The sequence below is a fragment of the Amaranthus tricolor genome, chromosome 2 (genome assembly GCF_026212465.1).
Source record: "Amaranthus tricolor cultivar Red isolate AtriRed21 chromosome 2, ASM2621246v1, whole genome shotgun sequence".
Lineage (NCBI taxonomy): Eukaryota > Viridiplantae > Streptophyta > Magnoliopsida > Caryophyllales > Amaranthaceae > Amaranthus > Amaranthus tricolor.
In genome coordinates, this window is record NC_080048.1 from 33,388,282 (window position 1) to 33,460,370 (window position 72,089).

General features: G+C 33.0%; 6 protein-coding genes and 1 long non-coding RNA gene across 10 annotated transcripts; 2 read left to right on the forward strand and 5 right to left on the reverse strand.

Moving 5' to 3' along the window:
* Positions 1 to 1,622: 1,622 nt before the first annotated feature.
* LOC130806362 (uncharacterized) lies at positions 1,623 to 5,696 on the reverse strand. The gene is made up of 3 exons (XM_057671400.1): positions 5,315 to 5,696; positions 2,231 to 4,122; positions 1,623 to 2,011 (listed from the first exon to the last, which is right to left on the reverse strand). The coding sequence occupies exons 1-3, from the start codon at positions 5,487 to 5,489 to the stop codon at positions 1,943 to 1,945; spliced, it is 2,136 nt and encodes a 711-aa protein (XP_057527383.1). The 5' UTR covers positions 5,490 to 5,696; the 3' UTR covers positions 1,623 to 1,942.
* A 4,462-nt stretch (positions 5,697 to 10,158) lies between these two features.
* LOC130806379 (F-box/kelch-repeat protein At1g22040-like) lies at positions 10,159 to 13,417 on the forward strand. Of its 2 annotated transcripts, none has more exons than XM_057671424.1 (2): positions 10,159 to 10,354; positions 11,546 to 13,417. In XM_057671424.1, the coding sequence occupies exon 2, from the start codon at positions 11,595 to 11,597 to the stop codon at positions 13,017 to 13,019; it is 1,425 nt and encodes a 474-aa protein (XP_057527407.1). In that variant the 5' UTR covers positions 10,159 to 10,354; positions 11,546 to 11,594; the 3' UTR covers positions 13,020 to 13,417. The 2 variants fall into 2 exon arrangements, with proteins under 2 accessions (XP_057527407.1, XP_057527408.1); XM_057671425.1 differs by having other exon boundaries at positions 11,549 to 13,417.
* Positions 13,418 to 13,572: 155 nt separating this feature from the next.
* LOC130806398 (inositol-tetrakisphosphate 1-kinase 4-like) lies at positions 13,573 to 28,961 on the reverse strand. 2 transcript variants are annotated; one of them, XR_009040306.1, is made up of 11 exons: positions 28,331 to 28,961; positions 27,501 to 27,582; positions 25,718 to 25,750; positions 18,234 to 18,354; positions 17,872 to 17,964; positions 15,500 to 15,619; positions 15,176 to 15,352; positions 14,924 to 14,979; positions 14,753 to 14,837; positions 14,396 to 14,599; positions 13,573 to 14,276 (listed from the first exon to the last, which is right to left on the reverse strand). XR_009040306.1 is itself a non-coding variant. In XM_057671459.1 (10 exons), the coding sequence occupies exons 1-10, from the start codon at positions 28,513 to 28,515 to the stop codon at positions 14,508 to 14,510; spliced, it is 1,044 nt and encodes a 347-aa protein (XP_057527442.1). In that variant the 5' UTR covers positions 28,516 to 28,961; the 3' UTR covers positions 13,573 to 14,507. The 2 variants fall into 2 exon arrangements, 1 of the variants encoding a protein (XP_057527442.1); XM_057671459.1 differs by having other exon boundaries at positions 13,573 to 14,599.
* Positions 28,962 to 31,021: 2,060 nt separating this feature from the next.
* LOC130806399 (uncharacterized) lies at positions 31,022 to 34,033 on the reverse strand. Its single transcript, XM_057671460.1, has 3 exons — positions 33,392 to 34,033; positions 32,561 to 32,746; positions 31,022 to 31,715 (listed from the first exon to the last, which is right to left on the reverse strand). The coding sequence occupies exons 1-3, from the start codon at positions 33,896 to 33,898 to the stop codon at positions 31,422 to 31,424; spliced, it is 987 nt and encodes a 328-aa protein (XP_057527443.1). The 5' UTR covers positions 33,899 to 34,033; the 3' UTR covers positions 31,022 to 31,421.
* A 10,182-nt stretch (positions 34,034 to 44,215) lies between these two features.
* Positions 44,216 to 46,617, reverse strand: LOC130806410 (60S ribosomal protein L8-1-like). The gene is made up of 2 exons (XM_057671476.1): positions 45,957 to 46,617; positions 44,216 to 44,870 (listed from the first exon to the last, which is right to left on the reverse strand). The coding sequence occupies exons 1-2, from the start codon at positions 46,394 to 46,396 to the stop codon at positions 44,534 to 44,536; spliced, it is 777 nt and encodes a 258-aa protein (XP_057527459.1). The 5' UTR covers positions 46,397 to 46,617; the 3' UTR covers positions 44,216 to 44,533.
* Positions 46,618 to 48,369: 1,752 nt separating this feature from the next.
* LOC130806430 (uncharacterized) lies at positions 48,370 to 57,615 on the forward strand. Of its 2 annotated transcripts, XR_009040307.1 has the most exons (4): positions 48,382 to 49,115; positions 49,428 to 49,539; positions 55,987 to 56,221; positions 57,477 to 57,614. It is a non-coding gene; the product is annotated as an uncharacterized LOC130806430 (long non-coding RNA). The 2 variants fall into 2 exon arrangements; XR_009040308.1 differs by lacking the exon at positions 55,987 to 56,221 and having other exon boundaries at positions 48,370 to 49,115; positions 49,428 to 50,243; positions 57,477 to 57,615.
* An 8,327-nt stretch (positions 57,616 to 65,942) lies between these two features.
* LOC130806401 (red chlorophyll catabolite reductase, chloroplastic-like) lies at positions 65,943 to 70,391 on the reverse strand. The gene is made up of 2 exons (XM_057671462.1): positions 69,983 to 70,391; positions 65,943 to 66,701 (listed from the first exon to the last, which is right to left on the reverse strand). The coding sequence occupies exons 1-2, from the start codon at positions 70,325 to 70,327 to the stop codon at positions 66,090 to 66,092; spliced, it is 957 nt and encodes a 318-aa protein (XP_057527445.1). The 5' UTR covers positions 70,328 to 70,391; the 3' UTR covers positions 65,943 to 66,089.
* Positions 70,392 to 72,089: the final 1,698 nt, after the last annotated feature.

The window sequence follows — 72,089 nt, forward strand, 5'->3', positions numbered from 1 at the left end:
ATTGTTATTTTTCAGGTATCTGATCTAACTACATGTTTTGAATTAGATATCCAATTATGCTTACGCCTTACCTACAAGGCTACAGTGGTGGGAAACGTTATACTTACAGGCTTACAGCTTTGCTCTAAAAAATCATGAAAATAAGCAAAAATAAAAATTTACCTTAAATCAATTTAAGTGTGTTCTAGAACACTTGAATAGTGACAAATTGAAAGAGGGCCTTCAAGTTTTTTTTTTTTTTTTTTTTTTTTTCACCTAAAAATATCCAATGTAAAATCGGAAAGAATAGATTCTGTCTACTTTTTTACTCTATATATGTCAATGTTAATAATAGCGGATCGATAATAATTCAGTTAAAAGAATTAAGCAAGGCAATCAACAACCGTTAATAATAAGGAAAGATTTATTTAATGACTTTCTCACTGACTTACTAAATATGCTGTTTTTTTTTTTAAAAGAGCTTATTAATAGGTTTATATCCCTGAACACAAAATCCTGTGAGACATGGTCTCTTTAATATACCATCTCTAATTTGACCGACTTATTATATATATTTTAAAATATTAAAAGTAGACATTAAGGATAGGGTAAGCAATCATTAAAAATAATGTAAGTAGACATTAAGAATAAGGTAAGTATATATTAATTTTTAATGGGTTGGACTTAAGATACGTCTCTCAAAGAGACGATCTCTCAAGAAACTAGCTGATCACTAGCAAACATTTTTCAAAACTTCAAAATGTAGCAACCAATAAAAAAACAACGCTAAATGCATATTTGACTCAAATGTTCAGACCCATATTCTAAAGTTTGCTCATCATTTTAGATTATTTTGATAGTTAATATTAAATGATGAGAATAGTAATGAAATTTAATTTAATTTTGGTGGAAAAATTTCTTAACAAATTAAATGGTCACGTTCTACTTCAATCGGCTTGTTTTATTCATACTATTTGAGGATGTGATATTAGATGATAATGAGAAATTATAACAATAAAAAAAATTTTATGATTAACTTTTCATTACTAAGACAATTATATTTTATAAAAATTTATGCTACAAATTATTTGATTATTTATTTAGTACCAAGAATAAAATAAGCCATTAGTATATTCTTAGAAACTTAAAACTAAAGCTTAGCTCGTAAACCCAAATATACCTTCAAACAGGCTAATGATAATTTGGCTGTGAATGAGTAGGCCCAAATATACCCATTTAGTCATGAAACTCATTATTATGACATTGATGAACACAAAATTCTTGTGAGAGACGGTCTCTTTAAGAGACTATTTCTAAATGCGCCACTCCATTATGTATTTTTTAAAATATTGTTAGTTGACACTAAGATAATGTAAGTAAACATTTAAGATATTAAAAGTAGACAATAAAGATATGGTAAGTAATCATTAAGGATAATAAATAAGTATTAAGAATACAGTATATAAGCATTAATCTTTAATGGACTGAGCTTGAGATATGTTTCTCAAAGAAACGATCTCTCAAGAGACTAGCTGATTGATTAATTATATTCATTAAATAGTTAAATGGTTCAATTAAATTGATTATAACATCTACTTTCATAATTAAATCGAGTTAAAATGGTTCAATTAAATCAATTAAATTGATTTGTTAAACAATTTCTTTGCGACATGAAAAAATGAGATCAAATTAGAGAACATAAACCAGTTTGATAACAAGAAAACAACAATCAAACTAGCAGCAAACCAGGTTTGCTATATATGTATACGCCATTATCAACCTACATAATGGCCATTTAATCAGCAAATCAAGAGTAATTGCAAACCACATATTACATTCAATATCAAAAACTAGAAAGTGGCACATCTCTAAAACAGTCAGAATAACAAACACTGTGTCAGAAAACTAGATCACAATCAACAATTCATAACTGCATTCTGTGGCAATTGTAACTTATCGGCTGTCATGGAGAAGTGACCTTGCTCCTGATTCGGCTTGAGCGCCTCACCGGAGTCACCAGCTCATCGTCTCCCTGTAAAAATCAACATTTTAGTTATGATTAGGTTTTAGAGTATATAACATATTGTAGGGACTCAACCATCGGCTTAAGCTTTTGGTTGAGTTGGTTGTTTAAAATGGTATCGGAGCCATGTATGGAGAGGATCTGTACTGCATCCACACTTCTAGCCTATATGAATATCGTGTGAGAGGCGTGTTAGAGTATAACTATCATGGGGCCTTAAGGACTTACTTGCTTTGAGGGTAGTACACTGTAAGTAGTGTAACTTCCATAGGATGAAGTGATCGCATTATCTGATGAAGATGCAAGGGACTCTCGTTTGTGATTATACTTATGCTTCAAATATCTTTCTATACTTTGAGCTTCATCACTGTCCTTGTTCTTGTTGCAAGAAGATGTCTTTTGAAAGCTACTGAATTCTGAGGGGCATGGCTCACCACCCATATCAACCTCAACCTGTCCACTCACACATGGGCTGTTTTCGTGCACATTGGGATCGATTTTGCTCACTACCGGAACATCTATTGATTTCTCCATGACTAACATAGAAGAAGTCTCCGACTTAGCCTTCTTTACAACCATAAAGCCGGTGGCTACCAATATTGAAACAACAATAAGACCTACTGCTGTTACACTTGCATCTATATTTCTCTTGCTTGTTGTATCACTAATTGGCTCAATTGTAGTTATAAGTTGGGATTGCACTTCCTCACTTCCTTGTGGTATCGATGAAGGTTGTTCATCATCGACCACCAAATCGATTCGAGAATCATCTCGTAATGAAGTAAGATCATGTTCTTCATTATAATGATGTGCTTCTCGATTTTCAGGTTCATTCACAAATGATGCTTCTTCAATCGTTTCGATGGCATCCTCGAGCATAACTCTTTCTTCTAATGTTTCTTTTTGAAACTCATCGACCATAGAATCCTCGAGTATATACTCTTCTTTTGCCTCCTCGCTTTCTAATTCTTTTGTCAACTCAACAGAAACTTCTTCATCTTCGACTATATAATCTTCTTCTGCCTCCTCGCTTTCTACAACTTTTGTCAGCTCGTCGAAAGGGAGAAAACCCGAAACTTGTTCTAGTTTCTCTGCCTCATAACAATCTAGCTTCTTGAATTCTCTAAGCAAGGAATCTTCAGTATCCTTTTCTAGCCAACCAGTAAAGTTATTAATAGGCAGAGGACTAAACTTAACATCTACTTCCTTACACAACATCTTAGACAAAATACCCACAGATTGAACAGACCAAACCTTAGCATTTTGAACCACAGCATTGAAATTCTCTCCTACAAGTTCAAAATCCAAAATGGGATTTCTATAAATCTGAGAATTCATCAAAAAAACCAGCATGAACAGAATCAAACAAAAAGCTTTCCACTTTCCACCAAACCAAGACCTTGCCTTCATCTTGGGTTCATCGAGTTCTTCGGTTTCCATGGAGCCTAAATTCGAACATGAAGACTTTTCTTCAACACTAGATGTCTCAACTTCACTACTTTCAGTCTCAGAAGTTGAATGAGAACCCAAATCATATTCAAAGTTAATACTGCTTTCGATTTTGGATTCGGGTTTGTAGTAAAGAAACCGCGGCCTAGGAGAAAGGAAGTTGGTTTTGGGATCATATGGTGGAACAACAGATGGGTCAGCATCTAATGGAGCAACACTATCTTTAACATCCAAACCCAAATCTTCATTAGAAGCAACTTTAGGCATGTCGCTCAATGGTAAACTATCACAAGATTTAGCAGAATTTAAGGGTAATTCAGGACTAAGTACTACTAAATCTGTATCCAAATCAACAGCTTGTTCTTTTGGGTCATTCTCATCATTAAAGTCCAATAAATCCCCTGAGAAAAAATGGAATTTTCCTTCAGATAATGAGGCTGAAGTGCGAATCGGTTCGTTTCGTTCACCCAAAACTTTCTTCCTAGGAGATGAGTTGATCTTCGAAGTAGCTGAAATGGTGGGAGACATGAAGTTCTTGGTCCCCTTTGACAAGGAAGGGGACCGAACTCGTGCAGGGATCTTTGAATTCGGATCTTTCTCATTCTCTTTGTGCTCATTGTCTTGAAATGGTATCCCATATTCTCTACCAAATGAAATTGTTCTTGTATATTCTGCCATATTTAGAAAGTTCCAAATCATGTTACTGATGATTGAAGGCCCATAATATGTTATATACGGTAACACATACGGGTAGATCAAAAAAAAAATTGCACCCAAAGAAAAAACTATACAATAACATCATTTTTAGAAAGTCCAAGTCACATTATTGATGTTTGAGGCCACATAGTATATTATATACACTAACACATTGGTTAAAACAAAAAGAATTGCACCTAAAGAAAAAACTACTATACAGTAACGTCATTTTTAGAAAGTCCAAATCACATTATTGATGGTTGAGAGCTCATGATATGTTATATACTCTAACACGTACAGTTGAAACAAAAAAAAAATGCACCCAATGAAAAAACTATACAACAACATAATCTTGAGAATTGAGCTTGTGATATATATGAAATAGGTTACTAGAATTGTAATCAACCCAGAGATACGCACATAAAAATCATAGTAAAACTGAACAATGAGAAATTGGGAAACATCAAGAAGTGATCATGAGTCAAGAAAGAAAATTCAGAGCTTGAACTAGAATTAAGGGATTTGAACTCAGTCTATCAAGATCATATGTGGGAAAAAAATGAAAGTAGCAAAAAGGAACACAATCTCCATTTTGTTACAAGATAAACCAAAATTAGATAAACAAAAAATGTATTATACTCGTCTGTCCCTTGGAAATTGCTACTTGTGGTGTGATGTATTGCGAGGAACAAAGTTATTTACGATGAGCCAAAATAGGGAAAATAAGACATTAATATACTTCTACAAGTTTTGAGTTATTATCATTAATGGAAAAACCAAAAAGGGAGTAAGCTTCAAATTTATGAAAAGTTTACATAAACCTAAGTAAGAATTACAAAAATTGAAATCAACCCATGAATCAAAATAACACATCAATCACTAAATTATAAACCAAAATAGGAACTAAACTTCAAATTTGTGAAGAGTTTACATAAAATTACATAAAAATTACAAAAATTAAAATCAACTCATGAATCAAAATAACACATTAATCACTAAATCATAAACCAATATAGGAACTAAACTTCAAATTTATGATAAATTAAGTAAAAATTACAAAATTTGAAATTAACCCATAAATCAAAATAACACATCAATCACTAAATCATAAACCAAGGGAAAATTTATTATTAGAAAAATTACGGAAAAAAGTTAAAGAGAGAGTACCTGCGGGACTATTAGCAGGAGTATTGGTTGTCAAATTTTTAGGTTGGGCAACAATGGTGGATTTAACAAATGGGTACCCATGAAAACTCTTTCTAGCACCAAATCCTTCTTTTTCTTGAAGGATTCTTGTATTAGGGTTTGGTTTCATAGGAGATGGAGATCTGTTATTCACCATTTTGATTGATTAAATTAATGTATAAAATCGAATAAATTGGCAGATTGAAGACTCAAAGTTATGGTCTTTGGAAAAAATTGAATTGTTTTATGGCTATTTTGGATGAAAGGAAAGAAAGAATGCGAGAGCAGATTGTTGAGTAAGAACCAAGAAGCTATAACGGCTAGTTATGGAAGGTTTGAAGAAATTTATGTTTGCTGGGGTTTTCGACCGTTAAGTTTGGGAGTAATTTTAAATGAGATTGCCCGGTGAAAAGTTCAGAGCCGTTACATTTATTTGTCACCTCCTTGACTATCCAAAAAAACTTACTTTCAAGTGTTAGAAACGCCAAAAATAGATAAAATCAATAAAATAGATACTTTTTATTTTATGGTAAAATGAAAGATATGTTTAGTCGTAGATGAGATAAAAAATAAGTAAAATGTGTAGATGAATATTACAAAAATATGGATTATAACTAAAAAATAAAATAAGACAAATTCAATGAGATAGATTTAAAAAAGTCAATTCTTTGAGATAGGGAGCTTCCATATGATTATCATTTACTCCTTGTCTTCCTCCGTTCCTTGAAGTTATTCTTATTTGTTATTTTTGGCGTTTTATTTATTGTTCTTTTAAAAAATCATTTTATTTATATTGCAATTTTTAGACATAATTAACATTTTTCATCTTCATTTTAATATTTTATTAATATTTAACATTGTATGCAGTTGGTGTAAACAAGCTTATCAACACTGCAACAGAGAAGAAAAATATATAAATATAACAACTATAAACTATCTAAAAATAATCAACAAAAACACCTACAACACCTACACTATATATTATAAATACCTTTCAACATTTTCAAAAGGACTTATAATAAGTAATAAAAAATAAAAATATCTTTATAGCTGATATATAAAAGCATACAATGTATATAATAAACACCTACATACAAATTAACAACACCTACAAAGTATATTTTTTAACAACTACATTTAATTTAACAAACATCTACATTAGTTTATAATATACAAGACATATAAACATCCACCATTAGTGTAATAAAGACCTACTATTAGTTTAATAAAGACCTACCATTTGTTTAAATACAAGCCTTATAAGAAGCTACGTAAACAGTATACAAGACATATGAACAACTACCATTAGTTTAATAAAGACCTACTATTAGTTTAATAAAAGACCTACCATTAGTTTAATAAAGGTTTACAAACAATTACATGTATGTTTTAAAAACACCTACAATTTATATTAAAAACACCAACATTCCTTTAACAAACACCTACAATATGCAACACCAACAATGTATATTACAAATAGGGCTGAATAGAGTTCGGTCTAAACCGTAAACCAAATCGTAATTTTAATATTTGGTCTAATTTACAGTTCAAACGGTCTGGTTTGGTTTTTTCAAAAAAAAAATTAGGATTTACGGTCTAGTCCATGTTTTTTATTTTTTAGATCAGACCAGACCGCAAACTGTACTATGACCAAACATCATAGTTTTTTTATAAAAAAATATGTTGTTACCTAGATATTTCGAGATGTAGTTATTTTTATATAATAATATATACTTAAATAATGTTAATGAAATCAACTAATTACAAATTATTATATTCAGTAATTGTAGGTGCGAAATATTTGTATAAACACATATATTAATTTGGCAAAAATATAAAAGTAAAAACTGTAGACCAGACCAAACCAAACCGTTATAGAATGGTTTGGTCCGATCTGGTCTGTGATTTAAACGGTCTGATACGATATGAAAAATTTCCTAATCGAAATTTTTAGTCTGGTCTGATTTTAGTATCAGACCAAACCAAACCAGACCGTGTGCACCCCTAATTACAAATAAACACCTACAAGCTAAGCCATATAAACACATAAACTGTATATTACAAATACCTACAATTAATTTAATAAAGATCTACAATAATGTATATTATAAAACCAACATTCAATTTAACAAACAATTCGTGCTTGAGATCGTCTTTTCTAAAGACGGTTCTCAAAAGCCCAGCCCATTATGTTAATTTAAAAAAAAAAATTGGCCTGCGTGTAAGTGTAATGTGTAAAGTCACATAATATACTTAGAGTTATAACAACATTTATTTGGGGTTATAACATAATATATTTGGTGTTATACCAGCATATATTTGAGGTTTATAACATAATTTATTTTGGATTATAACATAATATATTTGAAGTTATAACAATATATATATTTGAGGTTATAACATAATATATATGAGGTTTTAACAACATATATTTGTGGTTATAACACAATATATTTGGGGTTATAACATAATATATTTAGAGTTGTAACAATGTATATTTTAAGTAATAATATAATATATATGGAGTTATAACAACATACATTTAGGGTTAAAACATAATATATTTGGTGTTATAAAAATACTATACCCTCAAACACAGACCATTATATACCGAACTATATATTATGTTATAACTCCAAATATAAAATGTTATAACCACAAATATATATTGTTATAACCTCATATATATTATGTTATAACCTCAAATATATATATTGTTATAGCTTCAAATATGTTATGTTATAACCCCAAATAAATTATGTTATAATCTCAAGTATATGTTGATATAACACCAAATATATTATGTTATAACCCCAACTAATGTTGTTATAACTCCAAATATATTATATGACTTTTTACATTACACTTACACGCGCGCGTCAGTTTTTTTTAAATTAATATAATGGACTGGGCTTCTGAAAACCGTCTTTAGAAAAGACGGTCTCTCAAGAGAGAGGTTATTTAACAAATACCTACAACTATAGGCGGATCCATAATGTAACAATGGGTAGCATAGGCTACCCATGTTTTTTGTCTAAAAAAAATAATTTTCCGTTTTTTGACCTTGTACTTTATCCATTTTAGTTATTATACTGGCTATATTTGACTTTTTATGCAACTCAATATGTTGTTTTAATTATTTAAATATTGAAATATATATGCACCTTTAAAAAGTATGAGAAGTTAATTTTATGAAAGTACGACTAGATGATTCAAATAAGATTTCACTTGCTTATATTTTTCCTTACATATAAGTCGTGATATGTAAATAAGCTTGAACGATGAATAGTATCAACAATTGTAATATAGCGAGTATTTCAGAACAAAGTATTTCACTATGTTAAACTTTGATCTCGTTGTAACTTGTAACTTGTAACTTTGTACGATGCGATGCAGATGACATTTATCGCCCCATTTTATAATGGCGATGAGATGAGATTATTGTTGTGATATTTTACTTGTACAGAACAATTTTGGAGTAATGAAAATTTTTTGGGTTGTACATTTCTCAAACAAATCTCTATTGAATTTTTTATTAATACTTCAACATATTGGTTCTACCTATAATTTTGAATTGTGAATCCATTACTGTGACTACAGTGCAAAATAACCTACTTTAAAACAAGATACAAGTCATATAAACCTACGATGCAACTTATAAACACCTACCTTATGCATAAAAACACCTACAATGTAACTTAAAAAAACCTACAAAATGTTATAAAAAACCTACTGCAAAAAAAAAGGTTACATTTCGGCTTCTCTAACTTCATGACGCATACTTTAGCTCTCTTTGTTGTTTGCTCAACATTAGAAATGTCAGCAATTTCAGTTGATTGATCCTTCCTCTTTAAGGCGATGTCCTTATTTTTTTAATAACAAGTGTGATCGATCACCACTAGAAGAAGGTTCATTTCCACAAAAATGAAAATAATAAGTTGAACATTTTTTTTTGGGTAATTTGCTTAATTGAGGTTAAAAAATAAAATTTTAATTTTCACATAAAGAGTAAAATATCCAAAAAAAAAAAATACTTCTATATACAACAAAAAATCTCAATCAAGTCCAAAAGTCAAAATCAATAAAGATGTATGTCGAAGATAGTGTATCCTTGTGATCTGTTGTTAGCATCATCCTTATGATGAAAATCAATCAAAAATAGAGATGAAAATCCAAAAATTATGTCCATTACACATTAAAAAAAATCTCAATTAGAATAGTGGATTTAGACTGCGGTAATTGATATAAGTGATGGCTGTGGTGGAAAGCCGGCGGTTGGCGTGGATGGTGGTTATCGTCAGTCTCTTCAGGTCTACTGTCGTCAGTCTTACTGATGTTTAGTTTAGGGATTTATAAAAATAAATAGGCTTGCTGTTGGAATTGGAATTAATTTAGTTTTGGTTTATTTTTGCTTGGAGAGATTTAATAGGTTTGGAACTTCTCAAACCACAATCAAATAGATTTAATTTATTTTTTCTTAATAAACACTAGTTTAGGAAATAAATTTTGGTGAACCCCAAATTGAAAATTTTTTTATTTCCAACACTACTTAGGCAAATCATTTTATTTTTTTTACTTAGGTCGTCTCAATAATAACCATCTCTTACATCTCTAATAACAATTTGCGACAATTAATATGCATTTTCATTTGAACGTATGATGTTTCTTTATTTTAATAAAAAATTAATTAATTTTATAACTTTTTAGTTTGAAATGAACTAAATTATTAGAAAAAAAATGTGTAATTTGACTAATGTGTTTTTAATTGGTCATATCTTATCTTCATCAAAAAAATAAAATAAAATATCATAAGCGCTTTCTCATTTTATCTCTAAATAAATACAAAATCTCTCTCATTCTCTAATCTCTATGTACCGTCATTATTGAATTTCCACCAGATTGCATAAACTATTCTAATCTTCCATATTTTTTAATGTATTTTTTCCCATGTTTTTTTAGATCTTCGTTAATTCATACTTGAATCATTTACACACCTTCTCATCAAATTCCGACGTGATTCAGGTTTTTTTTTCTTATTGTTTTTTAATTTACTTCTCCTTGTTCGTTAATCGTAGCACATTAATGGAGAATTCTTTACTTTTCTCATGTTTGTAGAATTTCGATAAACCTTACTTCGTAGTTCATTCTTTAATGGAGAATTCCTTGCTTTTCTTCTTTGCGTAGATTTCTATCAATTTATTGTTATCTAATTTGACTTTAATTGTTTTTTCTGAATCCGTATATGCTTTTTTGAGTTTTAGGTTTAGTTTGCTCTATTGTTAGGTGAGAAAATTGTTGTTGTGGCTTTAAAATCCTTCCAATTGGTTGTAAATTTGAGTTTGGAGGTAAGTTTTTGTATGTTTATGACGATATTTTGAAAAATGTCGATTAGGTTATATTAGGAAGGAATCAATAATTTTTTTTCCATCTGAATTGCTTATTTAGAAACAGAAATATAGAAATAACATTACTGTTTTGGCTGAATGTAGGAATTTCAATGAAACCATTATATAAAATTTATGGAATCATAGACCAGTTGTTATTTGAAAATTTGTTTTTGTATTCCGGTCTTTTTGGAACCTACAAGTACGATGAAATTTCATTGACTTCATAGTTCATTGGTTGTGAGAGAGACTTGAAAATCACTCTGCATTGAGCAACCGATCACCATAGCACCTAGTAGGAAGTTTTGTACAGTGGGTTTAGTGTGAGCATAGTCAATAAATAATGGTTCACTCCAATTTTGTGATAATTTCTTAGTTGCATCATTAATACGAAGAAACATAGGGACGTACCCTTGAGTCCCCCATGGATTGTTGCCACATTATCTAGGAGCATGTGTTTGTAGGTTTGTGCTAATGATAGATTTATGGATAAGAATTAAAGACGGTGATAGCTTGAAACCTTAACTCTTATTTATACTGATTGATGTTTAGTTATCAGGTTGTTATTTTGAAATGTAAACTATTACACATATCCTTTTGAGGAAAAAGTTTGGAGGAGTTCTCTTACCTTGCCATGAGAGATTTTGTGAATGGGTTCTCCTTCCTTTTAAATTTGTTTCACTAAGAAAAGGGCACTTTAGTTTTTCCACAGTTCTGTGCTAAGCATTTGGGTTTTCTCCATTTTCCTACATATGTTTTTCTTAGAAATTGTTTCCCTTACTGCAAATTTTCTGTTGTTGGATAACATTTCTCCGCTTTCTCTACGTAGTAGTATACCTCTACTGCTTATGAATTGACCTGGACTCGTGGAGGACTTGATGGGTGGTGTATTCAGCCTGAAGAGTTCTGGTGATTCTAATACTCAGCACAATGAGAGTTCAACCGATAGAACTTGGAAGAGGCAAAAGGTAGCAAGGTGCTTCGAGCAGAACACAAGACTAATTCCCTGTCTTCCCAATGAATTAACACTCCAAATACTTGCCAGAGTACCTAGAGTTCACTATTTACAACTAAAGTTGGTTTCTCGGAGTTGGAAAGATGCATTATCTATGTCTGAAATATATGATTTAAGGAAAGAATTAAAGATTACCGAAGAGTGTCTTTTCATTCTTTCTCGTATTGAAGAAAAGTTGATATGGTATGCATTGGATCCTGTTTCTCAGATATGGCAAAAGTTACCACCAATGCCTCGTGACACGACACAAGATGGATCTCGTAGAGGCTTGGCAATTCTTCAAATGTGGAACTCTTTGGGATCAAGGATGAAAATAGCAGAAGCCTTACGAGGGTGGCTAGGAGGAGGTGATCCTCTGGATAAACTTCAATTTTGTGGCTGTTCAATTGGGGCTGTGAATGGTTGCCTATATGTAATTGGGGGATTGTCACGGACCTCAGCTTTAAGGTGTGTCTGGCGTTATGATCCTATTTTAAATGTCTGGAATGAAGTGAGCCCCATGTTAACTGCTAGAGCTTATAGTAAGACAGGAGTCATAAATAACAAACTGTACGTTGTTGGAGGGGTTAATAAGCACAGAGGTAGTTTAACTCCCTTGCAGTCTGCTGAAGTGTTTGATCCTGAGACAGATCAATGGTCTGAGGTTCCTAGCATGCCATTCTCTAAAGCTCAGGCCATGCCTACTGCTTTTTTAGCTGATCTTCTTAAACCAATAGCAACAGGATTGACGACATACAAGGGTAAGCTTTATGTTCCTCAAAGCTTATATTGTTGGCCTTTCTTTGTTGATGCTGGTGGAGAGATATATGACCCTGATACAAATTCTTGGATTGAAATGCCGGTGGGTATGGGTGAGGGTTGGCCGGCTAAACAAGCAGGGACCAAATTGAGTGTTGTAGTTGATGATGAGTTATATGCTCTAGATTTAACGGGTTCTTTGGATATTGCTAACATTAAAATATATGACCAACAAGATGATTCTTGGAAAGTAGTTTGTGGAGAAGTTCCGATGCCTCATAATCCAAATGATGCTGAATCTCCTTACCTACTTGCTGGTTTCTGCGGAAAGCTTCACGTGATCATCAAAGATTCCAATTCCGAAATTGCAGTTTTAGAAGCTGCTAAAAAACCCGTGGCACAACCTTTGCAGTCAAAACGATTGTCTAGCAGAAGCTATTTGACCGAAAGTTTGGTTGCATCCCCTTCATCAGAAGTCACCTGGAAAGTTATTACGTCAAAGAGAGTTGGGCCTGCTGACTTGATTAGCTGTCAAATTCACAGGATTTGATTTGAATTCTAAAAATGTTGCTTGAAGATGAACTCGACTATACAGCTAATATGCTTGGCTTTCTAGTGCTTGCTTTTGATAAATGAGTTTGATGCATCTTTTTGCACGGGTGAGAATCGGAGCTCCCATCTGAATTGCTCTTACTGCGACTGGTAATGGTTTATATTTATGGTACGTGTTTCTGTTTGTAGTAAACAGACTGCTATATATTATCTGTATATGTATTTATGGCAGTTTCTTGTTCATATATAATGAACAAATACAGTGGCACCATATAAACAAGTGGAAGTGCCTTAGATCCAGATTTCACTTCCAGGTTTCAGCTACACGTATACGCAATGCTGTATATTACAACCAATATATATACTTATTTCAAGCTTCTTCATATTTTCACAAAACACATTGTACTGACTTTGTTGATTACTCGGCTGCCACAAAACGAAGTGTCAATTGCTTAAAATTGGTAGTATAATCTATCGTTTACAACCCAGACGTACTGATTTTCTTGTTCATATTGCCACAAAACAGTGTAACTTTTTGATTTATTTTAAGAACTCAAAAACGGTATATCCATCTTCATTTGATTTTCAAGTTTATTTTAACTGAATTTTCTACTACCTTAATTATCAGTAACTATTGTAGGAGAACGTCTCTTAGTAAGACGGCCTTCTATATAATGAAATTTGTATTATTAGTTAGACTAGATTTAGTCTATATAGACTGTCTTATACAACAATTTGTGCGTGATTATATGTCAACACAACACATCGGCTGAACTTATAATCTATAGCCATTGTTTTCCTCTTCATGGGCAACAGAAACCTAAATGGTGAAGTCACATTCATAGATTGCCATGAGGCTTAAAATACAGCGCACAATTGGAGATCAAATCTAATTTAAGTACTTTGAAAACGTCAATAGATAATGTTACACAAAAACCGACTGCTAATTTAATTACGCAAATAGCTACAGGCCTACAATAGAAAGTCCTCTGTTAAAACAAAAGAATTACAGAGATGCACATCTCTACAGGGACTATGAATACAATCCTTATTTTCTATAGTTGCTTGGATTATATGAATCAATTATTAGACACAGAGGGAAGTGAATTAAGGGATTTGAGGATTATAACTATTTAGCTTCGCTTCTTATTGTATTTGGTTTACCCAGAAGTTCTGCCAGCAATCACGAACGATTTAAATCCCGCCAAATCCAATGCACAGATCAAAGTACCCCACAACACGGATGAGATTATACCTGATTAAAATATTTACATAAACAAGATTGCTTCACAGCTTATTATATAAGCCACTAGCATCGCCAACCTTAATGCTTCAACTGTTAAAAGGCTAAGCATTGTGGAGGGTTATTCTTACCAGTTAACAATCGGATAATCCAGAACTGTTAAACCTGTTCCACTTTTTTATGGAACTAAAAGCAGTAAAGCACGTTTGATGACAGTGGCTACCCCCTTCGTCCTCTGAACACTTATACACAAAGTTTCTTCCTGTATTTGCTGTCCGCAAGACCCGCCAGGAAATCAGCAAATATGTGCTCATACCCCGGCATTTTTCCATAACCTGATAGACATAATAGCCAATTTCACAAATAAAATGAACTGTAACCCAGATTTTAAAATAGCAATCCTATCTTCTGTATTTTGTACACAATTTGGAAGAGAAATGTTCAAGCGGTACATGATATATCAAGATTCAAGACAAGCAGGGACTTGCCAGGGAAGTAATTTATGTCTATCACATAAAAGAGATCTCTTGTTCCATGCTCACGGATAATATCAATATTGAACAGTTGAAGCCCCTAAACAATGAAGTGAGCAGATCAATGATCAGCAAAAACATAGTAAGGATGAGAAAGCATCAACAATGAAGATGGAAAATAATTACCATTCGGCGGCGAAGCTCCTCAACAAGCCTCTCAAGCAAGGGTCTTGGAGGAAGCTCTGCAATAGATTAGACTAAATACAATGAAATCTTCTCAAGCCCAATAAAACGGCGTTACTATTTTCCACACTTACAAATTAATCCATGAAAACCACAAATCCCAGATCCACATAAGCAGAGTAATTAGCACAACAGACAACAAAACTCCTAATACTTTTTTGTATTGGTGAATGGTAATTGAAAACAATATTTTACCGGCAACGCCAGGATCCAGTTCTGCCTCATCAGCACAGGCTGCAGCACAAGAAACCCTTGGAAACTGAAAAACGCCAGCATACTTTGAAAGCTCTCTCTTGCAGACATCAGGAAGAGAGAATCGCCTTATGACTTTTATTGCATCTCCAACAACATAGACTTTAAACATAACCCCACCTGCAAGAAAACAAATACATTTAACTCAAACTTCTTTAGCTAACAAAGTTTTCAAAACAATGTATAAATTCCACAATGCTCTAGCTACTTGCAGCGGAGAGGACAGGAAACTGCATAAGGAGACAAATCACCTGTGATATGACTTACCATGGTTAACAAACTCCTGAAGAACCAATGGAGGCTCAAGCTTAGATAGAGAGACATTATCATATGCAAGAAAGAGCTCATGTGACTTTGCACTTCCATCCACAAACAAAGGTTTTGCCACTGCACTTACAATCCAAAAACCCAAGTTCAAATTCACTATCAGACTAACAGTTAAGTACTAACATACTTCAAACATAAGAAATGTTGTCCAAACTCACGTTAAGATTACGAACAAATATGTCTCTTTTCTACTCAATGGATAACTCAGAGATAGTGTTCATTTTACCTTGTGCTCCAACAAGGAGATTTCAACAACAAAACTAATACAAGAAAAACATTTGTGGCACATTGACAAGAAACTATTAAAATTGACAAAGTGAACCATTTATTATTAGTGTTATAAACAGGCAAGAACAAGCATCTATAGTTCTCCCAATATCTTAACAAGTTCAGAAAATTCTATCATCAACTAAATCACACAAAACTGCTTCAAAGTCGATCATCATCAACATTCTCGTCCTTCAACACCTATCCCTTGTACATCCAGTAAGCCTTACATTCTACAAAAACCCAAGAGGAACACCATAGAATCAATATCCTACAACTTTAGATCTTTCTAAAAGCTTCGGTCATGTTGGCCTTCCAAGCCAGCTTCCATAAACTAAGGTGCTTCAATGATAGCGGGCAACAGGCATTCAACGATAAGTGAAGGCCCACATCCCAACCCGATTCATCCGAGTATCTGGCTATCGGATACCCGGATAAATTGGGTCGGAACATCGAGTATCCGTTTTATATGCGGCACTTTTTTTGTGTATACAATACAAATGTTTCTGAAATTTAAGCAGTTGTATTGATTTGAGAAGTTTCTATTTTCTCTCTTACGCTAATTAAGTTTAATGTCTCTTGAACTTTTCTACAAAAATTGTTCTAACTACTTAAGATTTTGTTATTTGTTCTAAGTTGAATTAGGTTTTGGATTTTTCATGTTTGGCTGATTGAAAGCGAATTGAGAATCACTGAATGAATTGAGGGTAGAATTTTCAGTAAAAGATTTTTGGGCAATATGACATAAGAATGATTGTAGCTTAACAGAACAATTTTATGGGTTTTTAGTAGTATTATATGGAAGGATTTTTTTTTAGAAGTTAGTAGTACAACTGGCTAGGTCGGCATTTTTGCGTAGAAAATGATTTCTTTTCTTTTTTACCCTCTATATACCGGGTCAATGGATACCGATCGAATTTATTTTATGACCCATGACCCGACCCGGTTATGACGAGTCGGGTACCCAACCCATAACTTTTTTTCATAAGACAACCCGCTATCAGGGATGCGTGTCAGCAAAATCTACGGGTCGGGTCAAGAAAATTGGGTTTTCCTAAACACCCCTACAGTTGTGTAGGCTTATATTTCAGTCATGCTAATCTGAACACCACTATAATACGGTTGTGATATGATGATCTAGGCGATATTGTGCCTATGTTTCTAAGACCCCTAGGGATCACGAGTTTCCGAGAAACCCAAACATCTCAATAATCCTCCCTTGAACGGCTATAATGCATACATCTGAAGTAGTCTTTAGTGCGAAGTGGAAAACCCATGGGGAAAGCTTCATTGGGTCACCACAACGAAACCAGGAATGACCCTTGTAGGGTCATAAAATGATCCCAAAAAGTCCTTCATTATATCCCAAGAAACACATCCATAAGGCTATATGACTAAATTATCTTAATCCAACAAAGTTCTATCCAATAAAATCCCCTCTTATGACCTCTCCATAATGAAGAATTAGGAAATGTATATATTGTATATATATGTTTGTCATGCATTTAGAGAGCAATCTGGAAAAACCCTCCTTAAAAAAGCAACAATGGAAGCTAAGTAAATGAACATGAAAAACCTCCCAAACATAGCTCTACTCCAATATATTTGAAGGAACAGCCACATAGGTAGCCACAAAAATTCCATCAAAGATCAACTTATAATATCATCCAGATCATAAACACGGACAAAAAAATCCTAGGGAAAAGAAACTTCATCAAGAATCAAGATCCTCAATTCTTGATAACATTTAACGCTAGTAAAGAGACTAAGGAGCCTTGAAACTCATCCCGACTAGAATAAAAAATAAAAATATATGTTCATGCAATAGAGATGACAAAGTGTGGTACATCCTACGCCATTCACATGTCATGAGGGCACACGTAAAAAAAACTACGTTAACAATCATGAGTATCCCAAATTCACTACCAACTACTTGGAGACAACATTTTCTTGGTCCACAAGAAAGCAACTCTTTTCAGTTCATAATAAATCAAGATATCAAGAACCATTAACCAGACATAGATATGTGCACAAAAAAAAAATACCTAATGGCAATCTCAATCCGGCTTTGGCAACCTCAAAAGGAATCGATTTAGGATCTTTCTTGATAACTAGCTGCTTAGGCGCACAAACTCTGCCTGCAGGGCATAAAATCAGAAACATTGATTTGCAATGCACAATAAAGAACAGAGAAAATACACACAAGGAGTAGAAAAATGTAAACGTGATGATATTCAGATTATTTAAAATTTTAAAAAACTAGAGTTCTGAGTAACAGTTTGAGCAAAAGAAAAATAGTTTTCATTCAAAATGAAACAGAAAGAAAAAGAAGCAAATGAAAATGTTGCCGTAGAAAAAGCAGATAGATAAAATCACTAGTATTTTAAATGTTACATTATAAAATTACCAAAAGAATCATCCAAATCTAAAGCAGCAACATCTTCGAGCATAGATTGTCGATTTCGCACACATTGTATCGCATGAGGAGGATCAAGGACCGTTACATCTGGATGCTTGAGTCTATAATCCTTCAAAGTGACATAGAAATGAAAAAGGGTTAGATTGAAGCTCAAACTCACTGATAGACTTCACCTGAGAGGCTTATGACTAAGAACACCTAGGTACATGAATGATGAATGCTCATTCTAGATACTCAACAATCTTATTTCACAGACAGTTCTTTTATCCTAGTTGGAAAGTTCACAAGATGTCCCTAATTAGTTACAAATAATCATCTTACTACGATACTTCATATAAATATAAAATGTAATGACTACAAAGAAATTTAGAAATGACACTCACAGGCATAGACACAAATGCAATACAGACTACAGAGTGAAAGTCACATGATTCCATCATTCAATTAACATAATCTTTCTTATGTTACATGACAAGTTGGCTCAATCACAGTGTAATTTGATAAACTGAAAAAGTCCATTACAAATTTGCAACATTTGTACGAAATCCATTCTAGATAATAGTTATATTTATTACCTTTTTGTGCTTCCAAGGGTCAATCAAAAACAAACTCTTTATTCACTAACAAGGATAAGATTGTATATCCGACCCAAAGCAATCTCTAAGTGAGAGACAATAATGACATTGGGTTAATTGAATTTTGTAAATACTCTTTTGTACCTTGTTAATCATTTATGATATAAGACACTGGGTTTAGACATTACTGTGACTCAAAACACGACTCCATAGTCCTCTCATTGGTGAATTGCAGTAGTACATCTCAATCTCTATGAGATCACCCCATAGAGGAAGAATTATTTTATTTAAAAGACAAAGTAGTATTGGTGGGACAAAGAGAGATACAGAGGGAGTTTGTAAGGCCATCATAAATAATAGGCAATGTAGCAAACACAAAGGGACAACTCAAATAGAAAATGGAGCAAACTCTTGGCAATTGAGTATAACACACGCAACACCTTCAGTTTGAAAAAATAAAAATGACATGGGAATAATGACTACTAACAAGTATTAAGATGTAATACAACTTATGTACAAATATGCATATTAACAAATTAATCTTCAAATAACTCCATCCTCCAAACATCTCATTTAGCTTTCAAACCCATGCATCATCCAACAACCAAAAACAAACACATACATTCATCAATGGAAACAATTTAAGATTCCTCGTGGCATGCAAATGAAAATTCCTCTAAATTGAACATGTGGAATCAGTTATGTAGAGGAAAACCAAGAAGAGTTCAAAAATCAGTTCTATTGCTCTAGAAACATAGTACATGGTCATTCGAAAGCAACAACATCATCACCATTGATATACAATTCTTTAATTTTCAGAGTACATTCTGATTTGAAAAAGTTTAGCATAAGATATTAACCTAGTTTAATACATGGAGAAAGAGACTTAGCAAAATGTCTAGAAGCAAAATACTTTAGCTCTTCAGATTATCCAAAGTAACTCAAGTACCTTTGATGGATTCTAGACACTCCAACACTATTATGACACCTCGACACTCCAATTCAAACTGAGATAAGGGAAAATGTAAACAATATAGTTTAGTTTGGCAAACACATATCCTAGTCCGGCACAAGTAATCAAGTCCTAATAACATAGGCTAAGAGGGAAATGCATGCTCAAAAAATAAACAATCAACATGATATCCACCTATTATAATCTAGCACTATTCACTCACCCCAACACATAATTCTCCTTGCCTACAACCAACACCTACAATTTGAATTCCCAAAGGATGGATAGCCCCTAAAACACGCATCACACTAAAAGCAAAACTTCCTAAAGGCAAGTAGGGCATCAAGGTTTTTTTCCTTAATATCTGATATATCATATGTATGCATATATACATAATGACACCTTCAAAACTTGAACAAAAATTATTGGTTTAGTGGTAAAGTAAGGGGTTTCATAACAAAACGTTCAAGATTCGAATTCATTGTGCCCCTTCAACTTTCATCCAACTTTCAAGATAGGCCTTGACTCCAAATGTCTAGCATGCATTGTTGGGTGGCCAAACCATAACTTCTTTTTCTAATATCTGATTCAAATAACGCTTTAAGGAATACTTGCTACCCTCAACTCTTGTGTAAATGATAAAGAAAAATAAAATAGGTTGTTTGATTTTCTTACTCCAATTGGTAAGAGTAATGAGCAGTTGCTTATAACCTAGTGAAAATATGCACTTCAAGTAAATGCACAAAAGAACACCCAAGAAAGATTTGACTCAACTTTTCTGCTAGCCTCCCATATTGTAAAACATTAAACCCAACACTCCCCTGTATGCGCCGCCATCAAACCAAATGAATCATTTTGTTTATTCTTGTATACCCTTTATAGCCGTAATTACTCCATTGGTACTATTCCTATTCATCATATTCCCTAAGTATCCTTTAAAACAACAATGTACACCTTAAACCTAGAACACTCTCAATTCTATTAGTACCTTGAGTGCTTGACTTTGCTGCAATAGCAACAAAGATCTCAATCTCTTTTCATTGCTCACCCACATTACCCCCATGAGCACAGACCAACTTAAAAGGGGGCATGGAGAGGCATAAGCTCTAAAAAATCTGTGAAAAACAAAGCTTCATGGAAAAAGAAGTGTGACTTAGGTATCGTTCAAACCTAAAGGCACTACCTTAAGAATAAGTCACACGCAACATTGAATGGGCCTAATCCACTTTAGAGGAGTATTAAGTGATATTATTATCTTTTTATAGTAGTATGTTATTCAACTAAACAAAAGTATGGGAGTGAAGAGAACATATCAAAATACAAAAAGACCAAAATCAAGATAAAACAAATGGTACGTGAGGCAAGCTTACACGTGTACAAAGAGGTATACAAGTTGGACTCAGAGAGAAAGATCTTTATAAGATAACCAAAATAAGACAAAGATTTTAGTAGGATGGAGTGTGCTAAGGATAAACAACAAAACATTATTGCCCAAGATGAAAAGATGAAGGATAAGTGGATGGGGTACTTTGACGAATTGCTAACTCAATAGATGCCAAATAGGGGACGAAAAAAAATACCTTAATAATATGGGTTAGAAGAGAACAAAGAATTTATGAGGCGAATAAAAAAAGTAGAGGAGGAAAAGGCTTTAGAGAATTGAAGCGAGTGAAAGCAATGGCTCCTGCTGATCGTTGCTATACTTATCAAAACTTGGAAATGTCTAGCCGATAGGATTGTTAACTTAACATTTTTAATAAGTATTATATATAGAGAAAAAAAAGATGCCTAAAAGATAAGCATTGTAATACCTATCCACAAAAATAAAGATGTGCAAGACTACTCCAATTACAAAATAAAATGGTTCCAACTATAATTCAAAAGAAAAATTGACATTTATAATCTTGTTGTTTTACTTTTGCCCATCCACCAAAAATAATCCCACATTTTGATTATTTTCTAATAATCTCAACTTTGTTATGTGTTTACTCACAACATGACCTTCTATAACGTGTTATTATTCTTAGAAAAAGGAAAATCAAATTAATATCTAAAAAACATTTTTTTAAAATGAAAAAAAAAATCTCTCCCTTCCCCACTATCGGGAAACCCCAGCATCACCCCATGCCCAGCCCCAATCTTGGTTTTAAAAAGTGCGCCTAAGGAGAGGCACATGCCTCGTGCGCCTCATGTATGTTACCTTCAATTTTTGCCTTAAAGAAGTAGTTGTTTATTTGAATATAAAAGAGAAAAAAGCCCTTTCTTGCCTTAGTCAAAATAAATGAAGATAGCAGGAGCACTGTTTTTCTCTTTGAACTGTGCCACCATCCTTCTTCCTTTTTCTTCTTTGTTTTATTTTATCTCTATTCTTCTTTTTTCTTTCTGATTTCGATCACTTCTCTCTTTTTAAGTTTTCTTTCCTTTCTCTCATTTCTTCTTATTTTATTTTATAATGCTTGGATTTCATTTTTTTCTTTTTTTTTCTTTTTTTCTTTTTATACTTCTGCTCCTATCTTTTATTACAATTTCAATTAATCTCTAATTTGTTTACAAGTTAGTCAAAAGAATAATGATAAAGTAGTGTTTATCTAACTTGTATGTAGTAACAATATGAATTTCATGTTGTTTTAACTATTAAATGGAGTACGTTTGAAAATTGACTTTGGAGCTTTTTAGTGAAAATTTTCAACTAGCATACGAAAAGCACGCGCCTTACCCTTGCACCTTGCACCTCTTAAAACTAAGGCCTCAATTTGCTTCCCCTCCCCAAACCACAATGCTTCCCCTCCTTCAACCCAAACCCAAACACAAACCCCCTTTCCCACCCCTTTTTCGTCATTCATTCAGCAATACTCGATACCCAGCAAGTGTCTCATGCTTGGATCCATGTATGTGCTTTATAGGTTCACCATGCACCCCCTTAACTGCCCATCTTCCAATTTATGATTTACAATCATATTATTGCATCATGTACCTAAGTTTTGCTAAGGATTTTGACTTTTTACCAATTGAGAATCAAATAATATATATACCTTTTGATCTTCTACTATTTAGTGAAATACTCATATTTGTATCATTAGGTGTGTTTCAATTTAATAAAATCAATTCCATTTCCATTTGGATGTTCTTAAATTTTGCTAATTTGTCCTCCATTGTTGTTCACCACACGCTTTTACCCCAAAAGACCTAAAATTAAGATACAAATTTTGATAATTTAAATTTAATACTTTACTTTGCAATGAGAATATTTAGTTTGAACAATTCTTCAATTATAGGTAGTTTGAGCAACTCTTAGGAGTTTTCTAATTAAAAAGATATAAATTTTATTTTGCTTTTTTCTAAGTAAAATAACATGCTATAGAAGTTCAATAGATTATTTTTAGAAAATAATCAAATGCTGAGATTATTTTCGGTTGATGGTAAAAGGTTGGATATTTAATGTCAACTTTTCCTAATTAAATCAAGTTGAGAAGTCACGCCATGAAGTAACGTGAGAGTGTGATAAAACATTGCATGAGAAGATACATAAGCATTTCTAAAACCAATTTGGTTTAAGACTAAGACAATCTACCATGGAAATTATCCGTGCACATCAAATGGAGTGTTACAAGGTATAGAAAAAGGACATCCACTAGAGTAAGTATGAAAAAAATATCAAAGTGAAGTACTTGAACAAGCTATGAGTACAAACTAGCATTAGGACAGGTGAAAAAATAGACCGAAAATGTTATGTCATGCAAATATATTATAACAAGTGAAGAAGTGACCAAACGTTTTCCAATCACACCTGATGTACATCAAAATTCAGCTTTAAGCCCTATAACAGTGTTTTACAAGTAATAACAAGGCCTATATAAGGAGATTTCCCATTGTGCATGTAAACTATTGACATTGTATTTAGAGAACAAAATCAAATTAGGGGTCAATACTTACTAAACATGTGGAGGCACACTTTAGAATTAAAATGGTTTAAATTAAGTTGAACGAAGACAAAATATATGGAATGTCGTTTCGCCACAAAGAATCATATCAAAGATATTACAAAATCAAATACGAAGAAGCTCCTCCTAACCGAGTATTTAAGTACCTCGGCTCAATTTTTCACAATAACACAAATAATGTGACCGAGGTGTCCAACTATGATTCAAGAGATATTTTTTTATCAAAAATAACATAGACAAGGGTGAAGAATGACTTCTAAAAAATTAGGATTTTAACAAGAGATAGGTTTGAATGGAGCAAAAGAATATACATTGATGGTCATCAAAATTAAATTTTTTAACTGTATATTAGTGTTAGATAAGAGTTAACTACAAGCATAACTTGTGTTAACGACAATTTTCCATATTAATTTGTTATGGGTATGTAGTCAACCCACTATGTGTTCAATAATGATTCTTTTAGCATAACTTTTACATAATTATTCATTTTCTTAAATTTTTTGCTTTGATATTGGTTTGTTAGGGTGCTACGTTTAAATCGAAGGTTAGCATGAATGGGACTGAAACAAGTACCTTTCCTTCATCAACAATATTTACTAATTTCCTAGCTTTTAAACTTAAACTTCTTCCAGTATCCCAATGAATCAACATGGACTATTCTTCAAAGCAAGAACAACTACACCCATCATAGCCTAATCCTTAGAAACCCACTAATTTTAGAAGCCACGCCAATATATTTTTCCCTAAAGCTTCCTACTTCCCATTTTAATCACCACATGAATACCATTTTCTGTCTTCTCGACCCTTTCAAAGTCAAATGCAATTGTATCACCATCTTCCATGACTAATAACTACCAAGTATCTCTTGACCCTCATGCTCAATCTCACCACATGCAAAAACTAACAGCTGCACAAATTGTCGATTTCTCTCCCTTTCCACCATCATTTTCACATTAATATTCTTATTTCTCGCTTCTAAAATTTGGAAATATGTCCAATCAAAGGCACAAGGTATTAATGAAAACAAAATTAATATTTGAAGAAAACAACAACTGAAAAAAAAAATTATTTTTTAACAAATGGTGCTGGAGAGGATGCCCTATAAAGCAATAACCGAGTAATCGGCACCTTTGTTTTGTATACTGCAACATTAAAAGGAGACATAAGTCAACACACATTAGAAAATAGCTTAATGGAACCACTTAAAAACCATAGTGCAAAAAAAGGGGAACGGTTTCGATCGCGGTAATGGAACGATGATGCGGTAGCGAGAGTGATGCGGCTATTGTAGCGCCTGAATATTGATTGAATCATAAGATATCCCTTGATACGGCTCAAAAAGCGGATTTTTTCTACCTTTACAATGCGGTAAATATCGGTTTGTATGTTTTGAAAACCTTTATAGTGTGTGCAAATGTGATGTTATACGGCCTTATTTTCACACTTTGTAAGATCCCTATCAATTGTCTAATAGTTTATCCTTTAACTGGATTAAAAAAGGTTAAAAGTTACATACTCTAGCGTATAGATGTGATTACATAAATGAAGGTATCATGTTACCAAGACTAAAAATAATAACAAATCCAAGATATAAATCAGTCATTTAGCATAAACAGTTCAAGGCAACAATAACACGACAAGATGCAGTAATTTTTGAAGCCATGCCTAATAACTCCTCGAAAAGATATCTAAATTGAGGTAGAAAGTCAAATCTCACTACTCTGAACTCTTGAGTGACCAATGATTAATATCTTGTGAAGGTTTATGATGTACAGAGCATGATTCTGCAAATTATGCCAGGCAACATTAAGCTTTTACTAGCATAAATGCTCATCACCAAAATGTTCCATGTAACAATGTCATGTGAATCCAAATCATAAAAGAACTCATTGCCTTAAAAACAAACTCCACGCCACCATAGCATTATATAGAAACCACAATGTCCTAAAAAGGTGTACATGATTTTATGCATTAGTAGAAAACACTCATAAAGGAATAACTTACCTCAAGAATTTGGCTCCATTCATTTCCCAACAACTGTAAATAACATAGAAATAATTAGAGACTAGCATGGTAAATCTGAAAGGACAAAGAGAACCATTAAGGACATCACAAAAGATATCATTGACTATGGAAAAACAGGATAAAAAAAAAGTCAAAATATATCATAAAGTCACGAGAGTTGAGACCTAAGAAACGTGAGAATTCCGTTTCTTAACATTTCTTAAACCCCTCACTTGGTAGTTCAAAACCCAACGTCTATGACTCATCTACTTCATGTCTTGCTTAATTGGACACACATGTGTTTCTTCGAGATAGACAACACAATAGCAGGTTTCTTTTTTTCCCTTAGCTAAATGGTGAGCATTATATAGCAAACTCAAAAATGTCAATGAAGTGAAGAGAAATGGAATAAAGGAAAGCAAGAAACAGTAGGCCTGATAGAACATATTACTAGTATTAAGTCAATTAGTTAATACTATCATAAGTGAAGTAGTATAAAATCAACAAAATCGTATTCAAGCTATACGTTTATTCAAAAATATTGAGCTAAAGATATATGCAAAGGCAGGGGTTGGCAAAGCTAGGCCATCCCCCATCCCCCTATTTTTTTTTTTTTAACTTTTATTTCATATCGACCTCTTAGTTAATATCTTTTCCTTTTTTGCATTTTCTTTTACTTCAAAAATACCAATTTTTCTAAATATACTAGGCAATCATTATGAATTTTAGACTATTTTGATCGATTCATGCGTGAGAGCCTTGTTATTTCTTTGAATTCAAGTTACATTTTACTCTTTAGGATAGGGAATATGCTTGTTGACCTCAACAAATCAATTGTGTTTTTTTGGGAAACCATAAGTTATTTTGAAGTGATTTTGAACCTGATTCAATATGAGTTTGTTTATCTATCCCTCATCGATTCAGCCATCACAATTCTTCCACTTTCTCTCGAGTCCAAAAATCCTAAAACCCATTCACAACCTTCAACACAAAGCATCCTCAAATTTCACCAAAAATTACAATTACAATTACAATTACTCCAAATATTCAATCTTTGGAAAATTATCTTCAAACCACCGACACAAGAAAACCTTAACTCTTATTTCGGCCTTCCCATGGTCGAAATCCAAAACCTCTATGTTTACCCCCCAGCTTTGACCATCACCATCTCCGGGTCACCCTACATCTGTATTATGTCCTTATCGCAAAACCACATAAGCCTCCAACTTTACCCTAAAAATGTCTAACTACAAAAACTCCTTGCCTCTCAAACCAATTCCAATACTACCGTGATTAGGATTCTCCTAAAAAAACACATATAGCATCCAACTTGTACACCTTGTTCTATATCAAGTTAAATTGTATCAAGCATTTTATTTAGTACGTTGTATTGATTGTTTAAACAAATTCTTAGCTACATGGCCACACTATAAAGAAATTCATATACCATATATTACAATTTTTATTAGTGAAAAAGATTCATTCCAAAATTTATAAGAAATATATTATTGAACAAAGTCTCTATCCCAATCAACTAAGATGAGTTGACCACAAGACAAATAACTACCATATCATAAACACTGAGAACAACAAGTAGATAAAAAGAAACAAGGATGAATAAAACTTATATGTTACTAGTGCTACATATGATATATATACACTAAAGATGGCTTCTTTATGAGGACACCAATAGGCAGTGACTAATTCATTCATACAAGAAAGAACAAGTAAAAAAAATGTAATGCAGATTCAAATATGGTAGGGCAATAACTGACTTACTGACCTTATGCAAAACAATGTCAAAAGGACCTTGCTCCGCCAGGGGCTTATTTTGGTCGATAGGTACAAATAAAATCCCTTTATTTCTGCATCAAAAAAAAAGCTACATGTAAATCGACAAACTTCCGAAACTTCATATCTGGTTTTCTACTTCACCAACAGCAATCATCAGTCATCACACTCTTATTATTAACGAGAACTTCGATAACCCAAAACTTCAAAAGGGCTATTAATCATTAAACTGATAAAACATCATCAAATGGACCAAAAATCCATTACACAAAGCCATAAGGCTACATAATGAACTTATAAAACAACCAAAACCATTACTTCACCATTCAAATTTTGGGCTCCCTAGAGTAACAATCTATTCAAATGTAAATAATAAAAGAGTAAATAACAACGTCGAAGGCAGACAAAAGATTTTACTAAGTGCACTGTGTCTTATATGGAGTACTTTTATGAGATAATTATTGCGACGTGCAATTTAGGAACTACAGGTGAAAACTGATTAACTCAAAAAGTCATAAAGTATTGAATTAGATGAAATCATTAAAAATCCAGTGGCGGAAGAATATATGTCATGAAGTATTCCATAAACTAATAGCTTACCAAAACAAGCAAAATTGTAAAAATTCCATTCACCAATTTTATTCAGCATCAAAATATACAATACTAATTGTTATCCTACATAATCCAGGAACATGAATCATATTCTAATTATTGTGGCAACAAAAAAATAAGGGCGTATATATCTGACAACGAATCAAAAACCAATAATTGAAACAACTCAAAAAAAAAACAAGAAATTTAAAGAAAGTGCAAATAATATACCGAGCAACGAGTTCAAGTTTTGGTTGCAAAAAACTCTGCTTCTTCTTCGTAGTTAACGCATAACCAACCACAATTTGTTGCGAAAACCCTAAATTAATCAATGAAGAATCCGAATTCGAAACTAAATTCATTTCTTTAGTGTTTCCTCGCTCTTCTTCATTTTCAATTTCACCGTCTAATCTCATGCCCAATACCAACAAAACTCCAATATCGTCAATCAAACACTAACATTAGGGGTTTTTCACGCGATTGCGCAGAAGTCACTCAATGACTCAATCAATGACGAAAATGTCAAAAAAAAAAAAAAAAAAAAAAAAACGATTATTTTATTTGCTAATGATCAATTTTACTAAATCAAAAACACAGTCAACGAACAATAATTTATCTGTGAATTTGATTGAGTGAAGGACATTAATGGCGTAAATATATAGGAAGCAATCCTGAGAAGATAGCGAAGAATGAGGAGAAGAAAATAGGCGAATATTCCGAGTTTTTTCAGCAGAGTTTGGAGGAGGGAAGAAGAGAGAATTAGAAAGCAAGAAGAGAATTTAAGTATGAAAGGTAATGGAATGTTCGATTGGTCTAAAGTGGATTTTTTTCCTTCGGTTGTCTTTCATTATTCTTATCTACTTGTAGTGAGGATGTTAATGGCAATTGGGGAATTTTACATTTGTACTTAAAAAAATAGATGTGATCATAGTGAACGATCATATGGTCTAGATTCTAGAGTATGAGTGTTCAATGGGGCGGGTTGATCTAACACGTTAAAATTCAAGTCACTTTTAAGATAGTTATTAACAAGTAAGGTTGGAAATGAGTTAAATTATTATTGAGCTTTGATATAAAGAGTCGGACGGGTTAGTCTGAGTCATTATTGGACTTGGTTTTCATAAGACATTTTTTCATGTATTTGGGGTCATTAATTTAGGATAATAAGGAGATTGATGGAGATGTTATTTAGCGAATACAAGCAAATTAGCTTCGGTGGTGACCAGCCACTAGAGAGCTTTGTGATAAGAAATTTCCAACTACACTAAAAGGGATTTCTTTATGAGTTACAATCATGCATGCTTTTGTTGTATGCAACTGAATATTAGCTGATGAAGAAGATTTTTGAACATAAGATGGAAATTGCATGTTGAGGTGGATGTAAGATCACATGATGATGATAAAATCAGGAGTTTAGAAAGAAACTAGGAGTTTTCCCTCTTTCTACAAAAATGCGTAAAAATAGATTGAGATGGTTTGGACATATGCAGAGAAAAACTATCGACGCTTTAGTGAGAGGAATCGAAAGCATCATAGTTGAGGGTAAGAGAGGCCTAGAAAGACCTAAGAGAACGTGGGAGGGACAAATCAAATGTGACTTGCATGAGTTACACCTCTCTAAGGACTTGACTAAGAATAAATATAGTTAGAGGAGCATAATTTGTGTCTTAAACTACTCATACTTTTCTCACTTATATGTTTTTGCTCTTTGTTTTTGCCTATTTACATGCTGACTCATTTATTTATTTTTTATTTTTTTGTGCTTATGGTTCAGCTTGTGTTGTAAGATGCACGTTTGTCGGTTCAGCTTCACTCACTCCCTCGTTGCAGAATTAATTCTTTTTGGCCGTCTTTCTCGACCCTAGAGACTCTTTGGCCTCATTCTCCTTTATGGGTATGAGTTGTCGTCTTTCATCCCTCATTAAAGCCTAATAGTTTCCATGAGCCGAATACACATGGACTAACCAAAAAATAAATTAAATCTAATTTGTAGAAAAAAAAACTTCAAAAAAAAAAAAGTAATTTACTTTCATCAATCTCATCAAGTTTAAGCAATTTTCTTCCGCGATTCTTACTTTATTTCTTCCATTATTTCTTTGTTCTTCAACCTAAATTTACATGTAATGTTTATTTTGTTCTTTTTTGAATATTTTTAGTGTTTTATGATAGTAATTAATATATGTGTTTATAAAATGTGTGTTTTTATACAATTATATTTACTCTGTTGCTCTATTTTTTCTGGAAAGAATGTTCCTATAGTATTGATCGAGCTAATTGACTTGAGCATATGAATTTGAGTTCACTTCAATGATCCCTCCAATTCAGAGTTAATGCTCAATTTGCTGCTTTTGATCCCTCCAATTCAGAGTTAATGCTTAATTTGCTTTTAAACATCATTTATATTTCACTGTTAATTTGTATATAATTTTTAATTAATAAGTTTAAGTATAATGAAGTGGAATCTAGTTTGATTCTTCTCAATGTGAAGGTTATTATATCAATTTTGTATAATTTTTAATTATAAACAATTAGAGATATTATAGACTGAATTAGTGTATTGGCAAATGTGTAAAAAGAAAATAAGACATTAACTTTGAATTTAGAGGGAGTAGAATTACATCTATTTTGTTCTTATTTTGCACCAGTTGCAAAAGTGGTGAAATTTAATGAAAAAAACATTAAATTGAAAAATAAGATAAAAAAATCAATAAAAAATAAAATCAAATGGTTAAGATGGATGAAGAATATAAGTTTACAAATGAGATTAAAAAAAGAGTAAAGTTATTATAAAAAAAGTACAAAAACAGTGTAATAAATATAATAAAAATTAATGCAAAATGAGAATGACATATAATTTGTTGGTGAAAAAACAAAAAAAAATAATACTCATCAGCTATAAATATAAGATACTAGTAGTACATAAAAACACTCAACAACAACAATAATACCGAGGTTTTAATCCAAAAAATTAAAATCAACTACATAAACAAATAAATCAGTTACAATATCATCAACATAGTTTCTTCTCGCCATAAAATATATTTATCATATTATGAATCTAAAAAACCCATAAAATTACAAAGATATCAAAATCAACAAATATAAATAATACTTCTAGATTCTACTACCCCTATACATAAAGAAATTACAACACTCCTTTGTGTGTTGTAGTTGTATTACATCAACAATAAATAAAAATGTCAACCCAACAACCATGGGTCGGGTCGGGTCATCAGCTCTTCACCAAACCAAATCATACTCTTATGTTAACTTGACCAGGCTGTCACCCTCAGTTTTCCGGAACAAAATGAGAATCAAATGCTTATTGATAAGTGCAAGCTTTCTTTAAGTTAATAGGATGGCTTTTCTTAGTAGGATTCGGATCATAAACAACATTACAATTAATTGTTTTATAGAATTTGGGTTTTACTAATTGACCTAAAACATAAGCTCTGGATCTTACTGTAAAACTTAGTGTCATATTTACTGGTGCTGTTGGAACTCCTGTTGATGTACCCACCAAAGTTTGACCACTTCCATATAGTGGAATTTTGTCCCCAAATATTTGTACACTTACTGTTTTTTGACTCTTTCTTGATTGATAAAATTTCTTCAGCTGCAAATTGTTATGCAAAATACATATATTAGTCTTTTTAAAGATGGGTAATCAACAAAGATGGGTAATCAACAGAGGGGTCTTTGAGGGCGTGTGAGGTGATCGACCGTACACGCACAGGGCCCCTCTTTCTCCCGTATATGAAAAAGTTAATAAAAAAAGAAATATGTTAAGTTTATTAATAAAATCAATATATTTACTATAAATAAGGCGCAATATAAAAGTTTTGCATAGGGCCCCAAATTTTCCAAGACAGCTCTGATAATCAAATGCTTCAGGGTCCGAGTCAGCAACCCAATATCTCACACAAGATGGGGTCGGGGGAGAAAAGGGTAGGGTAGCGGACAAAGGTAATCAATTGATTTGACGGTTTTAAATCGATATGTTTGATAAAAGAATTTTTGATTGGTTTTCGGCTTTTAGATGGTTCAAATAACTAAAAATTGACTTAAGAGACATTTAAGCCAAAACCAAAAATCAAACAATTACTATAGTCAGCTTTTTTACTGACTTTTGACCAAAAATCAAACAATTACTATAGTCGGCTTTTTTACTGACTTTTGACTTTTTAACTGACTTTTTCTCAATAAAGACAACAAACAACTTATTTTTACCAAAACATTCACTAATAACAAGCATATCAGCCAATACTTTCAAGTCAATCGGTCTTGATTAATCCGGTGTCATTGAATGTTTCTACCTAGGCCGGATTTGGGGTGTAATGTAAGCAATCTTAACCTTAAGAGATTGTTTATTTTCCGCAAAATAACAATTGGAATTGAGTTGATGAGTTATTTGAATGGTAGTATATAAAGAATTGAAATTTTAGGGATTAAATTACTTACACTTCCAGTAGCAACAGTAATTTGAGAATAGGATAGATCTAAAGGAGTGGAAGTGACATGAACACCAAAAAATGTAGCTGTGTTTCTGTATACAAATTTTAGAGTTGAATTCACTGATGCCATTTCTGTTGCTACCCCTGTATGATCTGATCCAGCTGATACTATGAATCTGTCGAATTTTATACTCTGTTTTTTGTAAATAAAGAATAAGAAAATTAATCAATATTCATGGAAATTTAGTCAGAATTATGAAGTTGGTACCATAAAACATAAATTCAAAAACACAGGAAAATTATCTAAATTCGGAGTATATAATTAATCAAAATCCCAGAAAATTCAGCTTTATTGAGCTAAAATGTAATAAATTCAATCAAAACCCATAAAAATTTCGGATAAATGGGGTAAAATTAATCCAAAATCAAGAAAAGTCGGCTAAAATGGGGTAAAATTAATCCAAATCCTAAACCTAGAAAATTTAGCTAAATGGTGTGATATAATCCAATTCAAACCCAGAAAATCAGCTAAGTGATATAAATTTAATACAATTAAAAATCCAGAAAAGCCAGCTAAATGGTTTAAACTTAATCCAATTTAAAACCCAGAAAATTCAGCTAAATGGTACTTCTATAAATTTATGCAAAACCCATAATCAAGCTAAAATTGTATAAAATTAAGGGGAAATCCAGAAATTTCGGCAAAAATGGTATGATAAACAACCGATAAATTGAGCTGAAATGGAGTACAAAATTTATCCAAATCCCAGACAAATTGAGCTAAAATAATGTATAAATAATCAAAACTCCAGAAAAAGTAAGGTTGCTCAAGTAGTACCTTGACAGTAATTTTAGGTTTTTGCGGACGAGCAGCACCCCATAGAATCAAAGCGAAGAAAGAGAACAGAACAAAGAAACCCAAAATAAAAGCAAGCACATAACATCTACGAGAAAGAGGTTTCTGACTTTCCTCATCATCAACAAGATTTTCTTCTTCAATTACATCACACTCCTTCCATGGCTGTTTTTTCTGCCCACCTTTCCCCCCACCTCCAGATCCAGCATCGTTAGGGGAGATCTTACGGGAACCATTATTGGGCTTGAATGAGCCCGAGAAACGGGTCGAAGAAGATTCACGAGAATGATGACCCACAGAAGAATGAGCATGAGGAGGTGAGCCCATTGGGCTTAAAACGGGTGTAGAGTGAAACGACGTCGTGGTTTTCTCACCATCGTGGGAATCACGAGATGGGCTTTGGACGTAGTAAACCGGGCGGCGTGGTGGAGATCTGTTGGGTGACGCCGCCGATAAGCTGGTTACGTCGGAATCGGTTTTAGCGTGCATTTTTGTATAGTGTTGTGTTTTGGTTGATGCAGTAAAGTCCCTTGGTATTGACTAAGGTCTGAAAGTTGGTATATTTAGGCTGTCAAGTTTTCGGTGGAGTTTGATTAAGTTGCACATGCGAATTATTATTAACTTGTAGAAGTAGAGGTGTTATTCATATAATTTTCTTATCTCTTTTGATAAAAGATAATATATTATTATTTAATTTGTCACTAATTATAATTTTGATTATGTTCTATCAATTTTCATATGTTTTTCTGATTTATTTTTTCACTGATTTCAATGTAAACTTAAAAATCAAATAATGTTAATTGTAAGTTTTTAAAAATTTTAAATAGTTGATATTTAAAAAGTATATATATAGAGCCGAATCTAATAAGATCTAACATAAATATAATTTTCTTATAGATCGATGAAAAATCCTAAACAAAGTTTTACACTAAAATTCATAAATTTTATTTAAAAAAAACGTATGAAAACGGAGGGAGTAATGTCGTTAAGCTTTATATACTCATGATGATGAGAAGATGTTAATCCAGTCGGGATTAACAATAATATTATAGAGTAGTTTAATTATTTTAAAAGTAGGATTAAATTTTTTTAGGATAATTTAGTTTTAAAAATTTAACCTTTCATTATTTTTAAATCGATATTTATCGTATTTTTTTCAAAGGTCTTAATAACCCTTTAACAGTTAAACTTGTAGTTTCTGAATTTTTAAGTATTTTTTTAATAAGACAAATAACCCCCCTTTCCACACCCCAATAAGGCAATAACCACCACCTTCCCCTCACCCTTAGCCTCCCCTTCCCCTTCCATGCAAACGGTGCCACCAACCCTTGCCCCACAACCACTTGATTCCCTCTCTCAGTGAAAATAGTTCAACCTATTCATAATGTGTTAGGTTTACACATTTACCGATACACTAATTCAATTATAAATATCTTTGATTATATACATAACTAAAATCTTATAAAAATTTGATATTTATAAAATTTACGTTGAGTAATCTAACTTTTTAGTATGTTATAACTTATACATCTAGATAAGAGAGAATAATATAAAAAAAAATATATAATTTTGGACATCAACGAATTTAATAATGCCATGCTTGGAAACCATGATTTCATTTGAAAATTTGAAATTGACTCAAATTTTTGAACTCAAATTTATTGTTAGGCATATCAAAAATTTTTAAATTTGGATTTGAATCAAATTCCACCATTGTTTTTAAAGTAGTAAAAGTTGAGAATTTGAAAATGACTATCCAAACCTTGTCATTCTCAAATTCTTTCATTTATAATTTTATAATTGAAATTCATAATTTAAAATGAAATACTTATTCTCATTACTTCTATTTTAGAGACTAACAAATTTAAAACTAATACGAAAAGTTAGGGCAAATACTATTTTCTCAATATAAATTAAAGTCTTTCATTTGATTCACGATTTGCTCTCTATCTTGTGCTTGACCTATTAAGTGATAAAGGGATAAAATTATAAAAAATAATATTGCGAAGTATCTAGAATAAAATATAAGTATTCAAGTATGATTAATGACAAAATAATAAATTGTAATTTTTGTTGGAAGGTGGTAAGCTTAAGATATTTAATTAAAACTTTTTTTTATCCTTTTCTAAAAGTAAACAACTAATACTAAGCTGCAAGGAAGGATCTGACAGCTTCACAATAGTTGGCACCATCTTTCTTACATTGCTTGTGCCACCCACCTAATGCCTTTCTTTTTTCATTTTCTTTTTCTTTGTCTTTTTGGTCAGAAAATGTTGGAGAAGTATTTATTACACCATTTCTATTATTGTGAAAATTTTTTATGAATAAAAATTTTATTGTGAGTTTTTTATTCCACTCGTGAATAAGGTAAAAAAAACCTTATGTGTTTTTGGAGGAATTGTGCGTTAGGTCACAACATCCAAAATAAATAAAAACTTCACACTTATCCTCCTAATAACTTTCTATATTTTTTAAATAAGTTTTTAATTTATACAAATATATCAAAAAATATAGTAGTATTTAAATACTTCATCTAGATTTTAATAGTTGCTATATTTTTTGTAGCAACTTATGTTTATCAATTGCTCTTGTTTGGCATATGCTTTTCTATATAATGCAAAACGTAGTCAAATAAGATTTTATTTGATTGTTAATGCATATTTTTTATAATATTAATTTTTTAAAATTTTTTATTATATGAAATTAAATATATTAAAGATTAAAATTGTGCATTTGAATAATGTGAAAAACATAAATATAGCAACTATGAAAAATCGATAAAGTTTTACAATGATCAGGAAATTTTGTGCTCTACAAATAGACATCCTTTTTGCTAATTTTTTAACATAAAAAATTTTAATTTTTGTAATTCTACATAAATTGGTATATTAGGAATAAGTGAGAAAACTTTTTTGGTTTCTCATTGATGGGATAATTTTTATGTGAAAAATTTTCAATCAAAAATATGATGTGGATAAGAAAGAAAGTGTAGAGAGCTCATCAAGAGCGCTCTTAGGTGGTTCTCATTTTCCACCAGCTGCAAAATAGTTAAAATTTTATGGGAAGAAAACCAAGTTGGAGAATAAATAAAAAATAAGTGGAGTATAAAATGAAAGATTACGATGAAGAAAGAGTATAAATTTATAGATAAAATTAAAAAGAAGAATAAGATTATTGTCAAAAAAGAAAATGATGTAAAAACTTTGCGAGACAAATAAAAACAATGGCTTATAAGAAGAAAAATTCAGGAAGTTGTAATTTAATCTCAAACATTTATTTTAAAAGTTACACCATTCTATTGGAAAATGTGAATATATGATTTAATTTTTTTAGTTGGCTAAACGATCTTTTAAGTTTTATCTTTGTTTTTAAGAAAAATTTACAAATAATACTTTCAAGTATTGCTTATAGATTTAAAATACCATTAACTATTATTTAAAATTGTACACCACTAAATATTGGGATACATAATTTAATATATCTCAAGTTTTCAACTATTGCTCATTGATTCATGATAAACGATAGAACACGTTTTTGGCTTAATACTTGTGTTCAATATTTTTCTGTATTTTGATTCAATGATAATGATGTGTATATATACAAAGGAGTTCCTAGGGTTGCTTAAAATAACTCATACAAAATATAAAAGTTCCCCAATTACAAATATTCTAAATATACTGTTTTCATGTTTTAACACTCCCCCTCAAGTTGGGTCATAGTGTCGCTAAACACCCAACTTGCATAGAACTTCTTCAAAGAATTGAGTTCCGACCGCCTTTGTGAGAATATCAGCTAACTGGTCCTTTGACTTCACATGAGGGAGTTTGATCACCTTTGCTTCCAATTTTTCTTTTATGAAATGTCTGTAGACTTCTACATGTTTCGTATGAGCATGTTGGACGAGATTCTCTGAAATGTTGATTGCAGCTTGATTATCACAATACAGCTCACAACTTCTTGTGGGAGTAAACCTGAGTTCTTTCAGTTGCTTTCTAAGCCATAAGACCTTTGTGATTCCCTTTGCAACTCCTTTGAACTTTGCCTCTGCACTAAACATAGCAATCACTTTCTGTTTCTTGCTTCTCCATGTAACTAGATTACCTCCTACAAGAGGGAAGTATCCTGAAGTTGACTTTCTGTCATCTCTGTCGCCTGCCCAGTCTGCATCTGTGTAAGCAACAAGGTTAAGATGCCCATTCTTTTGGTATAAGACTCCTCTGCCTAGGGACCCTTTGAGGTATCACAGGATTCGAAACATTGCTTCTATATGTTGAACGTGTGGTCTGTGCATAAACCGACTAACAATTCCCACTGTGTATGCAATATCAGGTCTCGTATGAGCTAAGTAAATCAACTTCCATACCAATCGCTGGTACTGCATACGATTAGCTAGTTCCCCTCCTTCATGCATCTACAGTCCATGATTCATCACCATTGGTGTCTCGATGGGTTTACAGTCTAACATCCCTGTCTCACCTAACAAATCTAAAACATACTTCTTTTGGGATATGAAGATTCATTTGTTTGATCTAAGAACTTCAATTCCCAAAAAAATATTTAAGTCTCCCAAGATCTTTCATCTCAAATTCTTGGAACAGCTTGCTTTTGAGACTCTATAGAAATTATAAGACATGTTATTTTTCTTCCTTCTCGTTTAAGAAATAAAGTATGATCAGAGTTACTCTGTCTGTACCCAAATCTTCTCATAGCAGATGTAAACCTCCCAAACCATGCCCTAGGAGACTATTTCAAACCATACAATGCCTTTCTGAGTCTGCAACCTTCATTCTCTGAGAACTCTGAAGTGAACCCTGGTGGTGCTTCCTTGTACACTTATTATTGTAACTCTCCATGAAGAAAAGCATTCTTCACATCGAACTGATGAAGGGGCCAGTCTAAGTTTGCTACTATACTGAACAAGACCCGGATTGTATCAAGTTAGGCGACTGGAGAAAAGGTTTTTGAGTAGTCAACCCCATATGTCTGAGTGTACCCCTTTGCCACAAGTCGAACTTTGTATCTTTCGATCGTGCCATCTGACTTGTATTTGATTGTGAACACCCATTTACATCCGACGACCTTCTTTTTATTTGGCAGAGTGCATTTCTCCCACATGTCATTTCTTCCGAGAGCACTGATTTCTTCTTCCATAGCATTTCTCCAATGATCGGTAGTTAAGGCTTCTTCTACTGTGGTTGGAACTTTGGTTGCATACAATGCTGCACAGAATGCCAAGGCACTCTATGACATATTTCCTCCATCTGGTTGCTCAATGGGGTATCTCGATCGTCTAGCATCATAATCTGGATCATATCTCAATGGGGTACGAGGGGGTAGCACATACGATGCTTTATCACCACCCTGACATTCATGATCCCCTGTATCTATATCCTCTGCAACAACTTCCTCAGTCAAGGTATCAACAATGATATTATCATCAACAATACCTTCTAAATGGCTCAGATGATCAGATAGGACTGGTAAAGGTGTGGACTGAACAACCTGGTGAGATGATTCTGTAGTATTGCCTACTTTTTCTGTTGGGTCTAGGTTGGATAACCATGGACTAGTTAACCATCTGAGATCGTCATCTTGTTTCTCCCTTGACATCGAAGATGGCGGTAGTAAAACTTTGTCTCAATGAAATCACAATCCATGGTGGTGTACACCTTCTGAGCCAGAGGATCATAACACCTATAAACTTTTTGATTCCGTCCGTACCCAACAAAAACACACTTCACTGCTCTTGGCTCAAGTTTATTTCGTACCCGCTGCGGACAATGGACAAAAACTGTACACCCAAAGATTCTAGAAGGTAGGGAGCGTGAAGAAGGTATGAGATGATGGGTTTGCAGGGTTTCCAAAGGTGTGTTGTAATGAAGGCTTTTAGTGGGAAGTTTATTGGAAAGGCAGTTGGCAGTGGTAATGGCTTCAGGCCAAAGGTGAGTGGGGATATGGGATTCGAGCATGATAGCATGGGTTATTTCAAGTAATGTTCGATTTTTCTGTTTCGCCACACCATTTTGTTAGGGTGTATCAGGGCAAGAGGTTTGGTGAATTAAGCCTTTATGGGTAAAAAAAAATTTCATGTTAGAATTAATGTATTCTCTACCATTATCTGTTTTAATCATGTGAAGGTTGGGTTTAAAATTGGGTACAAATCATATTATAGAAATCAACAAACACTCTAAACACCTCAGATTTATGTTTGAGAAAATAAATCCAACTCATTCGGGTAAAATCATCAGTAAATATAACAAAGTATGAAAACCATGTATTCCTACTACCGGAGTGGGACCCCAAATATCAGAGTGAATAAGCATAAAAGGAACATCGACTTTATTCATACTACTAGAATACGAATGTTTATGACTTTTTGCCAAAATACATGTTTCATACTTAAAATTTGATTTAAGCCCCACTAAATTAGGAAAAAGTTTCTCTAGATATCCTACTGATGGATGTCCAAGACGTTGATGCCATGTCAATAGTTGTCTTTCCTCTGACCCGCGAACAAGAACTGCTTTGCCTTTTTGAGTCTCCTCTCCCAAGTAGTACAATCCACCTCTCTCAATACCACATTTAAAGGGTTGAGGCCACTGATTTTGGTACCCCTCCCATTTAACCTTAATCCTCTTCCTCCTTGTGCTCTGTTTAAGGGAATGCTCCCTTCTTTCTCTTCGATACCTATACTGTTCAAAGCAGAACCTGGGTCTCCTTCTTCTTCTTCCATGGAAGGACCTTCATCTACACTCCATCCCACAGCAGCTCTGCCTGTTCGATTTTGATCGGAAAAACGGGCCACCCCTTTTGCTCTTTTCTTCTTTGCGTCTTTCCACCATTCAAGGTAGCCTACTAGTTTGAAACACTCATTTTTGGTGTGTCTTGTGCCACCACAATGAGTGCATTTGAGGTGAGCTTTGTCATCATCACGCCAGTAAGTCCTTCCTTTGACAGCGAACCCCCCTCCGATGCTCGATGAGTCTAAATCTGATGAGGGCTCCTTTTTCATTATCCCATGCCTCATTATTTCTCTCCTAATGCTTGCATAGGCCTCCTCCATCGTAGGGAGTGGGTCTTGAAGGAGTAGATCCTTTCCCTCCTTGTCGAACATATCATCAATCCTTGCTAGGAATTGATACAATCTGTTTTGTTGAATTAACTGGTTGTAGATGATAATATCATTTGGGTCTTTCATGGGATTTGGTTGTCTTCTGTCAATCTCTTTCCACAACATGAATAATTTGCTGTAGTACTTCTCAATTGGGTCTGTACCTTGTTGGATTTTGTTGGTTTTAACCGAGAGGTCAAATATTTGCAGGTCATCCCTTCCGCTACCGTATAGTGTCTCGATTCCTTGCCATAAAGTTTTGGCTATTGGAAAATCAAGGAATTGATTCACCAGGTCAGGATTTATATTCTCCAATATCCAAAAGATGACAATCGAATCATTTCGAGTCCATTGGTTGTACGCTGGGTCATTTTTGGATGGTAGATCGGCAATGATGTGATTGAGCCGATCACGACCACTAATGGCTAAGTGCATCAGCCTGGACCATTTTGTGTAATTCTGATTTGTTAGTTTTTCGGATATTGAGAGGGTTTGGGTATTGGTTGTGGTTTTAGTGGGCAATTTGTTGGGGTTTAACTGTTGTAATAGTTGCAACAATTGTCCCATTGTGACCGGCTAGTCTAATGCTATGATAGTTTTGGAGTCTCTCTCCATTCTGGGTTTTTCAAAGGTAAGATAACTGGTATATGATGAACCTACAAAAACGATTCAGAATCGTTGCTGCTCTGATACCATGATAAACGATAGAACACGTTTTTGGCTTAATACTTGTGTTCAATATTTTTCTGTATTTTGCTTCAATGATAATGATGTGTATATATATAAAGGAGTTCCTAGGGTTGCTTAAAATATATGATACAAAATATAGAAGTTTCCCTGATTACAAATATTCTAAATATACTGTTTTCATATTCTAACAATTCAAAGTACCCAACATAATTGGTTAAAAATGATATGCATAATGTTCAAAACTAAGTATTCCACTTAAGGATATACCAAGTTAAATAATAATTATGAGTATTTTAAGTCAACGACCAATAATTGATAATATTATTTACAAATTTTGCTTGTTTTTATTTATTAATTGTTGCATTGGCGGGATTTAGGTGATTTGCGGATATTCCTAAAGAAATTCGTTCCAAGAAAAGCATGATGATGAAACCTCGTCCTTTGACTAATGCTAAAGTTTTCAATACATTCCAACTGACATCTCATTTAGTCTTCATTGCTAATTTTTTCCATCAGAATTTGGTTGAATATTTTCAAAGAAGATAATTATTAATTAGAAGTAAAGTAAAATTCTATTGTTTAATTTATTTTTGTTAGCAGATAATGGTATTCAATAAGGTAATAATTCCTCTGTTTTAAAATACTTGCAACATTTAATTTTTCATATAATCTAATGCACTAACTCAATCATTAATATATCTATTTATGTATAATAAAAAATTATAAAATTTAATATTGATAATCGTTGCATTGAGACGAATCAAACAAGATTTCACTTGACTATGTTTTAACTAATAAATTAAAAATTAATCAGAAATTAAGGATGATTAATGATTAGTACAATATTACTAATGTCGCAAGTAATTTAGAACAGAAGAAATATTTTCTGTGTATAAATGGGACATTAAGACGAATCAAATAAGATTCCATTTGACTATGTTTTAACTAATAAATTAAAAATTAGTCACAAATTAAGGGTGATTAATAAATATTGCAATATTTTTAATGTCGCAAGTAATTTAGAACAGAAGAAATATTTTCTGTATATAAATGGGATAAAGGCATGAACATCAGAGATCACTGCTGAACAACTCATAAACAAAAACAGACCCTAATTATTGTACCAGAAATTCCTAATTAAACACTATGATTTATAAATCACCGCACAAAGATAAAACAAATACTAATAAAGTAAACAAAATAAAAAAAGACAAATTAAAATTCTAAAAGCCCAACCTTATTAAATTCTTCCACATAAGAATGATTTGTCAATATTAAAAATCACCATTATTTAGTTAGATCAACTCTTGTTGTACATATAACATTACTCACTTACTTTGCCAATTGTTGCATATTCCAACATACATGTCCACAAACCACAATTAAATAGGTTTCCACCATGCATCTCTAAGAAAAGCTTTCATTTCTTCTTTAATCAATTTCTTCCTTTATATACTAACCACATCCAACATTTCTATGATGTGCAATTGATGAAGTAGCTGGTTTCTTTAAGGAATGCTTGAATTTGGTGTAAATATTTAAAAGGGTAAAAAAGGTCAAAGCAAGAAAATTAAGTTGATAAATGAAAAATTAGTAAGTTGTAGAGGTGGATGAATAGTTGCAAAATAATGAAAAATAAAAGGAGCTTTTAATTTTATGGGGTAAATATTTATCCTAGAGGAGGGTGGGGGAATGTATTATCTCTATAATAGGGGAAATTATCTTCTTTTTTCTTTATTGTTTTTATTTTATGCTCATTTTATCTTCTTCACAACTATCTCAACTACTTCAAATGCATCTCTATTTGTTTTTAATTCATTAGTTTGACTTTATTTCCCCCTTAAACATTTACACCCAATCCAAACATACCCTAAGAAAATCTCATAATCTTCGGTAATTTAATCACTCTACTCTCCAATATATCTCTCTTTCTTACTTACTCTTTTTAATAATCTTTCATACTATCTCTTTTTCATACACTTATTTAACTAGCTCCAATCAAATATTTAATTAATCTAATTTTCACTACTTTATTTCAAATATCTTGTGTTATTGGTTTATAAAATTATTATATTTTCGGCTCCTTCTCAATTACTCAAAAAGACATATGTGTCTAATCAATTATAATCTTTTGCTAATACTACAAATCAAGAATACTCTTCCTTTGATGATCTTGCACAAAAATCAACAATTTATAATGTTAAAATAAAAGTGATCAATCACCAAGGAAAAAAATATATCAGACGTTTGTTTCAAAAAAAAAAGGTACAACAACTTTCAGAATATACTTAATTATTTATTCTCATTACAAAATTATACCTAACTACTTCATGCAATATTAGGTTAATGTGATGAAAGCTATGTGATCTCAAATCCCACCATAAAACATGTTATATACTCTGATGATTGAGGTCCCAAAATATGTTATATACTCTAACAAAAGTAACAATCTTCTAATTATGACACATACAAAATATACGTAGGCTTAACTTTATTTTATAATTTGTGAATTTTGTTTAACACAATTTAAAAGAATATCCTAAAAAATTCGCCAGCATAAAAAAAAATCTTATAAGGAAAAAGCCAGAGTCTAAAGATGTAGGGTTTTCTTTAAACAAGATGATAAAACACCCCAACTAATAAGATTTATTTTCATCAATCATACAATTTAATAAAAAAAACGGTAAAATTTAACATGACGTTATTATAGTGATTTGTCGTACAAAATAATTTTAACAAATTTAATAACTAATAACTAATAACTAATAAGTAGAGGTTGAGAAACGGATTAAATGATCCTGAACACAACCGTGACTCGTACATGATAAAATCGAATTATCATAGTGACATGCTAAAAACCAAAAGTTACCTGATCTGATGACCAAAATGGCCACCTCTACTATGAGAAAACATTGTGAGCATGTTCCCCATCGTCTAAATGACAGCAGGCACTGCAGCTCTAGAATAACCATGGGATCAGATGTGAGAGTGAACACTTGCAAGAATAGAAGTAAAGCTGCGGACATGGTACATCTTGTTATTGACAATTGACATACATCTCTACAATTCTATCCTGATTTGTGCAGAATACAGAATACTGAGTTGATGACTATAACTATGATATAGATATCGTCCATGATACATTGAACTGATAGATGTGCTAAAAAGATAATGGCATAAAGAAATTTATCCAAGTTACCATAACAACTCAACAAGAGCCAATCCTACAATTCCAAACAAAATTCTGATATACTTGATATTGCAATCTTCCAAAAAGGTACTCTTTTAGATCAACTTTAAAAAAAGACAAAAACGATTTAAGCCTAATCACTCTTAGAAGCAGTGGCAGCAGCTTGACCACGGAGACGACCAGTCCTCCTGGCGGCAATGAGACCAACCTTTTGCCCAGGTGGAGCATCTCTGCGGACAGTACTGGCGTGACCAATATGCTGGTGGTTACCTCCTCCATGAGGATGCTCAACTGGGTTCATAGCAACACCACGAACCTTGGGCCAGCAGTTTCTCTTGACCCTGAATTTGTGGTAAGCATTACCAGCCTTGAGAAGAGGCTTCTCAGTACGTCCTCCACCAGCGACTTGCCCAATCATCGCACGGCAACCACTCGGCACAATCTTCTTGGAACCAGATGGGAGCTTGATCCTATAATAGATACAGCATTGTTAGGTAATTAGGTGGGAATCTCATCGCATATACGCCAAATACGGCATACAACATTGAACTATATTCCAAAAGCTCTTACTTCAATTAGAATAATATTTCTAATTAAAAGGCGCAGAAGAGTATTCGCTACTAATTCTACATAAAATTAGTTATGTCATGCATTAAAAATTCATCTCTAACACAAAATAGCATTCAAAGGCACCAAACATAAACTTCCATCATAATTTTGCCTCAGAATAGACAACAGTGGACATTCAACCCCAAAACATCATTGAATGTGAGTGTGTGAGATCAGCCTAAAAATCAAGAACCTACTAGACATCCATAATTCACTTATATAACATGAACATCAAGCAGAAATGAAGAAAAACCAATGTATATTGATGAATTTGAATAGGCTAAAAACATTAGCTTTACCAAGATTGAGTTCAAATTGTAAAATCTGCAATCCTGTCAAACCATCTATTGCAAAAAACATAATCAACTACACGAAACAAAGCTCACAAGCTAAAACAGATAAAATGCCCACTTCTAATAGATTAATCCACCGAAATACCACCACATAACACATAATCCAAAATGATCATCCATCTTTAAAACCGAAGATTAATGTGTCAAAGCAGATCACATATCATTAACCCTTTAACAAACAAAACACATTTAACACAAATCAAAATCATTTCTCAATCCCATACCTTATTTCAACATTAAATAACCGAATTCAAACAGGATACCAACCACAACCTACAAACACTCGATACAAATTAAAGCCACTATACATAATATTTTGCTTCTCATAAAAGGTTCAGGCATTATATTCAAAAAACAAACCCAAAATTATTAAAATATTTAGTGCTGTATCATCATTATCAATATGATGAGAATAATAACAATTAATTTAATACAACAAAACCACAAAAATAATACCCATTTCATAAACAATCAAAACGAATCAAACCCATAATTTCATTTCTTTTTCTCATCACAAGATCCACACAATAAGAGCCCACAAAATATTACCAATATATAAGAAACCATTTAAGAAAGGCTTAAACAACATCATACCTAGTGGTGTCATGATCAGGATTGTGGGAGATAACAATAGCATAATCTCCAGAAGCACGTGCAAGAACACCACGATCACCAACATGATGTTCAACATTACAAACAACGGTTCCTTCAGGCATAGATCTCAAAGGAAGAACATTTCCAACCATTAAAGTAGCTTTCTTTCCACAATAAACAAATTGCCCAGTATACATACCCTCGGCAGCAACAAATAATTCCTTCTGATGCTTGTAACGGAATGGATGCCTAAATGTCACCTTAGCTAATGGAGCACCACGACCTGGATCATGAATGATATCAGTAACTACACCTTTTGTGTAACCATTGCGTTCACCGAAATCTAGGGTACGGAATTTGGCTGCTCCCTTGCGGTGATGAGTGTGGGCTTTGAAGACGGAACCAGCACCCTTACGTTGAGCTCTGATTACTCTTCCCATGGCGGCAAAACGGGGATGAGGATAGGGGAAAGGAGGAGATTAGGGTTTTTTTTGTGATGTTGCGGTGGAAATGAAAATGGAGATTGAGAGATTACGGGTTTTATTTGGGGATTTTAGGGTTTGGATTTTTTTTAGGCATGGGCCGTGGAAATTTTAAGTTGGGCTTTGATTGATGTTCAGTGTCTCATGACTCAATTCACTCTTTACTGAGACTCTCTCAATGAGACTGAACCTCAACAAGAGCTCAATCCATCATCGGGCCTAATATATTTTTCACAAATCCTTGTATGAGATAATCTTACTATGAGAGGCTATCAATAAAGTTAAATGACCTAACTAATACGAATTTTGAAATATACACTCTTTGTTTTGAAGTTGTCTAATCGAGAGACGGTTTCTCACTGTGAGTGCACAACAATTTTGTGTTTTTGTTATACTTTAGCGATGTTTGGTGATTGAGTAATTGATAAATGGTAAATGATTTTTATGTTGGTTGTAGAGCTAATATTAAATTAAAATGAAACGGTTATGTTAGGCATGTTTGGGTAAATGTGTTCCACAAATGATTATTAAGTAAATTTTTTAGTTAGTTGTTAGTTAGTTTGACCACTTGAAAATATTAGTTGTTTATTAGCTGCTAAGCTAGTTGTTTAAGCCACATATTATAAAGAGATGTTAGCTAAAAATTAATTGTTATACGTTGGCTATTTATCAAAAAAAAGTGGGTCAAAAAATCAAAAGTCAAAAAAAATTATTACGAGTAACTTTTTGGTTTTTGGTTTTGACATAAAAGTTACTTCATTTACCTAATACTTTTATCTTTATTTGACACAAACCCTATAATTTTATTTTTTATTTTTTTTCTGATTTATTGGTTGAAAATTTGGCTATGACTTGTTTGTCGATTAAAAGTTCAAAAATTGTTCAGTGAATGGCTTTTAAAAGTCAATTAGAAAAGTTAGCTTTTTCCAAAGAAAATGCTGCTTTTTTTTTGGCTTGTTTGATCATTTAATTAACAACCAATTACTAAATTTGCTAAACATCTTCAATAATAGTTTATTTATATAATCTAGCTTAACAGTCAACAAAAAAGTTGATGCTTCTACGTACATTCAAAACAATAATTTTAAAAATATTTACTTGTGCCAATCTATAAATATCAATGATCAAGTTTGTGGAAAAAAAAAAACTAGTATCAGTGTCGGTTCTAATATTTTATGGGCCCTAGGACAGATGAAAAAATAATTTATTTAATATAAAATCAAATTACAAGATAAGAGTAATTACAATTTATATATTAATTGGAAAAATTGCAAGAAAATTTTAGCTTCCAACATATAATTTCAACACATTGCATCATCCAATATACTACTCCTACATCATTAAATCCAACATATAGCATCATTAGAATTACAAAAATAATATAAGACATCATTATATCCATCATATAACATCATAAAAGTTTCTTTTCCAAGTAAAAAAGTTGATTTAGAAATGAAAAAGTGAAAGTCATCCACTTATTTGGCACTTATTACTAGTTCGTTAAGATTTCTTACGTCTTTTTATTCATAACAATGGATCCCTTACTTAAAGAAATTTCTAATATGTAGGCGTATGCTCAAGGCAGCTCTTTTGATCTACCCTCAGGACCGATCCTGTCAATTACAGAAGTGGTTGAAGTGAAAAGAATTGGAGAAAATATGATGCTACAAGAGATAGATACCTTAAGAGACTTCAAAGATGGAAAGTAGTCATGTTCGTGTTGTTTTATCTGCATTGCTTTAAGTGAAAATAATAAACTGAGATTGATTCATTGATGAACTTTACCAAAACCCATCAACAATTCTTCATTAGGCAAAACTTGGGATATTGTTAACAATGTGGTCATGGAATGGATAGTTTTGTTTTAGAAGAGTCCATTGCAAAGAGCGTTTATCTTACAAAATAAACAAAACCAAAAAAATTTTAAATCACAAAACTCTCATCCTATTAAATTCTACCATATGAAGGTGATTTGTTAGCTTCACAAACAAACCGCCGTTATTTACTAAGATCTTCTCATAACATGAACTGTCTGAATACCAAGGTGGTGTTCTTGAGCTGCAGTGCAAAATCATCATATCACCAGTTGCTATGATCTGCATTGTCAGGCAACCAGGTAGCATTAAAACAGTACAGAGGCAACTATGCTGCGCATCAGCCAGCTGCTTCATCATACAAATACAAGTAAAGAGTTGCATACAAATGCTACATAAAATCTGGTTAAGCTTAATCATATAATCCTTATCCTTATACTTAAATACTTTACAAAGCACTAACACTATTTGCTACTGTTTAAAGACCAAAATATTGGTTTTTAAACAGTAATGAACAGTCCTCCATCTCTTTCCCCTATCTCATCTGCTCCTTAGACATCTCATCTGATTCTTTCTCCATTTCTTTCCCATCTCATCTGCCTTTTCCCCATCTCAATTAGCGGTAGTCTAAGCCTTGTTCTTGAAACCTTTACATTGTTCTTGAAACTTTTAGATTCCATATTTTGCATACAAAATTCTTTCAAATCAATTTTAGGTACTGTATATTATTTTCATCTTCTGTTGTCTGAATTCGAAAGAACAATTGTATCACAATTAGATTAGTTTGAGGGTTTAAGATATTAGAAATGGCTGAGGATGCACCTCCTCCTGTTAGGTTGATGAATTTCGTCTCTCAAGAAGAGGTCTGTTTCAAACCCTACTTCCTTTTATTGATCAAGTGTTTCCCTTATTTCCTAATTTTGTTTTTACATTGATTACAGTGATGTTTTTGCGGTTGGGTTTGTTCGTGGAAGTGAGTCTAGGTTAATAATAAATGTTGATTTGCAAATTGATAACTAGATTCATGATTTGTGAACTTGTATTCGTGTCTTTCTTATCAATTTGCAAATCGATATATGTTGTTACTTTGATTCTTCTCCTTGTTGGTGTTTACTAATTTTAGTATTGAGCTTTTTGTTGTGGAACTGAATTAATGTATGTGGTTGAAATTGCAGTTAGTTGTAACAAAACAACATTGCGGTGAAAGAGTGGAGGATGGGAATGCACAAAGAGATCGTCCTCTATTTGAGATTGAAGGAGAACAAAGATAAGCTGGATGCTGAATTTGTTAGTCTCCCAATTTCTTACTGCTTTAATCTGATGTTTGATATTATATTAATTTGTTCTTTTTTATTTTGGGGATTTTATCAATTGTAGTTGTCATCTCTCTCACTTCTTGTTGATCTTCTTCTTTCACCTTTAAACTCCATGAAATATCATGTATGCTCATCAGTTTTTCCCAAGTGTGATTTTAGTAAAGCAAGATTAATTTGATTTGGTAAGTTACATTGGTTTTAGTAAAATTTACCTAAAAAAATTCAATGTTTTTTCGATTTTCTTATAATAATCTCAACTATCAATACTATGAATAATCCCATGTATCGACTATTTAACCTCTACTATTATTGGCAAATTTTTGACCTGTTATTGTAGTTAATAGCATAATAGTTGGAATACCACCATCTGATCTTCCTTATTTCCCCATTGTACTCAATTATAACCAAAAAAGCTTCACTATATATGTTCTTTGTATCTTCCTGCGCATCTCATTGGCTTATTCGTTCCACTGATGCCTGCATCTTTTTGGCTTAATTTTTTTATCTTGCAATCTAACTCCTTGCTTATCAACAAAAAATTTGCTATAATTTATTATTTGAAATGTTTTGCTAATGAAAAAAACACTGCCCTGCAAGGCGCAAGCTATCTGCTTATGTGAAAACACTGCTCCCTACAAGGTGCAAGCTATTTACCAGAAATATTAAGTACTTGAGGTATGATTTTAGGAAGTCACATTTTTTGTCAGCTTCGATTCCTGCGTGCGCCAGTTTCTTTAATTTTTCTTACTTGGAAGGCTTTCTGTAATTCATACCCAAATGTATTAACTTCTGCTCGATACACGGTTTAAATATGTTAATACATTTTTAATTAACTTAAGCTCAGTTTGTTATTTAGCTTAATCTTGAATGCCCATGTTTTCTGATATAAGCTTTAGGTCTAAAGTTTTAATTAATTCTTTGTGTGTTTTATTTATTAAAGGTTTGGTGGCTACGAGCGCTTCCTTGATGTATCTGATATAGTAAGGTGTTTTGCATATAATTAAACACCAGTATTTTTCGTATATGGAAATGTTGTTCCATATGCACACATTACTGATGCAATCAAAGAATAGATTTAGAGATCAATTGTAATGTTAATGGAAAAACTTATCGTACTGATGTTTGTGTCACAGAGTTAGGATGGACTATTGGTAAAAAGAGAATAAAAAAAGAATATTTGTGTAAAGAATCAACTATATCAGAGAATAATGAAATCAGTAATGAACTTTCCAGAAATAATCCACCAAATTGATTGAGTATATTGCTGTGAAAATCAGAGTAACAAAAGTTTACCCCACTTCGAGAGGAGGCTCTCTCCAACAAACAAGCTCAATAACAAACTTTTTTTGATACCCATTATAATCCATGCCTCAAGTATTTAAGCAAACAGAAATAACAAACTAATGACATCACTCACAAAAATAATGACATCATAAAATATTCAAAATATTAATTAACTAATTCTTAGCTGTCCTTTTCCTTGAGTATGTGAATACGATCGGTGGTTTATTGGGCCGACCCTGTTGAGTCCTTGCATCACCTCCGCCACAAAGAGCCACCTTGTCCTCAAGGTGAAAATCAGGAAAGCGAGCATCCAGAGAAGCATAATCCTCCCAAGTGGCCTCAAAATCTGGCAGACCTGTCCATTTAACCAGTACCTCCGCAGTTGCAACTCCCCCATTAGATTCATTACGAACCCCCAATACCTCCTCTGGTTCAGCCACCAAGATCATATCCTCCGTAAGTTGAGTAGGAACAGTAGGGCTCACCTGAGCAGAACCAATGGCTTTCTTGAGCTGTGAGATGTGAAAAACCGGGTGTATCTTGGCTTCTGGAGGTAAGGCTAACTTATAGGCCACCTTCCCCACTCTCTCCAATACTTCAAAGGGTCCAAAGTATCGAGCAGCCAGCTTTTCATGTAGCCTGGTAACCACCGATTTCTGGCGGTAAGGTTGTAATTTCAGGAACACACGATCCCCCACTGCAAATTCCATATCCCTTCTTTTAGCATCAGCCTGTTTTTTCATGATTTGCTGAGCCCGAAGTAAATGAGCCTTCAAATCATCGAGTATGGCATCCCGTTCCTGCAGCTGTTCTTCAAGAGATGAATTGGCAGTACTACCCTTCTCAAAACGGATCAATGCAGGAGGATCTCGCCCATATAGAGCTTTGAAAGGAGTACAAGATATTGAGTTGTGATGGGAAGTGTTATACCAGTATTCTGCCCAATCTAGCCATTTACTCCAGCTCTTAGGCTTATCTCCCACGAAGCACCTTAGATATGTTTCAACTCCCTTATTCACCACTTCGCTCTGACTATCCGTGTGTGGGTGGTACGCTGTACTTCTTTTCAAGTGAGTGCCTTGAAGGCGAAATAACCCCTGCCAAAAGTAACTCATGAAAATTTTATCGCGATCAGAGATAATAGTGGAAGGAAAACCATGTAATCTGACAACCTCATGAATAAACACTGCTGCCACTCCTTGAGCCGTAAACGGATGCTTGAGAGGAATGAAATGAGCATATTTAGATAGGCGATCCACTACCACTAATATCGTATCGTAACCATGTGATTTCGGCAGCTTCTCAATGAAATCCATCGATAGGTCTTCCCAAACCTGAGATGGGATGGGTAGAGGTTGTAGTAATCCTGCCGGGCTGAGGGTTGAGTGTTTGTTGCGCTGGCAAATAATGCAGGAGGATATATACTTAGAGACACAACGCCGCATTCCCGGCCAATACCATTCTCTAGCCAAACGTTGATAAGTTTTAAAATCCCCTGAATGGCCACCAATGGCAGAGTCATGATATTCCGCCAACAATTTAGTGACCAATTGCGAATTACCAGGAATAACCAACCTCCCTTTGTATTTAAGATTTCCATGCTCAATATTATAGCCTTTAGGCACCGTTTCCCCTTGTTGAATGGCACGAACCAATTCCTGAATAAATGGGTCCGTGTGTAGTTCCTGTTGAAATTCTTCCCATTTGATCCCACCAGCTGAGATGAGAGCGTTGCAATCGAACTCGGGTTGTTCCTTACGTGACAAAGCATCGGCCACCTTGTTATGAGCCCCCGGTTTATACTGAATTTCAAATTCATACCCCAAGAGTTTACTCATCCATCTTTGATACTCCGTTCCCACTTCTTTCTGAGCCATGAGAAACCTGAGACTTTGTTGATCTGTGCGAATAATGAACTTCCTTCCCAAAAGATACTGGCGCCATTTCATTACTGACAGAACGATTGCCATCAACTCCTTCTCATATATTGATTTTTGCCGCGCTCGTTGCCCTAAGACTTTGCTGAAGAAGGCTAGGGGATGATCTAATTGCATAAGCACCGCTCCTAGCCCAAATCCAGATGCGTCTGCTTCAATGACAAACAACTGATCAAAATCTGGTATGGCCAATACTGGCACCTGGGTCATAGCGCACTTCAAGGCTATAAAGGCTTGGGTGGCCTCCTCACTCCACTTGAATTGATCTTTCTTGAGTTGGGCAGTAAGGGGTGCTGCAATGGATGCATAACCCTTCACAAATTTACGATAATAGCCCGTTAAACCCAAAAATCCTCGGAGTTCCCTAATGTTTGTAGGAATAGGCCATGAGGTCACTGCCGATACTTTTGATTGATCCACCGCCACTCCCGCTTGTGAAATAACATGTCCCAGGTACGCCACCTCCTTCTTCCCTATTTCACATTTCTTCCAATTGGCGAAAAGTTGATGACTAGAAAGTAACTCTAATACTTGTTGTAAATGCAGTATATGGGCATCCCAAGACTTGCTGTAAATCAAGATGTCATCGAAAAAGACCAAAACAAACTTCCTCAAGCAAGGTCGGAATACCTCATTCATGACTGCCTGGAATGTGGCAGGAGCGTTAGTCAATCCAAAAGGCATCACCAAGAATTCGTAGTGACCCTCGTATGTACGGAAAGCTGTTTTGTGAATATCTTCGCATCTCATTCGTATCTGATGATATCCCGATTTTAGGTCTAGTTTACTGAACACCTCAGCCCCACTCAACTCATCCAATAATTCATCTATGACCGGAATAGGAAACTTGTTTGGGACAGTTGCCTTGTTGAGTGCCCGGTAATCCACACAAAAACGCCACGACCCATCCTTCTTCTTCACCAACAAGACCGGACTGGAAAAAGGGCTCCTGGAAGGTTGAATTATACCAGCTTTCAACATGTCTGCAATTAAAGACTCTATCTCATTTTTCTGTCCTTGAGGATATCTATAAGGTCTCCGGCTAATAGGATCGGTACCCTCTGAGTACTATGGCATGATCGTGAGTTCTCTTAGGAGGTAAACCCGAAGGCATGTTGAATACGTGTTTAAACTCCTGCAAAACCATACGTAGTACTGAGGGGATTTGCCCCATATCTAACTCATCATTCTTCTGTTGGTCACTCGGCAACTGGTTGAATTCCACTAAGTACCCTCCACCCTCTTTCTGTAAGGTTCGTATCATGGCTTTCAATGAAATTTTTGTTCTCCCCAGTGAAGGATCCCCCTTAAGTGTTATATGTTCACTCCCCAGCTGAAACTTTAAGGTTTGGGTTTTCCAATTAGTCATTATGGTTCCCAATTTCTCGAGCCATTGAGTCCCTAAAATAACATCAGAATTTCCCAAGGGAAGAGGGAGGAAATCCTCCATAATAGTCATACCTGGAAGTTGCAGACTCACCCCTTTGCACAACCCAGTACCCCTTACTGACTCCCCTGTTCCCAACGACACACCAAAGGATTTTGTTGGGGAAAGTGGAACCCCCAGTGTTTCAACAACTTCCCTTGAAATGAAATTGTGCGTAGCCCCCGGATCGATCATCACTACTACTTCCTTGCCTAGTATAAGACCCAGCATTTTCAAAGTTCGAGGGCTCGTAAAACCCATCACTGAGTTAAAGGATATTTCGGGTTGTATTTCTTCCACTAACTCTGTATGCGCCAACTCCTCGGTTTGCATCTCTGTATTTAACTCTAACTCCTCTCCGTGTTCATCATCCTGCGAAATCAACACACTAAGTTGTTTTCGTCGACATCTATGGCCAACCATCCATTTATCGTCGCATCTAAAGCATAAACCCTTCTCTCTCTTCTGTTGGACCTCCCGTTCCGTCAATCTCCTTATTTCTCCAGGTTTGTGGTGTATATTTGTGGAGGTAAGTTTTAATTTGGGGTGTAATTTGGTTCTGGGTGGAAATGGGGAGACTCGTGGAGTAAGAAGATGAGGGAAAAGTGTTTAGGGTTTTTGGGTTGTGTTTTGAAAAAGGGGAAGTTTGGTATTGGGCTGAATGTTTGCGGGAAGGCCCAATTCGTAATTTCTCTTCTATTTTTGCCGCCAATTCCATTGCATGGTCCAATGTAATTGGGCCTAATAATCTGATTTCGGCCCGTATCTCCTCCTTGAGGCCATTAATAAACTGACCCATTGCAATTTCTTCAGGAACACCTTCCAGAGGAGCCAAGAGTTCAATGAACCTTCTTCGATATTCGTCCACTTCCCCTACCTGACGATTGCTCAACCATTGTTCATGGAGAGTGTCGGTGGAGGTAGATCGGAACTGTAACAGGCTCAAATTTCTTAATCTTAATCTTTCGATTAATTATTCCGAAATTTCTTTTCGAATTCCTAATCCTTTGGTTATCTAATTCAAATCACCTTTAATTCCTAAACCTTATTCCGATTTTTGTAATTTCTTCCAAATATTAAACTTAAAAATATATTTATATTCTTAAATTTCTTTGTAAGCACTAAAATATTATTTTATTATTTTATACTACGAAAAGTAAAATTTTAATATTATATTTACGGTTTTATTAAAACGTTAGTTTCAATTTCGTTTCCTTAAACTAACTTTACTACTTATCATTTTAATTTTACAACTTTGATTTAATTATTTTATACCTAAAAATTAACAATATATTTCTTATTAACTTTAAGTATAGTTTTAACTAAAATTTTCTAAGTAAACTATCATATTTTCATAATCAAACCTTAATCATACTTTCCCATTAATCTAAAACATTTCACTAGCATAAACTAGAACAAAAATTTGATGAATCAATATCCTTTCTACATCAATCCATAATGTTCATCACTTACACAAGCTATCACCATTTCCTTACACAAGTTAACCTTTTTCTACACTCCAAACTCTTACACATCCACTTACACACTCCAACTCTTACACATTCACTTAGACACTTTAAATCACTTACACAAGTTAACCTTCTTTTTCATACAATCTTATGAACTAAAAGGTTGTCCAAAACTCATTATAAATACCCCTCCTTAGCCATGAGATCACTTGCACCCCATCATCAAATCTTTCTACCATTCTTTCTTATATCTTCACTTCATTAACATCTTACTAACTTTATACCCTTTTTATTTGTTGAAGAATCAAATGAAGATGGAGCTTGATCTTGTCACTTCTTAAGCCAATAATCATCAACTTTTAAAAAGTCAAGTATTATCTTTTGGAGCTTGGATATCATTTTCTTTTGGGTAATTGAAGATCTACTTCTTTGAAGCTTGGAACCTTGAAGACTTTCTTTTGGAGCTTATTTTCTTAAGTTCTTATTTTCCTATTATTATTCTCTTACTTGGTTTAGCACCACCTTCGGAGGAAAATGGTACACATTTTCTTAACTCTCTCGTTATGTGATATTTATTTATGGTTACTCGATAATATAAAAGCATGATTAACATGATTTTATTTTAGTCATTTAAACTTTATATGGTAATATTAAAGTCATATCCAATTTAGTGATATTTTCGTCAAAACAATAATACTTTTGGGACACTCGAAAAAAAAAAAGTCATATATATGGAAATTTTTGATTAATATGATAATATAAATATATATGAATTTTACTAGTTAAATAAACTTATGTGTTTAAAATGATTCCATATCATCTTGGTGTTTTGATAAATTTTTAATCGGTTTATTGGTAAAATAGTCAAACAAATTTGTTAAAATGCTTAGCATTGTTTTTCTTGAAAACTCATTTCATATAGATTTTGGACCCTTAATAACTTGTCGGATTATGTTATTTTTACAGTGATGATAGATCTGTTTTACTATTTTATTGGTTTTTTGATAAAATATGTTATTAAGTACTTAGAAATATTACCCTTGACTGTTATGATTATTTATGACACAATAATGACTTAGTTTAGCCTTAGGAATCTTAGTATAGCTACGAAAATTTGTTATTTAATTAATATTAATTTATTAGATACTAGTAATTTGTATCTATTAAAAGGGTAGAATTGTCAAAATTTTGACTAGTGCCAGTTTGACTTATAAGAATGTAAACTATTTCGGTTTAGAGTCTTGTTTGATATTGCATGATATTGATTGTATGACTCTGATAGTAAGGTAACGTCGAACCATGGACCGGCATGTAAAATCCCGGCGTCCGTGTTAGCCGGCACGTAAAATGCGGTGTCAGACAGGGGGTCCGAGAAAAACCCATCCTGTGAAGTCTCGAGCATAACAGTATTGAGAGGAGTGACGACTCCCACCACAGTTAGGGTTTAGGACTACGGTCCTCACCTAACCAGACCCTTACATATATCAGTTGTCATTATTGTTGTGATCTTGTGATGTGCTATGATGGTAAAGCTATGAGACTTAATTGAACTTGATTAAATAAGAATTAAGGTTACCAAGTATTTAGTAGCAGTAATGAACTTTTGCAAGTATTGAGAATGTAACTTAATGGCTTAGTAAAGGTCAATAATGAGTAATAACTATCTATATTGTGCTTGATGATTATTTTGTAAGCATGATTTAACTATCGCATCATAAGCTTGTTGAGAAAATTGTACTCGGCTTTATCGCTGACCGATTTAATCGGCTGTCATCCGTATTATGGATGACAGTATTTTGCAGGAAAATTTAGCTCAGGTTTCGATCCAGGCCGCAACTTTAATTATTCTATCGAGGACTTAGTTTCAATGATTTTACTTGATGACTATATTGTACTTATGTTTTTTTTATCGTATTTAAGTAAACCTTATTTTATATTTTCTCAGTTGTAAGGTATTTTTTTTACTTATGTTTTGAACGATTTTTTTAGTTCAAATGGTTTTTAGCAGTTCGGCGTTTTACAATTCCGCATTATTTATCTTAAGTATAATTATTAATGTTAATTATGTATCGAGAGTGCCGCTCCTGCTACAGGAACTTCCTCAGGATTAACCCCTTCATTTCGCCCCAAGTGGTCATAGGATGACGTTTGTGCTCCCATTGATACCAAAATAGCGCGTCACCCTCCAGTGCCACCACCGCCGCCTCCAGCTTGTCCTCCTCTGAGAGCCGATAAAACTTAAAAAAGCGTTCAACACGGAGGATCCATCCATCTGGGTTCTCTCCATTAAAGGCGGGCATGTCCAGCCTCTTAAACCGCCAGTTAGCACCGTTGCCTTGGTTCCCTCCCATTCCACCTTCATCAAGAATACGATTATGAATGGGCGTACCTCTTGTTTGTGCCCTAGCATCTGATTCCCCTGACTCTCCTTCGACACGTGAACGAAGGGCTCCCAACGTGTCACGCACCTCACGCTGGAAGCGCTCCTGGTCATCGCGATTGTGCGCCACCCTTCCATCTAACTGTACAGAGAATACCGCCAGTTCTCGCCAGAGATGTTCAGAAAGCTGCTGCTGCTGTTCAGCTCGAGCAGTAGCTAAGGCATTGGCTATCTCCTCAGCCACGATAGCACGCATTTCCGTCATGCCCTGCTCCAGTTGTTCGATTCTCTGAGTTACCGATGATGGCGCCATCTTCCTGCCCTTTGATCGACGCTGCTCTGATACCAGGTTTGTAAAGAATCAACTATATCAGAGAATAATGAAATCAGTAATGAACTTTCCAGAAATAATCCACCAAATTGATTGAGTATATTGCTGTGAAAATCAGAGTAACAAAAGTTTACCCCACTTCGAGAGGAGGCTCTCTCCAACAAACAAGCTCAATAACAAACTTTTTTTGATACCCATTATAATCCATGCCTCAAGTATTTAAGCAAACAGAAATAACAAACTAATGACATCACTCACAAAAATAATGACATCATAAAATATTCAAAATATTAATTAACTAATTCTTAGCTGTCCTTTTCCTTGAGTATGTGAATACGATCGGTGGTTTATTGGGCCGACCCTGTTGAGTCCTTGCAATTTGATTTCAAAATCAAGTAACCGGTTGCAGGTAAACCAACAACAGTACAAGTTAAATGATCTCATACATGAGATTATTCATGGTTAACTGATAGTTGGGATTTTTGTAGGAAAATCGAAGAAAGATTTGATTATTCTGGGTTCCATTCTTTTATGCTAATTTATTGGTAAATTTTGAGCTTGATGTTGAATTGTAATATTAGGGTTTTTCAATGCTAATTAGTAGTTTTCGACCATTTGAACTTTGGTTGTAATATGTGCAATTTGCTAATTAACTAATTGCATCTCATGTTGATAGTAATTAGGTGGATGAGTATCATTTTGTTGTTAGAAGTTTTATTGTGAATTCATTCTGTTTGGAGCAGAAAGGCGAGTTTTTCCTGGAATGACATTTGGTTTAGCTGATGAGCTCGTGCTAGCAACTCTTGTGCTTCACTTTGATTGGAAGTTACCAGAAGGCAAGGTGAAAATGTTATTGAAAATACATGTAACCACTATCCGTAAATGATATCCTCTTTTGGCTATACCAATTTCTTATAACTTGCAAGGATCCTTTTAGAACGTTCATTAGCTGAGTTCTTTCAATTTGTACATTTCTTTTTTGTGCTTTTAGATTTAAGACTTTATTCAGCCATCTTTTTGTTGTACATTACATGATTACATTTTGTATTTTATTGAGATTAAGACTATGACTTTGTTGTTTTTGTTGTATATGTTTTGAAAAATTTTCTAATTTATTTTTACCTCATTGTACTACAAGTCATATTAATTAACAATCCCATCTATGGATTGTTAAACTCATTTGGTCATTAGAACATTAACCCGTGACCAGACTTTTGACTCTTTGGTCATTTTGCCAACAATTTTTTTCTTTCGCCCAGATACAAAATCGCGTAAAACGCACAACTCTTTGACACCTGTACTAACGTCCCATCAGTATTATCTTTCATGCTTTCACCAAGATTTGTTTTTTGTTATCACAAACATGTTAAGGTGAAACTTAATCATGTTCTAAACTAATAGGCCATTTCTTGTTAAATTGTTAAGTGTTTGTCTCTGGTCTTTTGCACCATAAACAAATTATTAAAGCCTTGAATGGTTATTGGCTTATCCGATGAACCAACACACTTGTAAGTACTCAATATATCTTTTGTGTGTGTGGGTTGTTTCAACTTTCAACTGAATCAACACATAAAACAACCACAATAGGGGAGATTATTGTTAAATTTAGAAATAAGCTTTATAAAATTGGTGCTTCTCTCTTTTCTTTTCCAATTTATTTTATCATGTATTTATATAGTTTGAATGTAAAGCATCTAATGGTTATTTTACAACATTGTGTTTAAGTTTAAAGTTTTATTAATGTGCAACCCTTTTATAGCATTTATCAAGTAGCAAAATTACAAATTTGATAGCTTTTTAATGCTAAGAAACAAGGAAAATTTCATAAAATAAGATCTTTTAACGACTTAATTCCTCGTGAAAACTTAATTCCCAAAATAAGCGTCCGTACATCCAAACCTAGCCTTGGAGTAAGTCGCTGTTACTAACAGCGACTTAAAAATAATACACACACACACACATATATATATTTTAGTCACTGTTAGCGACTTAATGCGTTTTAAGTTTCCAGTTTTCGGTTTCTCATTCAAACCTACGAGATTAAGGAGTTGACTAGTTAACCTTAAAGTCACTATTAGTAACAGCAACTTATGGCTTTTATTTATTTATTTATTTATTTATTTTTGTCTTTCGCTGTTAGTACCAGCGATTTACTCTAAGGCTAAGTTTGGATGTACGGACGCTTATTTTGGAAATTAAGTTTTCACGAAGCTTATTTTTAGAATTAAGTTGTTAAATAATCTTATTTTATTCAAATTTTCCCATTTTGAGGTCCATCAAAATAGCCATTGAAGAACTAGCAATTAAAGTGGATTTTTGGTTTTTAATTTTTGTGTGATTGTGTGTAAATTAAACTTGCTCAAAGGTAAACTACAAACATCCAATATCTTTAAAAGCTAATTTAAGTACTTTTATGATCAATTGATGATGGGAAAAATATTGGTTTGATTGCTTTGTTTATGTAGTAATATTATTAGCATTATAAATGATTTTAATAAAAAGTAATCATGTTATGGAAATTATATTTGATTAAAATGTATGTTAATATTGTATTTTTGTTTAAAGAGATTACAAAAGCATGTTTTGTATGTTATTGCCTTATGAAATATGAGTCTTGAAATATCGTATTATGAAAATGGAGTATGATTGTTGATTTCAAAGAAAATCAAGTGATTTATTGATTCGTTTTATATTGAAATGTTCGACATTGAAAAATGTCCTTTTTGGGAATTGGCAACGAATATTTATATTCAGATTATTGTGAAATCCTATAGCTTGATAATAGGTAATGGTTATTCGGATCGGTCTCGAGCCCCCGTTCCCGTTTCGTTCTTGCAAGAACTGTATTTTCGGTGATGAAGATCACCTGTGTTCTCAGGATTTAGATCAAGCCTATTTCCAACGGTCCATATATTCCCACGTTTTAAAGTGTTATTATATTATTGTTTTAATATGAGTTTTGAATAAATACATTTGGTGCATAAAGTTTTGTTTGTTTCGCAATGAAATCATATATTTCATTTGTCGTATTGTTTCGCTATTGACTTGTAAAGTAATGGTTGTATTTTGATGATTTCGCTATTAACTTGTAAAGTTACAGCCATAGTTTGATTCACTAAAAACTAAAGATTCTTAGTCATATTTTTGTCAATACCAAACGGTCTTTTAAAAGAGTTTGGATTTGGATAAGATAATGTTTATGGGTAGTTACCAATTGAGCAAGGAATTTTATTGGAGATGTTTGTTAATGACTTGTATATAAATATAATAGTTTGTTGGATTATTCAACAATTCAATTGTTGACAGTTTTTGATAGGGCCTATCCCTTACGAGGGATAGATCTACTTTCAGTTCAACTCTAATATGGATGGATTTTTTCTGCTCTTATGTGTTATGTTTCGCGATTGCAAGGACGCCATTTTAGGAAAGTTAACTTATAATGACATTTTAAAGAATCATGTGTTGTAAAATTAAAGGATTTAGATATTTTGTAATGTATAAACTTAGCTTATAATAATTTGTAACTATTTAAGTTTTAAATTATGTAAAAATTTTAAATACTCTGATAATGGTTTGCTGTGGCTATCGAGCCACGGGCCGGATTCAACTCAGACTTTTATGAGTCTTCCGCTGTGCTTTGTAGACAATATTATTATATTGTTAACGCTGGTTTGGGCTGTTTCAATATAATTTCCACCGAGTTCATAATTCATTATCAATACATTTCCTCGCTTTTTAAATAGGAAAAATTACCCAGAATAATCCAACTTTTTGCTGATTTCTTCACAATAATCTCAACTTTTGATTAATCTTGAATAATCTCAACCATAAAGGTTGCTTGCTAAAAATACACCAAGGTAACCTCTTATCTATACAACAAGTAATTTTACATAAACAAGTAAAAAAGAAAATACAAATTTAAATTACAAGAAAAATTGAAGAAATTTAAAAAATTAAAGAGAGAGATATCAAGTAGGTTTATTTTTTAATTTTAAATTTTAATTTTTAGCATTTTTAAATTTTTATATCGGGCTATTACATTGATAATATAATCAATTACTCAACTAACTATATCCACTAAACATCTATCAAAGGATTTAAATATCGTAGTTTACAACCCTTGAAAGACGTAAAGATATTACATTATAAGCATTTCTGCATAAAATCCGACAGTTTCATTTGTAAATCGGATAAACCAAATTTTCTTTTGAATTAAAGTCACCCTACAAGTTCAAAAACCAACATTTCAAAATAACAACCAGCCAGTAGCACAAGCGCCAAATATTTCAAATTCACATCACCTCATAGGGTGGAATCTTTTCTACAATGATGCAAAATAAGTATTAAAATAACTTTAAATAAAAATTTATTTTACATAGATTCTTTTATATGACTGGATGAGAATACTTTATTGATTATGGATCTTTAAGCTTTCAGCTGCCGTTGGGCTTCATTGATTTTAAAATTATAAGGCAAAGATCCAAAATAAGTATTTAAATCATAGATTCTATGGAATGGAATGAACTCTCTTTTTCATCGGGCTAGCTAAACCCTCCGGATGACTATAAGGCAAAGATCCCTAATGTACACACCCCACAAACAGCTAAACCGTAGCAGAAGATCTAAGTCTGAGGTACTGATCAACGTACCCCCAACTATTATGTGGTGTCGAGACAATCCCGACGAAGATCCAATTCCTTGAGACACCATTGAGGTAGTCTCAACCGTATTAAAACATAAAACTATCTATAAAGCTTTTCTGTAACTATTCTATAGTTTCGAGATTCTAGAACAAACTTTCTATATTAGAAAGAATATCTTTCTATATTCAAATCAATCTCAGTTGATGTGAAATACATACCTTTGTATCTTTTTCATAACTATAAAAAATTTGAGTAAGAAATTCAACATTTTCAATTACAGCAAGAAACAAGCTTAGTCAATGCGGTTTCTCAATGAAATCAAAATCTTCAATATAAACATATATGTGCTTAACAATAACTAACAATAGATTTGACTTAATTAGCTAATGAGCTCTACTTAACTTTGATCTTATGAAACAACAACCTTATACTTAACTTTAATTTTATGAAACAACAACCTTCTTATTCCAACTTTAATATAACTAATTCATATATTTTACTTACTCAAAACACTATTTATCCTTGATCACCAAAGTAACTTATGTATTAACAATACTAAAACACTCTCTCAGTATGTTAAAACCAATATTAAGATTCAAAATCAAATACTTAAATACCTAAAATTTGATATTAAACCTGAAACTCAAAATGGGCATAGATCAATTTGTAATATAATTACATCTCATTCTACAAAGTCATAATCAAGTTCTACTTATTAATTTAATGAACAATTTACCCATATAAATTTCACATTTTCAACTCATATAAATATTTTTACAATATACTCAAATATTAAATTAATCTCCAATTGGCCAAGACTAACCCAAGAGCATTTCTAAATGTCACATTATAAAATTTCAAATCAAACACTTTAACAACTCAATTAATAACTAGAATAAATAACAACATCAAATAATGTATTTCAAGATTCAACAACTCTTAGCGGGAACAAGTAAACTTAATGTTATTCCTCATTTAAAATCCCAATTTAAAACAAGACCAACAAAAATCTCATCTTTCAATTTCAATCATCATTTTCTAATTTGATGCCAGCAATATCAAACTTCCAACAATTTACAGCAATTTCTACCAATACACACAAATTAAGCTCCATAAAGTTTAGCTTGATGAGTGTACCTTGAATATCAATATCTTCACTTTAGATTCAGTTCACTAATTACTTAATTCATGTCTTCATCTTCAATCTAATCAATTAAGACCCAGCAATTACTAAACAATAACTGTCCATCAAACCATTAAAGGGCTCATGGCCCAACACATCGAGCTAAAGCTGAGAGTAGCTGCAAACAACCCTAACAATTTCACTAATTTACACCTACCGTTCTCAAAATTAGAAATCACAAACCACCTACAAACCCTAAATAAAACCACAATTTAAGGAAAATCTAACCCAAAGTTTAAGTATAAGTTCCATGAAATTCCAAGACCCATCAACAAGATCATTCATTCTAATACAAGACCAGTAAACTACAGACTTACTAAAATTAATCTCGTCATAATTCCATAACAACACCGTTAATCTTTAATTCTTCTAATTTATAATTCTCCTAATTCATAGAGTATGAAGTAATAAATATTTATCCCACAATTCAATTTAAGCTCAATTAAATTCTTTTTGGTGAGAGTATGCCTTAAGTGTTCAATCTTTTCATTTTCCATGGCAAATTTCTTCACACAATCTTCTTCCCTTCATTTAATTCTCAAGAAACAAAAAAAAAAAAATTTAAAACCCAAATTCAAATAAATTAAACTAGATTGACAATTTGTCTTTAATGGGTATACCTTATCAATGGAGAGGAGGACTAACAACTGATGGTAAGTAAGGTCAGCCACAGCTAGGGATGACCGACGTTGTAGCTGGCGGTAGATGGAGTGTTGCAGTTGACTGGTGTGGCGATGGCTTGGTGGCTCGCAAGTGACAGAAGAACTAGAAGAAGGGAAGTTTAGGATTGAAAAGGAAAAATAAATAAGAATTTCATTATGTTGGGTTCCTTCCTATTCTAGAATACTTGAGTATATAGTAGAGAATGTCACTTGGGTTTCTCACGTGAGCTTGATGACTATATTATTTTTTTGTTTTATTTTTTTTATTCTTATCCTTAATATTATGATATACTCCCTCCTATTCAGCTTAGGTGTCCCATTTACTTTTGAGATACTGTTCATTTATCACTTTTAAATTGCATTTTATTATTAATTTATAAGTTAAAATATAGTCATGTGGGATCTTATTTGATTTGTTTTGATGTAAAGATTATTAATATCAACTTTTTATAATTTTTAATTATACATAACTCGATATATTAAGAATTGAATAAGTGCATTGGATAGAGTGCATAAAGTAAATGGGACATTTAAGATGAATAGGAGGGAGTAATAATTATTATCATTATTGACTTCCTTATTATTTAAAGAGTACTATATTATTATTATTTTTTATTTATTTTTTAACTTAAACTAAAATAAATTTTATACTATATTATATTTTATTAATATTTTTTTATTTACTAACTTTTTTTATTTACTTTTATAGCTTTATAAATAAACACTATATGACTTCACCAAAATAATTTCAACTAAATAATCCTTTATTCAATCTAATAATTTAAATATTAAATAAAACCTTTAAAACATTAACAAAATTTCAAATGTTAATAATCTTAATTAATTATAATAATCTTAGTTTAAAACGATAATCAAAGAGCTTAAAAATTACACGTGTTACAATTAACCTGCAAAAATCAATCACTATTTAGGAATTAATGTTCTCGAGTAAGTGACCCTATAATTGAAGTTATTCATGATTAATCAAATATTGAGATTATTAAGTAGCAAATTAAAGAAGACGTATGACTAAAAGTTTTGTTTATAAAAAGACGCAGATTAGAAGAGACAAACAAATGGAGTATTTACTCTCGAGTAAACACATTAGATTTGATTAAGCACAAATTATAAATGCTTGTTGTTTACATGATTCCCTGCTACAAATACAATTAGATATATTTGCTGTTCATTTCTTGTAGAAAGAAATTACAGTGATGCAGCCAAGAGCACTTCCAAAACACGATCAGCAATTTCTTGACCAAACATCTCAGGCAATGCAGACCCAATATGTGTCTCAATACTCTTACTCCTATAAATTCTATCCCTCTTCTTCAATAAATCCTTTTCAAACTCTGAAACATCCTGTTTTTCTCCAAAAACACATCTTTCCAACCAAATTCTAACAACCTGTTTTGCTGCGGACATCACTTCATCCCTCAAAATTTGCTCCAATCTCGCTTCTCCACTTGAAGAAGTGTCTAGACGATGCAGAACAGCTGTAGGAGAAAACACTGAACGAATGAAAAGTGAAGTCGAGACATAAGCTTGAAACTCGGGTAGGTTGTCAAGCAGTTGGCGTTGATTTTCTAGCTGTGTATCTTCATAAAATATGTTGAGGTAATCAGGGTTTAGAATAAGGTCCTTTCGAGGAGGTAAATCAAGGATTAAAACCAAATTTGTTGGACTACTTTGGATAATCTCGATCGCCAAATGAGGTGCATCGCTTGAGTCGTTCATGTAGGATGATAAGCTTGTTATGTTCAGAGCTCCTCCTGTGGGTAGTTTGCAGTGTAGCCAGGAGCTTAGTATGAAGTCTATCTGTGCCAAATTGGATATAGTATCATAAGAATACTAGTAAAACAAGGGGTCATTGTAAAATCATAATATTAGATGTTTACATGTCAGAGAAATACATACATGGGTACTCTTTTGACTGGATTTTAAAACTAGATGTACCATGAAGGTGATTGTGCCCTCCATTTTGCTAAAATAATTGTTAGTATTTGTTAAAACGATGTAAAATATCTTCTTGGTTCATGTGTTGATAAAGTAGTCATACTAATACTCATTGCGGTCAGATCTTTAAACTAGACACCCCACATGGAGAATTGATACGTATTATCTCGATTTGCGTGTTGAAAAAATCGGTGTATTGAAAAGTCATTTCAACCGGATTTTCAACCTAGGCTCCCATTTTGATAATTGTGATTGATTAGCACAATGCCAATGGAGAAAATAATGAACGTTGTTTAAGTAGATTGTATTGAACTGGTTTTTAAAAGTACAGAATTTAAATATTAATTTATTAAAACGAAATTAATATTTAGATAATTGGATCATCATCATGCCCAATATTCTGCTCGAAGGCAGGGTCTGACGAACAAACCATCTTGTATTCCCTTCACAAGAGGACTAGAGGAATACGGTCAATTAAGATAATTAACTGCATAAATTTAATATAAATTGGAAATTGTATTTTAAGAATTTGCAATTTTTTTTAAAAAAGTCAAAAGTCACTTAGATTTATTTGGCTAATTGAAAAGTTAAAATATAATTTTAAAAAGAAAAAATTACTTAGAATAATCTAACATTTTCATGATTTTCCTACAACAATCCTACCTATTGATTAACCATGAATAATTCCAACTTTGGGGATATTTTCTTAAAGTAAACCCAATAACCGAATGACTTGCTATAACAATTTTTTTAGAAAAAAAGTAAATTAAATTAAAATGTAGAAAAAAATGTTAAAAAAATTATATGTAAATTTTTATAATTTTTTTCCAATTTTACATTAATTTTCAATTTAATTTTTTGATAAATTATCTACTATAGCAGGTCATCGGATTACTAACTCTAGGAAAATATCCCCTAAAGTTAGGATTATTCATGGTTAATAGGTGAAATTAATGTAGAAAAATCATAAAAAGATTGGAATATTCTAGGTAATTTTTCCTTTTAAAAAAACATAATTTAAAATAATATAATGAAAAAATAGATTAAAAAACTAATTTTAAAATGAAATATGATAAAATAAATTAAATACTAAATTAATTAAATACAATAAGATAAATTATATTATATTAAATTAATTAATAAAATAAAATTAAATCATAAATTAAATTTTTTGAAAAATAAAATGAAAAGATATGCCATGTATACAACCACATGTATAGCCACATCCATGCCCACATTAGAACAATAGTCGCATCAATTACTTCAACAAGTGACCTAAATATTCAGGTCACCTGTTTGATGAAATTAATTTTAAAGTTTATTCTAGCGAATAGATGTGACTTTTCTTTTAACAAATCAACTTTTTCCAAGAGTTTTTATCATATGTGATCCTACTAAGTGTTGTAAATTAATGAAAACACTATTGCCTAGGATTGATAATTAAATTCTTAAATGATTGGAGAAATTTGATATGTGAAACTGAAAGAACAATCACACTAGGGTCTAAAATTTCAATCTTAACCCTAGGAATCACCCAAGACCAATGATAAGTATGTTCAATGCAATTAAACAACACTTCAATAAAAGCAATGAGAAACAACGCAAAAACAAAGATATAAGATTTACGAGGTTCACTCTAATGTAAGCTACGTCCTCGGTGGTAGTTAGCTTGCTTGATTATGTGAAGAAACAATAGAGTTCTCAAGAACTTTTACAAAGAAGTATTACACTTAGAGAAGATAAAAGAAGATGGGTTTATGTTTAGCTAGGGTTTGAATCCGCTTGGAGTGAGTGTATGAGACTCCTATTTATAGTAGAAGCCGTATACAAATGATTGGGCAAAGACTCACATTAAAACATTCTCGTAAAACTTATCGCGCAAGAAAAACATAGTGTAATCTGGACCCTCGCTCGACCGGTCGAGTGAAAACACCTTGGTTGAGTGACTTGGTTTTCAATCGAGCAGCAGATCAGAATGCTCACTGATTTGGTCGAGCCAACAGGCTCGGTCGAGCACACCATGACTTCGGTCGAGCGGCTCATCTGAAGCCCATAATGACTCCCACATCATCATACACACATCTACACACCATCAACCTCATCATACACCATTGATAAACTCAAAATCACACCAAAAAACCAAAAAAAACCCAACAAAAACTGTAATTCTAGAATCAACTAAATTGCAAAACAAAAATCTAGGGGCTTATTAAATTTTGATGGTCATCCAAAAAGCTGAGTCAACTGTCCTGTATAAAACTCTTCAGAAAATCATCTACAATTGAGTTGGCTTTTGGTCTCATTAATCATTAGAGATAAAGCCTAAATGATTTTTTTCCAACTCTTCTCAAATGTGACGTTATTTATCCCGGGGTGTTTGGTAAGTGGGACTAGGGGATGGAAATGGGATGATCTAAAAATTTTATATGTTAGATTTGTTTAATGGAAATGGAAAATGAATATGGAATTGAGAATAGGAACTGTCGCTATGAAATTCAGATTAATTTATTACTTGGAAAAGAGTGCTACTAAAAAGGAAAAGGACACACAAGATAAAATCCGGTATAAAAAAGGTGAAAATTGAATTAAAATAAACAAAGATATTTCTACCCTTGCACTCCTTCACTACACAAAGAAACAAAGGTGAAAACTCTTGTTTTATAAAGAGTAAATTAGTAAATCTTCATTTTATTTCTAATTCCATTCCCACAAATCAAATAAAAGATTATTTTAATTCTCAAATTATTCCATTACCTAACAAACACGAAAATGAATTATATATGTTAACAATATTCAACAATTAATTTTCAATCTCAATTCCACCTTTTTATCCTTAAATTCCCCATTCTTCCCCATCCCCATTCCTATTCCTAGGTACCAAAAGCCCCCTCAATACAATAACCATTCTCTGACCATGTTTACATGTACATGAGTCTCCAGAACTCAAGGTACCAGATACAACAATATAAAACTAATCATTAATATTATCAAACATTAATTTTTCATGAATATCAAAAATTAGTTTTTAGGTAGACAAAACACCCATTAATGAGATAAAAAACGTTGTATTTTAAAAAAAATTCAAGGAATGCAACAATGCAAGACACAACGGTCAAATTACGGAACCGTATAGTTAAATTTACCGGGGAGGAGGGAACACCAGAGCGAAGCAGAAGGGAAGCATGAGCAGTATCACTTTGATTCTGAAAATATTGGACATCCTGTGGAAGGGTACATGGTAGGAGCATAGACTCCAGGCGATTCTCTATCGTTGATACTAAATCAACCATAAGATCCTTGATGGGTGGTGATGCATAAGGGAAATCCTTAACTCTTGGCCTTCCACTACTCATATTGGTTGCTGATGACGCTGCTACACTACTACTACCAGCAATTGTACAAGGAAGAAAAGAATGGGAACGTGATGATGGTAATTGTGATATTTTTGAAGTGAGAGAAAGAGGAAAGTGTGAGAAATTGAGAGCCATACGTTTAGTATTCTCTAGAATTTGTGTTTTTTTAGGTTAAAAAGTAGCACATGAGATTCTTCAGTCTTGTTCCTCTCATTGTTCTTGGACCTTCTACCAAGCAATTAGACTTGGAAAAAAGTTTGGGTCGGGTCATTTCCGATCGGATCTTTTCCGGGTCGAATCAGCTTCGAATTGAGTTAGTTTAGGATAGGTCACTTTGGGTTTTGAAAGGGTTTGGATTGACCCAACAAGTTACCACGTTATCCATTTTGTTTTTTCTAAGCTAAATCAAAAGAAAAAAATGTGAGATTCCTTTTTATTTTATCATCGAATTTGAAAATAAATACTACCTCCTATTCAACCCATTAGTCCCATTTAGTTTTTCACATTTGTCGAGGTAACACTTTAACATTTAATATCTATAATTATTCTTAATTAAAAATTACAAAAAATTGATATTAATAATCTTTGTATTGAGACGAATTAAACAAGATCTTACATGACTATGTTTTAACTTATAAACTAAGAATAAAATACAAATTAAGAGTGATAAGTGAATAGTGAAAAAAATAAATAGGACTAATGGATAGAATAGGAGGGAGTATTATTTACCTTTGCGCTAGCCAAATAAATTAGGGTCAAATTACAGTCTTGGAAGTCGAAGCTGTTATCGAGGGCGGTTAGGCTCACTGTCATTAAGAATGTGCTTAATAGTCTCCCGATATATTATACGGGGATTCTCAAGACACCGACTGGGGTGGCAAAGTCGATCATTGGTCTTCAGCGGAATGGTGGTTGCGATGGGAAAATCTCTACGGCGACCGTAAAATGGTCGGATATTGAGTTACCAAAGAATTCGGTGGTCTAGGTGTGGGGAACTTGCTCCAAAAGAACCTTGCATTGCTTTTTCGATGGAATTAGAGGTTTTCTTATATGTATAACTCTCATTGAAAAGGGTTATCACTTCCATACACAGATTGAAAGGGTTACTTGCATTGGAAAATGCCTTTGCTAGTGTGAAACGGGGTGTGTTGGCATAGATGATGAGCTAGGACTCGACTACTTCTATGGTTAGGTCGAAAATGAAGGAGTGTTTGATCACAAATCTTGGTTAGGGTAATAGGATCAGTTTTTGGGAAGATATTTAATGTGCTCCTAGTCCGTTAAGCAAACTGTTCCTAGGTCTATAGCTGCTTTTGATTCATAGGGGGTGTTTTATTGTGGATTTTGGTAGTTGGGTGCAGGATGTTTGGGTCTGGACGCTTAGGTGGCGGAGAAGACTCTATGATTGCGAGAAGAGGGATCTATCTGATCTTCATGTGTATATTTATTCTCACAAGCCTAGTCGCTCTCATAATGATGGTGTTAGGTGGAATGGGTCAAATGATGATAAGTATTCTAAAAAAATTATGTTGGATATCCTGGTGGTTGGTTCTTCTCCGTTACTATCTCGGTTCGTCACAAATTTTATTTGGTGATCTCGGGCTTCTTTTAGGGCACAACTAATTATGGCTTGTTTGCCTTGTTAGATTGAAGATTGGGTATCTCCTCTTCAGTAAAGGTATATTTGATTATGCTCAAGCATTATGCTCATTTTGTCTTAAGGTGGTGAAAACTAATGATCATATCTTGCTCACTTGTGTGTTCTCATGGTCGGTGTGGATGAGTATGCTAGAATGATGAGGGGTTCTAAGTGTTTTAACTGGTGATTTGAAGAGTGTTATTTTGAGCTGGCAAAGCTTGCTGAAGAAGAGGAAGCTTACAGGTCTTTGGGACTCAG

Coding starts and splice junctions, on each gene's coding strand:
- LOC130806362 (XM_057671400.1), bottom strand. CDS start 5,489: ATGGTGAATAACAGATCTCCATCTCCTATGAAACCAAACCCTAATACA. Junction 4,123..5,314: donor TCCTGCTAATAGTCCCGCAG/GTACTCTCTCTT, acceptor TAAATATGGCAG/AATATACAAGAACAATTTCA. Junction 2,012..2,230: donor GTGTACTACCCTCAAAGCAA/GTAAGTCCTTAA, acceptor TGATTTTTACAG/GGAGACGATGAGCTGGTGAC.
- LOC130806379 (XM_057671424.1), top strand. CDS start 11,595: ATGGGTGGTGTATTCAGCCTGAAGAGTTCTGGTGATTCTAATACTCAG.
- LOC130806398 (XM_057671459.1), bottom strand. CDS start 28,515: ATGAGATTAGACGGTGAAATTGAAAATGAAGAAGAGCGAGGAAACACT. Junction 17,965..18,233: donor AGATTTGGATGATTCTTTTG/GTAATTTTATAA, acceptor TATGCCCTGCAG/GCAGAGTTTGTGCGCCTAAG. Junction 14,980..15,175: donor ACTGGATCCTGGCGTTGCCG/GTAAAATATTGT, acceptor AATCTATTGCAG/AGCTTCCTCCAAGACCCTTG.
- LOC130806399 (XM_057671460.1), bottom strand. CDS start 33,898: ATGCACGCTAAAACCGATTCCGACGTAACCAGCTTATCGGCGGCGTCA. Junction 32,747..33,391: donor AACCTAAAATTACTGTCAAG/GTACTACTTGAG, acceptor TACAAAAAACAG/AGTATAAAATTCGACAGATT. Junction 31,716..32,560: donor TTACTGTTGCTACTGGAAGT/GTAAGTAATTTA, acceptor AACAATTTGCAG/CTGAAGAAATTTTATCAATC.
- LOC130806410 (XM_057671476.1), bottom strand. CDS start 46,396: ATGGGAAGAGTAATCAGAGCTCAACGTAAGGGTGCTGGTTCCGTCTTC. Junction 44,871..45,956: donor CCTGATCATGACACCACTAG/GTATGATGTTGT, acceptor TATCTATTATAG/GATCAAGCTCCCATCTGGTT.
- LOC130806401 (XM_057671462.1), bottom strand. CDS start 70,327: ATGGCTCTCAATTTCTCACACTTTCCTCTTTCTCTCACTTCAAAAATA. Junction 66,702..69,982: donor CTGGTGTTCCCTCCTCCCCG/GTAAATTTAACT, acceptor AATTTGGCACAG/ATAGACTTCATACTAAGCTC.